This window comes from Metopolophium dirhodum, chromosome 3, assembly GCF_019925205.1.
Source record: "Metopolophium dirhodum isolate CAU chromosome 3, ASM1992520v1, whole genome shotgun sequence".
NCBI lineage: Eukaryota > Metazoa > Arthropoda > Insecta > Hemiptera > Aphididae > Metopolophium > Metopolophium dirhodum.
This window is the reverse complement of record NC_083562.1, coordinates 7247039-7319127: the sequence shown is the minus strand read 5'-3', so window position 1 is coordinate 7319127 and position 72089 is coordinate 7247039.

The following is a 72089-nucleotide window of genomic DNA, read 5'->3' as shown; positions in this document are numbered from 1 at the left end:
ACGGCGCGGGCAATCGTCCTAAATCCATGGAAAAGGGTCTTTAGCAGCCCCAAGTTCCAATTTAACACCCCTTGTTTTTTAGGACTAACTATAATTATTATAGTGAAATACAATAAATGATATATTTTTAAAATATGAAATATTATAGGACCCCACGTTTTAGTGGTCTGTTTGCACCTATATGCAGGGTACACAAAGTATTGATTTCTGCAGTTTCTCAAAATCACAAACTATTTTGATATTGTAAAATGAAAGATCCATCTGAATAGGTCATTAATCTTTGCATCGGTATGTGCTTGAGTCTCTGAGAAAAATCCCTAACAACTCATCATTTTTAATTATTGTTTTATACAATTGTGTGATATTATCCAAAAACATTTTGGATGAATCATCTTGATTTATAATACTTAATATTTGAAATTTTTTAATGGTCTTAGATATTTTAGTTTGTAAGCATTAAACAAGAAATTGATCTTTGTAGAAAGTATATATTGTTCATAATCTTGGAAATATTAAAAAAAATTGGACAAATATATTTTCTATAAATATTAATGATTGCAACTCAAAAAAAGGTGGGTAAGTGGATGTCGCTCTGCTGTACAGTAGGTTACAAGTGGATCACTGTAATGGATGGTGTTAAATTTGAATTCAATGATATAATATCATTATTCCTATGAGAAAAACGATTCTGAGCGAAAACCGTCAGTCAGCCTATGATATTACCAAGTATATTTGATGATATTATTGTGAATAAAGTAATTTATATATAACCTATTTACGTGGAGCCTAAGAGCCTTGTGTTCAATTTACAATCTTTAGCTATAAAAGTTGAACATTTTATAAATTTTTAACTACAAAATAATTATTAAATTATAAATTTGATAAATGTTGTCAAAATTCGATCTTTAAATGCTTATAAAAAAAAATTGTGCCTATGTATTTTTTATATTTTTCAACTAATATTGTATTAATATATCAGGAGCCTTGTATTAAATTATTACAGTTTTTGGCCCAACAGATAAAACTTTTAAATTTTCACGCTTTTTTACCCAACAAATAAAATTTTATTGATATTTATTGAAAAAAAAAACTAAAAAAATTGAAAACTGAAAATGTCTGTAAACAGCTCAAAAAGATTCAAAATATTTTCAAAATTGTTTGGTGTATAGAAAATGCTAATATAAACATTCAGTGAAATGTTCAAGTATCTAAATTCGTTCGTTTTTGAACAACAAAATAAGGAAATCGCTACATGAGAAATCGAGTGAATATCCAATGTTGTAAAAATTTGAATTTCAAACGCTTATAAAAATTTAATTTGACTTTCTTATAGACATTTTTTTTTTGAGAAAGGTAGACAAACTTATGAGGAATCTTGTATTACATTTTAAAACCTTAGATTTAATAATAAAAATTTTTACGAATTTTTAACTCAAAATAATTTGCTAATTTTCATGATTTTTCCATATTTTGTCAATTTATGAACTTTGAATGCTTAGAAAAAAAAACTGTGACTAAGGATTTTTAATATTTTTTATCTGCCTTTGAAACAATATACTAGGAGCCTTCTATTACATTTTCAAGCTTTTTTAGCCAACAAATAAAATTGTATTGATATCTTTAGAAAAAAAACTAAAAAAAAAATGGAAAATGAAAATGTCCCTAAACAGTTCAAAATAAATCAAAATATTTGGAAAATGTTATGGTGTATAGGAAATGCAATAATAAACATTCAGTCACAATTATATGTCCCTACGGTCATTTGTTTTACAGTTACACCAAAAACCGAAATCGATTTTCTCGAAAACGTTTTCCCGTTTTTCCTTACTTTTACTTTTGTGTTTCACGTCGCTTTTGAAAACTACTGGGAAATTTTTATTTTTGACCCCCCAGAGTACCAACTAGATTCACTTTCCTATCATAAAAGGTACTGTTGAAGAAAATCGAAGCATTTTTATTGCTCTAAAAGGTGTCCTCAGACACAAAAATAAAAAATAAAAAATAAAAAAAAAACACACATCATTGTAAAATCAATACATTCATCGCTCCGCTCAGAATCTAATAGGAACCAAACTGAAAATATTTCAGAACACCAAATTTAAGTGTGTAGAATATATTTTATGTTCAATGTCAAATTAAGAATACTTGGAACAAATATATTCTCTATGAATATTAATGATCTCACTATTGAAAATTTTAATAATTGTTGTGTGATATATTTTTATAAATGGCACTATAGTATCGATATTTTCAATATTTATTCAATTGTATTCCAAAATTTTAATGGAAAGATGTTATATCCCCGTGACATAGGCGTGTCTAGGATTCGTTTGCAGGTATGGCCAAGAAATAATGTCTTAAAAATAAAATATACAAAAATGTATATAAAAATAAAAAGGTAGTTAAGTGGATGTCACTCTGCTGTACATTAGATAAGTGGGTCACTGTATAATGGATAATTGTATTAAATTTGAATGCAATGATATATTATCATTGTATACGAAAAAGGATTCTTAGCGGTGACGGTTTGTCAGTGATGTGGATATTTTAAATTAGATTTATATCGTTATTAATACGGTAGCCGGTAAGTTGAATTAATATTATAAAATTACAACAAAATAACTAAAATCGTTATTCTTGGATATTTGATAATATTATGTAATTTCGTCTAAAGTTGATCATAAAATAACTATAAAAAAAAACTGCGTTATTATATATTATTTGATATTTTTTGGTAACAGATTAACCTACTTACGCGGAACATATTGTTATACATTTTCAATCCTTAGCTATAAAAGTTGAACATTTTATAAATGAAATGAGTCTAGAGTTTTTGAATCTGTATGAACAAGAGCCATCAATTTGGAATCCAAAAAATCCAGAACACAAAAACCGAAATTTGGTTAATGACGCATGGGTGAGGATAAACAACACACTCCGTTTTTCATCCACTATTCAAGAGCTTAATGTTATCAAAATTATATTGTTTATCATAGATCTTTAGTCGAAAGTGGTCACTCCACGGCGATCGCGAATAATTGAGCGTATGACGAATATGAAACACATCGTGCGATTGGTCTGCTTGGCTATTCGTATAACTTGCCGATTATTCGAGTATTCGTGGATATTCGTCAAATACACGAGTCGTGGGATTCCGCCTTTAAGCACACAAGACACAAATATTCTTAGGATCATAAAATGGTCGTCTGTACCTGTTTCTTTGAGTATCAACGCATGCGGTCGTCCGCAGGGTGTCGGATATTCGTAACAATGTGTTTGGTAAACTATAGGCGAGGGTCCGCACGCCGTCTACATATTGTGTATAATGTATATTATTGTGCCGAAGGTCAAGTTCCTGGAATGCAATTATAAAGGATAAACCCATGAAAATAAAATAATAAAACCGAATACCGATAAGAGGGTGAATAGGCTTTCAACCATTTATTACATATATATAATACCTTTTATAATACATTAAAGAAATTTCACTCCCAGCAATATAATATTACCCAAAAGACAGGATACATTAGGACCAGTTCTATAACGTTTTCGGCCACTATAATAATAATTTATTATCGACCCTTGTCATACCGAGTCGCTGCCGCCCGCCAGAGCGTCGCCACTTTAGTACCTATCGTTGACCCATCTATACGTTGAATTGTATTTAGTATTTTAGTCACAGACATTTCAAAGAAACCAACATAATACACAAAAAAACATGTTATAAATGGAAATAAACATTTTCAGAAATGTTCCCAGGCAGCAGTAAACATAAGATTATCGTATATCAAATGTAATAGCGATTTAAAGACATTCCATTGTACCTTGGTATATACATTTTTATAATTTCATTAAATATATAAGAAAAAATATATACCCGAAAATAACAATACCTATGTTACTTGTTCGTTATCGCCCTGCCATCGTCTGTAGTACTCAATGGCCCCTTTGTCCTCTTCCTGGGCATTTTTCACTGTATGTCTGCATTTACTATAATATCATGCTTATGGCATAAGATATTAACAGTATAAAATATTTCTAGAATAAGACTTTTTTTTAATTTAGAATTATAGTAAAAAAATTATGATCAACAGTTATGAAATTACGGAACTACAAATTCATTATCTACTTAGTCTCTGGGTCTGGCCGTCTAGACATTTTCGTGGCGTAAAAATATAGAATCTCCCGATTTTAATGGTATAATTTATTGGATTTTGTTATGGACTATTTTTAGTCGCATTAAAAGGATTTCTTACCCAGAAACTTCGACGACGGTGATCACGACGCTGACCACAACTGTAGGTCTGTTATTGTCTGTAGATATAACTATACATATTTTAATAAATATAAATTTATTTATTTAGCATTTATTTTTATACGTTTGATGTATTTTAATAAAGCACTACAGAAAGCTCTCTACACTTCCTAATGGGAAATCTGCCTCTGATTATATAATAGGTAATATAATAGGTTATAGGTTAGGCAACACTCAATTTCTCCCCTAGTAAATTGTTCGTATAGATTTTTTAATCGAGTTTTCATTGTATGTGCTTTACATGGTCACGTGTATCACATGTACATTTGCATTTCATGGCTTTTTAGTCCCGATTTCGTTTTTAATATTTTTCAATCATTCCCCAATCGATAGCATGTAATTTTGTATGCCAAACCAAATGATGAACCTATTATTCCATCCTTCACACACGTTTTTGGTTTTAATATAGGTAGGTACTATCCATTAATGTACTTTGGTGCACATTCCACGTTAGAGGAGAGAAGCTGACAAAACTGAATATTTAAATCATCACCAAAATTAATATTTTATATAAGTAGTTATTTAAAAACTTCGATTATAAAAAAAAATTGTCAATAAATATAATAGAAAATAATTATAAGTTTAATAAATCGGTTGATTTTTCCAATCATTAATCTATTGTAATCAGATAATACATTTTTCGATTAAACGTTTGGAGTTTTTAGTTTTTTAACGGTATAGTTCTAAATTTAATATCTGTTATTTATATGGTTTTTAATATATTAAAAATAATAACTATTCTTTTTGAGTTTTGATAAAATTTCATATATTTATAGGTATATATATATAATTTTAATATATTACAGAAGATACAAGAAACAATTTCTAAAGTGTTGTACTTAGCAAAAAAACACCACAATAGTTTATTTTTATAAGCCTTTCTAAGTTTTAATAACTCAATAGTTCTTATGCTAAACAATATTAAAACATATTCACTAACAGGTAATATACCTATAATATACAAATTATCGAATGCATATCCATTCATTCTTACCCATAAACTGTAGGTATATAGGTACCTATACTAATAAGTAATAACTAATAAGTGGTGTCCCAGCTTTTTGACGTACGTTGCATCCTAAGTATTTTTTGATAAAATTAAATTTCGTCTATAAAATGTATGTACTTAATAAAATAGTTTTGGTTTTTAAGAAAAAACAATTGGCGTTTTTTTCAAACTTAAAAATGTCAATATTATTATTAAATATTGGTTTTTTTGTTAAGTTAATTTGAATTTTAGATTCTGAGCGAAGCGATGAATGTATTGATTTTACAATGATGTGTGTTTTTTATTTATTTTTTATTTTTTTTTTATTTTTGTGGTCAAAAGTAAAAATTTCCCAGTAGTTTTCACAACCAACGTGAAAACCAAAAGAAATATTAAGGAAAAACGGGAATTTTTACGCAAAATCTGTTTTCGAGAAAATCGATTTTGGTTTTTGGTGTAACTCTAAAACAAATGACCGTAGGGACATGAAATTTTGACTGAATGTTTATATAAGCATTTTCTATACACCATAAAATTTACAAAATATTTTGACTTATTTTGAGCTGTTTACGGACATTGTCAGTTTTCAATTTTTTTAGTTTTTTTTTCTATAAATATCAATAAAATTTTATCTGTTGATTAAAAAAGCTTGAAAATTTAATAGAAGGCTCCTAGGTTATTGTTTCAAAGGCAGATGAAAAAAATTAAAAATCCTTACTCACAGTTTTTAATTATAAGCATTTAAAGTTCAAATTTTGACAAAATACGGAAAAATCACGAAAAATAGCAAATTATTTTGAGTTGAGAATTCATAAAAATTTTTCTTTTTAAATCTAAGATTTGAAAATGTAATATAAGATTACTCATAAGTTTGTCTACCTTTATCAAAAAAAAAAAAATGTCTAGAAGAAACTTAAATTAAATTTTTATGAACGTCTGAAATTTATATTTTTACAACATTTGATATTTACTCGATTTCTCATGTAACAATTTTCTTATTTTATTGTAATTAAAAAACGAATGACTGTAGATACTTGAAAATTTCACAGAATGTTTATATTAGCATTTTCTATACACCATAAAATGTTGAAAATATTTTGACTCTTTTTGAGCTGTTTACGGACATTGTCAGTTTTCAATTTTTTTAGTTTTTTTTTTTTTATAAATATCAATAAATTTTTATTTGTTGGGTAAAAAAGCGTGAAAATATAATATAAGGCTCCTGATATATTGTTCTAATAGCAGTTGAAAAATATTAAAAATACATATGCACAATTTTTTTTTATAAGCATTTTAAGTTCAAATTTTGACAACATTTATCAAATTTATAATTTGTTAATTATTTTGTGGTTAAAAATTTATAAATTTTATAAATTTTTAACTTTTATGGCCAAGGATTGAAAATTTAAAACAAGGCTCCACGTAAATAGGTTATATATAAATTACTTTATTCACAATAATATCATCAAATATACTTGGAAAAATCATAGGCTGACTGACCGTTTTCGCTCAGAATCGTTTTTCTTATACAATGATATTATATCATTGAATTCAAATTTAATACCATCCATTACAGTGACCCACTTGTAACCTACTGTACAGCAGAGCGACATCCACTTATCCACCTTTTTTTTAATACTTTTACTCAATAACAATAGGTCCGTTACCCCAGCACTGTCAAGTTTGAAACTGAATATCAAAATTATCTAGTATTATGTACTTAATTTTGTACAATTTTGTACAACCCAAATAAAATTTTGTACACCTTCCCCAACTTGAGAAAACGTGATTTCCTCATGACCTTGCTGCGTTAACATTACCCCAGTACTGCCAATAAGCAATATTATCAAACCGAAACTCTTCGACCCACAACTTGTCAAATACATTTAGTATAAATACTAAGTACTAGTATAAGTATAAGTGCATGGGTATACGCACTGCCGCACCGGGTTGGTGGGGTGGGTAATGAGGGCTATTATCCTCACCTGGGATTTTCTTAACTGGTATGTTTGTATACAGTATAATATGCACTACTCTCACGTAAATTATTTAATAATTTGCATAATATGGCATATCTTATTAATATAGTTTAAACAATTATAAGACATTTCTAGAATGAAAAAGTGATTACCAATTATTGTATATCAAAATAAAAATACTTAGTACTAAATAAGTTAAGTTAAGTTAATAGTATAATAATTGTTACCTAGCTTAATTTTAAACTTAATTGACGTATTAAAAAGGTCTATTAACTTAATTTTTAATTTAATTTAAAAAAAAATACGTAACTTAACTGAGTTAAAAAAAAATAATTAAATTTATTTATGTATTTTTTGTTTTAAATTCTTTGGTTGACGAAATGTACTTACCTACTATTAATTTATTATTACATTTACTTACTATTCAATTGCAATTTTTAAGTTAAGTATGTTACAGAACACGTGTATCTAAAACTATAAAGCAGAGACCCGTGTCGATTTATTATACTGCTATAGAGGAGAATGGAGGGAAAACGGATTTCTTTTGTGGCACTCAATCAAAATTTGTGAGACGGCCAATGAAAAAATTCGATGGGTGGTCTCCCAGGCCTCTGCTTTGTAATATTATATATCAGAAAAAAAAGGTATATTTACGAAGAACTTTGTATTTATATTTAAAGATAAAAACTTGAATAATTTAGTTTATGTATGAAGATATCAATCTTTACCCCCTTTGAGAACTTCCTGCGTCCTTGCTCGGACCTTATTCGCGTTCCCCGCTAAATTTACAGGCCGCGCGCGGTCGTACTTTGTTCACGGCGGGCCCGCCGCGGCGGACATGACGTGCAAACTGAGTGCCACCGTCGCGCGTGTTTATCGATAATTTTTTAGAAAAGTCGAGTTTTACCACTTAACGTCACGTAAGTATTACTATATACAGGCATATCTAGTAGTACCTATATCGTTTGTATTGTGTGTAGTTATATACTACGGAGAACGTCATTTGAGGTGAATGACCTGCTAGACACCGAAACAAATTCGTTGGCTATATGATTTGCATGGACGCCCGAAATTTTAAAAATTTTTTTTTACGTAATTTATTACTTATTTTTGCTTTTTTGGTGACAGTAATGAACGCTGTCCGCAATCCGACGCAGTCGGATTGCATACCTTAAGACATGACCCCGCGGCCGTCCCACATTGCCCGCTATCCGACGAAGTAGGATTGCCTACCCGGATAACTGAGGTACAAGATAACCTCAGTCTGACCTGCTAGACATCAAAAAAATCGCGGCAGCTATATGATTTTTTTACGGAATTTTGAATTTCCAGCGGCATAACCCGGGCTATTACGTCGAACCGCGGTGGTCCTAACCTTATCATAGTTCCTTATCCCCTGACCTCTATTATGGCCAATATTAAGTGCACGAATCATACACGAATCATACGATTTCATGTAGTTAAGACTCGATATTTTTCTCAATAATTTTAACCCAATTTTCTATTTACATTATAATTATTATAAATTTGTATTTTATTTTATATTAATTAATTTAATCGGGTAATTATTATTTTATTTCCACTAGGCCACTATCACTATGTTACTATTGCATTATAATAAGTAATATGTTAAGAATATTTGGTTTGAATTTTGATGGCCCCCGAAAATTTTCAAAATTCCCAATGTGGCACTCGAAAAATATTAATTGGTGACCCCTGCACTAGGGTATGGTAGTGGGTACGACGAGTTGAATACCTGTTTACCTACAAACACTTTCTGTATTACTACAACTTTCCTGGTTTAAATTGTATGATTGTTAATACCTGCTAGTACAAAAGAAATATGTGATGATCAAATATACAAATTTAAAACTTCTTGCAATCAAAAATGTTAATTACATGAGATCAATTATTCTAGAATTCATTTAGAAATATCAAATATTGGATACAACATTACCTTCATATTCTATTTTAAATAATCAATAAATAAAAATTAGTTATATTAATTTATGTAGGCATAATATTATTTAAAAATGGTTTTTTATATAAGCTACCTATTGCAATTATATTTTAATATTTTTATATCACTTCTTGCATATTATTGTTATTGTTAAATGAAAAAAAAATTATATGAAAAACTCAAAAACGTAGGTTTTCAAGGTTTTCATCAAAAATTTTGATTGGATAATAATTGGTCATGGGCAGTGCTGGGGTAACGTTACCGCAGCACGGACATGGCAAAATCGCGTTTTCTCGTATTAGGGGAGGTGTACCTTTGAATATAAAATTAACTTTTGTTCATATTTTTTTTTATTATTTTTGTGAAAACTGTACGTTAACTTAAAATTTTTTAATCTTAATTACAATAAAAAAATAAGTTAAGTAAAAATATAATTTTAAATAAAAGATTGTCTAAATAATATAATATAGTACAATACAGCTGGCCAAAAAATCCGACATAAAAATAAAAAATTATTGTATAAACAAAATATAATTTTGATTTTTTTTTCGACTCCTGTATTAAGATAAAATCCTGTGTTTATAATTTAAATCTAGATGTTTAATTTGATTTAATTGTATTTAATTGTTAATTTAGCGATATTTTTAATTTAAACTTATACTGTTCCTACTTTGGGGTGTTCAATATTTATTATTATAATTAATAGCTAATACAATTGGCCAAAAAATACTACTATTTTACTTTTATTTAAAACTATAGTTTTACTTAACTTGTTTTAAATATTATTTATTATTTTTTTATTGAAATTAAGATTAAAGATTTTTTAGTTAACGTACAGTTTTTACAAAAATAAAAATAATAAATATGAACAAAAGCTAAAAAATATGTGTTAAAAATAATAATTTTATGTTCGAATGTAAAGAATAAAAAATAAAAAAACAAAACGGGGGGGGGGAAATATCCGCATCCAAAAATGTATCGGGGGGAATACTACTACGCCGAAAATAACCGGGGGAAATGTCCGCCATTCAATTAAAATATATTTCCAAGTACAATTTAAAAAGAATTCGGTAATCTTAATATTTTGGTAGTATATTTTGGATAATATGAATCTATATTAAACTGCACTTAAGTCCTATACAATAAGTAATTATCTTAAAATCAACTATCGTAAATAGATATTTTTGTATGAACTATGTAACTACGTACTACAGTTGTTATGAATAATAATGTATAAATAAATATTTTAATATCAACAGCTGTAACTAATCACTAGTAACTAACAGGACGGACGGACCTAATGGTGGCATAACGTATTCTAAACTTATGTCTAGAAACCCTAAGCAAATAAGAAACACTTACATACACTCACAATGAACATACACACACAAAGGGCCCGTTCAATATCCTGTTTTTAGGTAGGTACCGGGTCGGCGCCGAATAGATTTATTATCTTAACACGTATACCTGGAAAACAAAATACGAAACCTACCCTTTGTGGTTCGCCGCCCGTCTGCCGCCACTGATGTTTGTCCTACCCGCCTATATAATATACATTTGTATTTGTTCTGTCATAGACGTTTCAGAGAAAAATTACACAATACACTAAAAATCCATTTAAAGTTACAGAGTTAAGTATTATGGGGGGTTAAAGATTTGATAATATGTTATCGTAATTTATGCAAAATAGATTTCAAAACCGTTTCGAACCATCTATTGTGACTAAGTATTTTATTTGTCCGTCTATAATCATTTGTAGCGTAAACGGAAAACAAATCTTGAAGATAAAAATTTGGTTTAAATTGCGTCATATATATATTTAAATATACTATATATGAATTCACGTGTATTTCTAAATTAATATAATGTAATCTGGTTTTTAAATAAAAATTAAAAAGCATTTATGACAAAAAACCAAATCAAAATTCGCTAGAAAATTGTGTATAATTTTAATGACCTTAATATTTAGCTTATGTTTAGTACAATTATTAATATTTTTCACACCGGTTTAGTCTAGCGAATATCTACAGGTAGTCGCGATAACTGAGGTAGTCTTGGGTGATAGTCACCCTAATAGCCGTAGTCTTGTATAACAGGAAAGTACTGATTTTAAAATTAAAAATTAAAATGTATAAACAAATGGGATTCTGATTTAAATTTAAAAACAGGTTTACCTTGTTAATTGTTAGTTAAAAACAGTTCGGATTAAAGTATATTTTTGCTAAAAGACGGTTGTGAAAAAATATTTTCGAATAATTTGAGCACCGCTGTTTTATTCTAAAAAAAAATTTAAATGTTGTTTAAAATATTTTTCGTAAAAGGTGGATGAAATTAAAATAATTTTAATGGTAATATTCATAACTGTACATTTTAAAAAGTTAAGCAAATATAAAAAAAATATTAAATTGTAGTTTTTCTTTCAATAATAAATTATTGTTAAAAAAAAGGAAAAAATACAAAATTAATATATAGTCTATTTAAGAAGATGTCACATCCGTCTTACAAATGTACAATATAGCAAAAACTGTTTTGCACGGGACAACTCTTCTCGCACTATATTTGTTGTAGAACTACCAAATTTTCACAACACATAAAGAAGAAATATTCTGTGCAACAGAGTGCTTTTTTTTAATAGTACTATCTAATAATTTTTTATAAACAAATGAAAAAAACAAAAAAACCAAATGTTTAGAAGCAAATAACTTTTATTGTATTTATGTTATCTAAAATATGGGCACGCTGTTGCATAGATAATTTTCCACCCTATATGTTTAGATATTTTGGAACCACTACTACAAACACTGAAACATAAAAGTTGTCCCGCGCAAAGCAGTTTTTGCTATGTTGTAGATTTGTAAGACCTCTGCGCGTCGGAGACAGCACATGCGGGTGTGACACCCTCTTAATTAATACTATCTAGTATCTATAAAGAATGGTATGTTATTGAAAAACATTTTAAGTTAGGAAAGCATCGTCTATGATGTTGAAAAAAAGACGCAAGAGTCATCAAAACTAATTATAACTAAATACCTAATATAATCCACATTCTACAGTGACACGAAAATATAATTCACTATAGCTATCCGTGTTAAGTTAAAATGGTATTAATGTATAATAATATCAATATGAAATACAATTACCTAATATGATAATTAATATTTGGTCTATCAAATATTGACGATCAATTATTTTCACTATTTACAATGACGTAGTTTTATTCTCGACAATTATGTACAGTATTATTTGACTAGCTGCTATTACCTATACATATATACATAGACTTTATACATATTATATACATTTATACCTATATATCAAGTGAAACCGGCCACCGGCCATTAGCGAAAGATATTCTCCACTCGTAAGTCGGTCAGGGTCAGTTGACCCACCGGGGTGCAGAACTTTTCCAACCCAGGAAATGGTACTCAAGCAGCTCCCCAAGCCCCGCCCGCATTAAACGCGCGCCCACTTTCAGCTTTGTATTGATTTGTCGTCATCATCTTGTCGTGTTCGCAGGTTGTCGCCGTACTTAAAGCTGTTCTGCCTGATGGACACTCGTTTTCGAAGTGATCTCGGGGGCGGTCGAGGCGCCCGCTTACTACCGGTACGCGACGGACGCTATCGACTCACTCCGCGGCGTGTTCGTGTTCTTCATATTCTGCTGGGAGCGTTCGGTGTTCAACTTGCTCCTGCAGGCTCGGGCGGCCGAGCCGCACCGGTACCCGAGCTTCTCGTCGTCGTGCCAGCCCAAAAACTTTGGTACCGCCCGTCAACACCAGCAGGCGGACGCGCAGCAGCGCCACGGCGTCGGCGCAGACGGCCAACTACGGATCAAAACTGTCGCAGTTCGGCAGCTCGGCGTCTGTCGTGGCGACGGAGGAATTCGTCGGGGCGACGGTGATGACACGACGCGTCGACTATCTAAGATATAGAGAGCATTCGTCGTCACGACACGATTGGCGGGCGTGCGAGATGTTTCTCTCCGAATGTGTACAGCGCATATAGATAATTTATCGTATTATTTTGTAAATGGGATCGAAGACCGTATCACATACTATAGTTACCACAAAGCGGTTATACATGCAATGGAGGTTGTAGTATTTATAAACATCGCCAATAATAATAATAATAATAATAATAAACAATGTTAACTTTAAAACACAATATTATGATAATTATCGCGATGATTGATGAATAATATTTATAGTCATTACTCATTACAATAATAGGTATTAAAAAAGGAATAATATTGAAAATCATTTGATTCAAACTTGGCAGACAGTGGATTGATAAAATGTTTTTTTTACCATAAATCACATTAATATAACCACTATGGTAACTAGTAGATTTTTCGAACGAACTATATCGTGCATTATACCAGTGCGGTGGCTCGTTGGGTCAGTGGCGTAGCCAGGAATTTTGTGTGGGGTAGGGGGGGGGGGGCTAAGTCTCATAAAAAAAATACAAAAAATACAAATACAATATGGCTTTTATTTACACTTTTTATTTTTTTATTTATCTTGATAAAATTTTAAGTCTTAGAAAATAAATACGTGAGTTTCAGAATAAATTCTTCATTGTACAAAGACGAGTGTTCTAAATCAGTTTTTAATAACATACCTAATAATATATTTAATAAGTACTAGCTGATCCCGTGCACTTCGTTACCCGTTAAATGTACAAACTGTATATGTCTCAAACTTTGTTCAATGCCTTATTTAATATTCGGTGTATGATGTTTTAGATTCATCTTAAATTTTCTGTTGCCCGGAATAAAAATTCTTATTCGCAGTAGTATATTATCAGGGAGGCAATCTACCTGCGGTAGATCGCGGACCCCGTGCTGTAAGTGTATGATTTAACTCTAAAGTATCAAAGTTATACCAAGTTTGTCATTTTTACTTAATTCCGCCTATACGGATTAACCACCGATACATATATAATATCAAAACAAAGCGTACAAAAATGTTCACCGTAAATCTCTAAATCCCCGTTTGACCTACCCCCTTATTTGAAAATCTAAACCATCCGAGGCGTCACCCAAACGCATACAAAAAAATTCATTCAAATCGGTACAGCCGTTCTCGAGTTTTAGCGAATTCATTTTTATGTACATATAGATATTTAATATTAAATTAACATACATTTCTTGGAATCTGTATAATTCAAAAAATTGTTCGTGACCCACCAAAAATTGACTGACGACCTGCAGTTTGAGAAATGCTGTTATAAGGTCAACACAGTAAATTGGGGGGCTATAGTCCCCTTAGCCCCCCTTGGCTACACCACTGCGTTGATGTATAAACATTTATGCACAAACATTTTTATTATACAGGGTATCAATACTTTTTTTTATACAATCACCATAAATAATATAAGTACTTTAATTTTTTTTTATACATTTAGATTGATATAATAAAATAATATTCGGTGTATGGTGTATAAGTATAACTGTTAATTATGCAACAAATATTTTTTAAACTGTCAACTACATTGGAATTTATAGTTTATTATACATAAATAAACATTTTAGATTCTGAGCGGATCGATGAATGTATTGATTTTACAATGATGTGTGTTTTTGTTTTTTTTTTTGTTTGTGTGTCTGTGTACCTGATAACTAGTCCAAATAATGCTTCGATTTTCAACTTCAGTATCTTGTTCGATGGGAAAGTGAATATTGTTGTTGCATTGAGGAGGTCAAAATTTAAAATTCCCAATAGTTTTCCAAAGCACAGGGAAAAAACGGGAATTTTTACGCAAAATCGGTTTTCAGCAAATCGATTTTGGATTTTGGTATATATCTAAAATAAATTACTGTAGATACATGACATATTCACTGAATGTTTATATTATCATTATCTATAGGTACACGATACAATTTTAAAATATTTAAATTGGTTTTGAACTGTAAACAGACATATTCAGTTTCCAATATTTTAGTTTTTTTGAATTTCAATAAAATTGAATTTGTTTGGTAAAAAATCTGGAAAATTTAATGCAAGGCACATAGTTATTGTTACAATGAAATTTGAAAAAAATTAAAATTCCATTGTCACAATTTTTTTTATAAGCATTTAAATTTCGACAAAATACGTAAAAATGTTCAAATTAATTTGAGTGTTAGAAATTCATAAAAATTTTTTTTTTTAAAACTAAGATTTGAAAATTTAATGTAAGATTCTTCATAAGTTTTTCTAATTTTATAAAAAAAATCTCTACTGGAAGCGTAATTCAAAAGTTCTCTACTTTGAGCGTTTAAAGTTAAAATTTTTACAACATTGGATATTTACTTGATTTTTCATATAGTGATTTTTTTATTTTGTTGTAATTCAAAAATAAATAACTGTAGATACTTGAAATTTATATCATATGTTTATTTCGTCAATTCCTATACTTGATACAATTTTGAAAATATTTTGATTTGTATTGAGCTGTTTACGGACAATTTCAAATTTTAGTTTTTTTTTATATAAATATCAATACCGGCCCAAAAAGCGTGAAAATTTAATATAATGCTCCTGATATATTGTTACAATAGCAGTTGACACATATTAAAAATACGCACAATTTTTTCTTACCAGCATTTGAAGTTCGATTTTTTTGACGAATTTTGTCAAATTTAAAATTTAAAAATTATTTTGTTGTTAAAAATTGATAAAATTTTCAAATTTTATAGCTAAGGATTGAAAATTTAAAACAAGCTTCCACGTAAGTAGGTTATTCTGTAACCAACAGATCTCAAAAATATAAAATCACAGTTTTTTTTTTTTTTTATAGTTATTTTATGTTTAAATTTGGACGAAATTACTTACCAAGTAACCAAGAATAATTATAATAATAATAATAACGATTTTAGTTATTTTGTTGTCATTTTATAATATTAAACTCAGTTGTAATGGATGTGTTAAATTTTAATTTAATTATAAATCATTGTTTTCAAACGATCTGTCAGCCTAAACATATTTTAATATACCTATTATTATACGTATATTGGTACCTATATGGAATTTCTGTAAGTAATTTATTTTTCTTTCAGTAGTACGGCAGGTTGAACTAATTCTTGTCATAAACTAATTTTATATGTTATAAATTATAATATTATTTTATACAATATTACTAGATGTTATTATTACCTAGTGAATTTATAGTGAATACGTTTGTGGTATGCAAATAGCATAGAATGAATCTAAATATTTTGAAAATTGCCTTGCGTGCCTCGAGTGTCAATAAATTAATTATGAGTTTGAATTCCATATTAGAGTAAACTAATGACATTATTTTAAATCCTCAAATATTAATTTCAAATATTTGGATGAAAATTATTTTTTGTGATTAGAAGCAAATTATTGTGACGAGCAATAAAGGTATTCCAATTATTACATTACCTCTACAATAGAAGTATTCATGTTAACATGAATAATGTTTAAATGTACATATTATTATATAATATCTTTGGAAATAAATTAGCCGTATAATATATTTTCAATTTTGAACAATATTATATTATTTTGTTGTCATGGAGATATTCGTTTGGATGTTTATTCATACGTCCGATTACACATTTTGAATCAGTTTATACTTCGCCACCATTAACTGTCGATTTATTTTAATTCACTTTACATAAATATATTAACTATCAATTTATGGTACCATTGATATATCCTTATTGTAATATTATTTTTCTAACCTTTGCGTAGGTATAAAACGCAAAAAAAAATCAAAAAAATAATTATACATTTCACATAATTTTAAAAGAATGGCCCTCTGCTGCACCAATATTCAAAACGCTGATGCATTAAATGCAATTGTGATGGACAATTTTGATGCTATTTTGGAAAACATGGTTTACGGAAATTTTTTATATTATGAGGACGTGATCGAAGAATACGATCGTATACTTGTTATATTTGTGGGGCCAATGACTTTCATCTTGGCCAGAAGTGCATTGTCTTGCGAAGCGGTGTCCATCGCAGAATTATCAAATAGTGAAGATAACTCTGCGATGGTCCCCGAGGACGCGACGATGGAAGATGCGATTGAAGAAAGCGATGACGTCAACTCCGAAGAGCCTTCCTGGTTGGACGACCCAGCGGAAGAAGACGCCGTGTCGGACAAGTTTGAGCCGGCGAAACGCGTTCCTCGTAGACGAAGCCGGTTTTTTATTGGATGGAAGCGCGTGAAACGGGTTTTCTGCTCACTGTGCTGTTGCGGGCGGCGAACCAGCCAATAGCCCCGTGCTTGGGCAGGACAGGACGACGGACAGGATGACGGCGACGCAAAGGAGGTGAGGGGATACGAGAAAGAGCACGGACGGTGCCCGGCGGTATGTCACCCGTGCACGTTCTCCGACCACCCACGGCGCGACGGGTTCGCGGGCGTAGTGCGCTCGGTCGTCGTTGACGCGCGAGACCCTCTGGCGGCTCGGCGAGCGCCCGGCTGCAGTTTCGGTCGCGTGGAACGATGGACGACGATGACGACGACACGGCGGCTAGTAGAAGTACCGTCGCTGGCAACGGCGGTACCGACGATTACGACGGCGAAGGCGACTCGTTACGGCGGCAGCGGTGCCGAAACCCGTCTGTCGCCAACGAGTCGTCGTCACCGTCAATCGTCACTAGCCGCCGCTCGTCGCCGCGTCGTCCATCGCTCCCGCGGCCGACTCGGTCTGGCCTCGCCGGCTGGGCAAGGTCGCGTCACACGCGTCCGAGCAAACGCGCCCGCGATACCCGTCAACCCGCGGGACCGGTTAGCGAGAACGTTGTAGAGGTGACCAGTAGCCAAAACTTTGCAAATCAGCACCGAATAGCCATCTCGTATCCCCTCCCCTCCTCGTTTATTGTGTCTCCTGTCCGTCGTTTTTTTTTTTTTTTACTTTTTATATTTTATTGTTACATTTTTCAATTTTTGTTACTTCGGTATTTTGTTTATTTAATTCTTTGACCCCCCCTTTTTTTCGTGTAAATATAAATATTACTTTTTTTCTAAATTTTTCCCCTTTTTATAATATTACTTTTTTTCTAAATTTTTCCTCTTTATAATATTACTTTTTTTCTAAATTTTTCCTCTTTATAATATTACTTTTTTTCTAAATTTTTCCCCTTTTAATAATATTACTTTTTTCTAAATTTTTCATCTTTTTATGATATTAGTTATTTGTTCATATAATAATATATTATAACACGTGAACACAAAAAATTATTGTTTCTTATTATTTTTATATTGTTTAGTGTATACATCAATTGGTACAACTTACAGATTTAACGACTACAAATCGTTAAAACATATACCAAATACTAATAACAAAAGACTCGTTGGTCGTTTATACAGAGTATATAATGATAATGAACATTGACTACAGACATGCAGTATAAACGTTACACGACTATTATAGGTATATTTATATTATGTTCCAAGAAATATTTAAACCACATAATATAGTCTGTGTTTAAACCTTCAAACACTAAACGCGACGGAAACTGTTACATAATTAATAAATCATAAAATAACACCGGCGGATACGGCAAGGATACGTATAATAATATAAACTTTACATTGTGCAAGGATGGTAGATAGTAATATTATGTATTGTGTAAAACGTACGAACGTCGATATACCTAATCGAATAAATTGTCGAATAGTTTATACAAAATAATATTTAATACAAATCCAAAGTTATATTTTAGTATTTCACATGCCTATTATAGCTGCAGCCTGTCGAAAAATATAACCAAACACTATAGATATCATAACGGGACAGTCAACGTTAAAATGCATAGGATCCCCCAAAATCGTAGTGGTCGCCTATATTATGAGAAGTCCTTCGGAGTTGTCGAACCTATGATAAGGACCTATGATATGTTTGAAGGTAGGCGCAACCATATACTTTTTCGGGGGGACAAAATGCGCCGCGGTTTTTAATCGAACTGTCCCGTATTCAGGCCTTTTCGCCTTTACAAGTATACGGTTGTCGCGACCATTGTAATAACGACGAGAAATATCAAAACATCAACGTATCAAGTTCGGTGCCAATTTAAGTGTTCTATTTGCATTTTTATTACGGTTATAATATATTATTATCGAAATGGCGTAATAATTTGTCGTCGTATTTTGTGCGCATTGGTTTTTTTGTTTTTTATGTTTATAAAAGTATTTCGTTAACTTTTTTATTCAAATGAAATATAGGTGAACCGTAAAATATTGTTCAAAAATGGTTTATATGACTCAGATAATTTCCAGAAGTTAGGCAGTGATACTGGAGTGCCGAATCCCAATCTGGCAAATAATATTATTATACCACAATATTATAACTGTAATAGGTACCTATAGCTCTTGACGACGGAGAGGAGGGGCAGAGGGGGGCAATTGACCCCTCAGATGTACTATATTAAAATTAAAGGGTATACAATCGTAAATTACGTACATTAAACACGTTTTCGTATTCAAAATTGGTCTCTTTTTCATGAATATATGAATGTGCTTAATATTATTATTATTATCGATTTATTATTTATTATCATAACATAATCTTAACATATAATATTATAAAACAAAGTCCCTTTTTCTCTCTGTATGCTTAGATCTTTAAAACTACGCAACGGATTTCGATGCGGTTTTTTTTAATTGAGAGAGTGATTCATGAGGTTAGGTTTATATGTAACTAACATGCATAATATAGAAGCGAAACACCCCTGGGAGGTACTCAAAGAGGAATTTTGAGATTTACGATAGAAATTTTTGTTTATTAATGGTTGCTATGGAGTATGGACACAAACATATAGAAAATATTCAAATTAAAAAATAATAATAATAAATCTTAATCTTAACAAAGTCCCGCTGTCTGTCTGTATGCTTAGATCATTAAAACTACGCAACGGAATTTGATGTGGTTTTATTTAATTGATAGAGTGATTCAATAGGAAAGTTTATAATATGTATATAACATGCATAATAAGGTATAGAAACACTGCCCCTATTTTGTATGTAAGAACATATCTCGAAAAGAACTCTACTTATTTTAATACGGTTTTAACTAATAAATCGGTCGAGTTACGGGGAAGGTTTTAAAAAAGTCATTAAAAGTTATTTCAATAGATTATTACTTGAAAAATGGAAGGTGTACTATGCAGCTTGATTTTTCAACTCATTTAGGCTGTAGATAGGTAAAGGGTAGCTCACACATGATTTTTTTTTAGCATACGAAAAAATAAATTTTTTTGTCAATCTAAATGGTTGCAATTCGTTACATGTTATATAAATATTATAATTAGAAGAATTAATATGGTATATACATTTGGTACAAATATATTTATTAAAAATACAAATCTTTGGCCTGGACAACGTCGGGCGGGACAGCTAGTACATATACTATAATAAACATATCCAGTCATTTTTATTTATATATTGTTACTTTAAAATATAACTTAAAACATAAAGTAGATATACATTTTTTTATATTTAATTAATTTATATATTGTTACTTTTGAATATAACTTCAGGTATAAAGTAAATAATATGTTTTATGTTTTGTTTCAATATATAAATGTATAAACATAATGTATTTATATTCATAAGCGTGCGTAGAATTTCTGGCAGGGTAGTCATATACATATAACTCAATATAAGTACATAAAACACTAACACACGCGCATTATATTACGTATATATTATAATATTCATATTCACACCTAAGTTATAAAAACCGATTTGGATGGGATAACCTCATTTAACTACATTTACCATGGTAAAAAGGTATTTTATGATTGACTATCAGTTATCATAATAATAATATTGAATATTGAGGGGGCCGGGGGGGGGGGGGAGTTCGCAGTGTAGTCAAGTGCCTACCATGATTACCCCGTTCCCACGATTATGTTTATATTTATATAATTATATTATACTATAATTATATATTATATTATACTATAATTATATATTATATATTATATTATAAATTATAATATACTATAGGTACCTATATCATTATCAACATTAAAAGAATAAAATATTATAAGAAAGGTTTTCTGTTATAAATCACAAATAAATATATAATAATTGTTAGGTGTTTAATGTTTTGCGAATTATATATTAATAATTATATAAACCAAAACCGATGGACCGATTTGGTTCATTATTTTTTTTATAAATGTTAGTAGGTACAATATGTATTCCAAATGAGGTTTTTACGGGAAAAAATTGGAGAAGTTTCCCGGAAAACTGGAAAATTAGAGAAAAACTGAAAGGCCTCTTATCAATGATATTTTTAATAAATTGTTTTTTGTTTATAATTGGTTGTCAGATTACATATTTTTTATATATATATATTTTTATTAGAAATAACGTTTTAACATCTTCATTCAATATTATTATTATAAAATAGTAATATTATAAATTTAGTATAAATTATAATATATATATATTTTTTCTATCCCCATCCTTAGGTACCTATAGCTAAAAGGGAGCACAATTTACTTACTTTTACTTAATTTTTGTTTATTTATAAATTTGCCACTATTAGGCCGGTAAACATTTTAGATTACTATTATAATTAGTAGATTTATGGTTTTAGATTCTGAGTGGAGCGAAAGAATGTATTGGTTTTACAATGATGTGTGTTTTTTTTGTGTGTTTAGTTGGTACTTTTGGGAGGTCAAAATTGAAAATTCCAAGTAGCATTAGAAAGCGTCGAGAAAAACTACCGAGAAATTACGAAAAACCGCTAAAATTGGGATTTTAATTTCTAACGATTATTGTTTGTCACCAATGGCAACGAATAAATAATAATAATATTATAGGACTATGCTAACCGATCAGAATCGTTTTTCGTATACAATGGATTATCAACGTATTCAAATATAACACACTAACACATCCATTACAACTATCTACTATACAGCAGAGCGGTACCCACTTGCCCACCTTTTTTGTTTTGTTTCGTTCAATTTCTTCTGCAGCGTGCACCATATTTTACCACTAGCCTTCACTGCGTGCATATTAAATATTATAACTATATGTCTTATCCATGTGAATCTATGGTACGGTAGCAGAGTCACGAGTTTTCCTTTTTCCTTCTCTCTGCAGGACTCTCGGAGCGCTGCACCGTAATCGGTCTACATTGTACGAGCTAAGTTATCATAATATTATTATGTAGATATTGTGTAGCTGTGCAGCCAAAAGGCGAAGTCCACCAGTAAGGCCATCACACACTATCATAGAACATAGTTTTAGGGAAACTAATCTATCCTCGCTTTGAACTCGTCTGTATCTCACAGTTGGCGGCCTCCGTTCAAAGGACCACCGATGACCATCGTGAGATGGGTGGGAGGGCGGCATGCACTCCACTGTCCGCTGTAAACGTGTTCAGGGGTCGAGTGACAGGATTGTCGCCTTTGGAACACCGCACATCGCACAAGGAATTTACGATTACGGCTTGCAACCATTATTCCACAACAATATATTATATTATAACATTTATTATATCGACCTCGGCGCCTACTTATATTCTATACGCGCACAATCCACCCTAACCGGATTTGTTATGTGAAATAATCTTGTGATATTGATATTTTTCTCTGGAATGCGGTTTTATCTTTTAAGCCGATGTACATGTGCATTCGACCACCCGTCGATTGGGTCCGTCCGTCCGTCCTTCCGCGGCTCGACCCACCATCTGCACCAGACCCTCATCAACTGTCACCTGCACAATCACATGCTGTACCCGGCCGGCGGGACAGTAACATAATTTATATGGTTTCCTTGTAGTTTCGATGTATTGTTAATTTTTCCTAGAAGTTTCAACATATTTTTCGACGCGATACGGTCGCCGCCCGGGGGTTCATCCGACCCAACCGATTTCGAATGTCTGCATGTGTGGTTCATATATCATGTGCCGAAAAGACCCATTCAGACACTATATATCTTGTGTATATTATATATATGCATTTTTTTTCTTATTAGTTATTATATTATATTTATAAATCGATTTTACTTATTTCTCCGGCATAAGGGATTTTTATATTTTTCTTAACGTTTTTAAAACACGTTTTGTAAACATTTATTATTATGGCCACCCCTTTAAGACCGTAAATATTTTAACCTTGACAGCAGTAGGTACGAAGAATTATTCTAACGAGTACCGTGTACTGTTCGACACGTACCTACAATACGGGTGCCCACATGAAAATTCTGCCAAAACAAGCACACTCGTGTTCAAAACCTACAGTACCCTACAGACTACAGTACCCTCCTTCACAGTTCCACAGGCTAATGACATGAGTTGTCGAAGCTTCAACCCGAAAAAAAATAATATATTATCAGACATTTTAGATTAATTTTATACATTAAAGTATTATTTCGATAACGTATTTATGCGTTTGGAAATTAATCCGTAGGTTTTACATATTATTTCTTAACTGTATTTAATTGAAACTCATTTCGTCAGTATATTACCTATGTATTATTATTTATTAGCTCACTGACTAGTGACTGTGAGACGTAGGTATATACTATATGGATAAAAATTGAATTTCGTATTATGAACATTGATCCCCCGAACAGACAATCTTATCAATACAAATATTAATTAGTTTGAAACGGATGCTGCTATCGAAAAAAAATGTATATCATTAACTTTATTACAAACAATCATATACGGAATGCATTTAACATTTAACGACTATAATACCTGAGAATTAAGATTACCCATAGGCCATAATGTTCTGATAATACATTTATCAAATTTTATTTTGTATGAAATATTATAATATTTATATATTAAAAATACGATTATTCGCCAGGTCGAAGTCTTATTATCGTACATTATTTTAACGACATATTTCCAGCGTGTTAGATTATAGTGTGTTATCTTCGATTATCTGGCAATACCATAAAAAGTCCACAAAACAATAATTATTATATTAGAATGATATTATGTTCTAATATTCAATTGTCACTTTAATTATTAGTATTTATTATTCAAAAATCTTTTATTTTACAACCTAAATCCCGGTATCCTAAGCACGCATTTCTAAAATTGATTTAAAATAATTAATGTATTTATATCAAAATGTGGGCTATTTAGTCAATTATCGTTTAAAATATAAAAACTATACCATGCTTTTTCGTGGAATATGTGACTCGTCAAATAGTTGTCGATTATTTTCATATCCTTCTAATACTAATTAATTTTTAATGGTGTCTCCGTCGATTAAGCCAAGGCCCATAATTATTAGTGAAGGTCAATTTCACGGCGCCGCAAGAAATGTTTGTCAAATTTCTATCTAGCAGTTTAATAACGAACACAAATTTGTCAATATGAGAATCAAAGATTACGTTCAAGTCATTCCATTATGTTACTATATTTAAGTATAAATATTTACTATACAATAAAACTACTATATAGGTTGCTAAAATAATTGTCAGTGGTAAATTCAGAACTAACAGAAGTTTAATAATGCAATTTTTCGACTAGTATATACGGTCGCGTTGCTATTGGCTATCGAAACCAGTTTTATTTATGTGCGATTTCGGCAGCCGTATGACATTAAATGGGAGTCGCCCTAAATGGCCACGCATCAATCAACATAAAACGGACACCCCTATTTAATATTAAATAATTATTATTCATATCAACATTCAGACTACATATTAATTATCTATACAAAGTTATAAAACTATATTAGGTACGAATTTTATTTATTTATTTATTTATTTCAAATATACGGACAGTACATTACAATAAGATAATATATAGACATATAGTGAAATTAAATGCTTAAATGCGAATAAACTCAGTGTCGCCATTTTAAATACTTACATATAAAATATATATTAGTATCAAAATAATGATGAATTTGAAATAGGTTTTTATGTTGTATATAGTTAACCCACTTAACTAACTATACCCATACTTATATAATTTCTGAATAAAAGTCGGTGAAGTCGTTTTACGTTCATATAATTAATCATACAGACACAAATTTTTTTTTATAAATTTTTAACTCAAAATCATATGCAATTTTCCGTGATTGACGAATTTTGTAAAAATTCTAATTTCAGTTGCTAAAAACTATTGTTAATTTATACTCAATTCTTTTTTAAATTACACTATTAACACTTAAAGAGGAATCTTGTATTCAATTTTTAAGTTTTTTGAATGAGCGAACATTTTTTTATCTACATTTTCTTACTAAGGTATTTAATAGGTTTTTAAAAAAGGTTTTTATAGGTATATAATTCTGTCTAGAGTCTAGACTATAAAGTATTGATAAAAATATTAACAACTGTTGTATTATGTTTTAACAGAAGTTGTTCAGATATGTTTTTTAGGTAAGTAATCTCTTTTTAAACTATATGTAATGTCAAAATATAAATATTAGACGTTTTCCCAAGTATGACGTGTGTTGTGTATATTAAAAAAACACACACAGATAGGTCATTTTAAATTTTGGTTTTATTATTCAAACACAATATTTTATGTTTATCATATTGAATTATATAACTGATAAGTCAGGTAGTCCAGAATTACTGTCCAACGTTTTAGGTACTTTTTAGAGTGTAGACAGTTTTAGTGAAATAATAAGTGCGCCATTAACAGTATTAGCATATAGCACGTGTTGTCACAAATTACCAACATTTATATATGATTATGAGTCATGACTGACTCGTGGGTCAATGTAACTAAAGTTACAAATGTAAAAGTCATACGTTATTTCATTAAGAGTCAACCACAGATAATTTTGTTTGGCCTAAAATTCCTTAAATTGAATATCACAAACATAATACAATAATATCAAAATCACTATTTAATTGTCTACATCAAAAAGCTATTCGATGCGAAAAAACATACACATCAATTAGGTACCGATATAAAAATGCGTTCAAGTTATGTCTACCTAATATTAAAATTTTAATTTTAAATAGGTAGCATTTTTATGTATGAAGACGTTGTCGGTAAATACCAATATTATTTTCTCTACCAAAATGTGTTAGTTATTAGTAAAGCTTTTGTTAAAATTTATTAGAATTTGATAGCCGATAGGTTTTGTTTTGTGTGGTTATAAATGATTTTATTAAATTGTATTGTAGTGCTTACGACTACAACATGAATAGGACCTACGTACTATGGAGTGTATAGAGATAGACTATAATATTATAGATATGTTCACTAAACGTTGTAATCGTAAAACTCACTATTGACCTTTTGTCTTTATAGATTATAACACGCGTTTCCGTTAATGTATTATAAATTGTCTTCTTAAAAATATATTTCAGTAATTAATGCTAATAACAAAATAATATGATAAATTATGACATTTCCATTATTTTCAACTTTTTTAAAATTCTCACAACAAAAAAATGTTCATGAAAATCTACATCACAATGTACATCTTATGTACCTACTTTTAAGTATTTTAATACCATTCTATTGTTCAATATGTGTTATGATAACATATTTCGTTCTGATCATGTACAACAGCTATACGCATCGTATATACATATTATTATTATATTATATATTATTATAATCAGAAATGACTTACAAGTTACAATGTACCCACACAGTTTTTTTGTGCTATGGTTAAGAATGAATAGTAGGTACCTTCCATCCGGTATTGGAGCCCATTCTTGAATAGTTATCTTTTTTTACACTGCTAAGATAGTTTCCATATATGTATGTATGTATGTATGTATGTATGTATGTATGTATGTATGTATATATGTATGTATGAGTCTATTGTCTAACAAGTTTATAACTACTACTTCTCGAGTAGGTATTATAGACCTGCAAGGTCCGTAAATTTTCGACCTGGTCCGGTCCGTCAGCTTTACCTCAGGCCCGGCCCGGTCAAAAAAATATTGTGAAAAAAAGCCCTGGCCCGGTCCGAAAATAATGCTAAGCTCGTAAAAAGTCCGGTCCGGGCCATCCATTTTATCCTCAAGCCCGGCCCGGTCTAAAAAATATTGTGAAAAAAAATATAATATTATTATGGTACATAAATAGCTTTATTATACCCATCCTTTATTATATTTATTGTGATTGTATCTATTATCTAGTATCCATCCATAGAGTATAGTCTATTATATGTATCTACCTGTACCAACATCGGTTTTATCGTTATTATTTATTATTTTAAATTGTGTCGAAGAAATATCCTTAAAAAGCCCGGTCCAACCCTTGATTTATTATTCGAAGTCCAGTCCGGTCCGGCCCAGAATAAAATTCCAAGACTTAAAAAAGCCCGGTCCAACCACTCATTTATTATTCGAAGACCAGCCCGGCCTGGCTCGAAAAATTGTACAAAAAAAAGCCCAGGCCCGGTCCGGAATAAAATTCCAAGACTTAAAAAGTCCGGTCCAACCCTTTATTTTATTTATTATAATGTCATTATGGGCCTTGCAGGTCTTTAGTAGGTATGAATAAATTCTACACGTAGATAGGTACCTATAGTTGAAATATAAGCAATTATTATTATAATATTCTCAAACTATTTTTTATTTCATTTGATAAATTCAATAACTATTATTAGTAATCCAGTATTATCCAGTAATTTCCTAATTAAATAAAAAAAAATTTCAATACGAGAATCAGACATAATTAATATTTAAATCAACATTTGGACTATTTAGTTATTAATCATATCAATCTTTGAGTATAAACTATATATCGCATTTTTATAGGAACATAGGAAATGTATGTAAATTATCAATTCCTTTTTAATGCTGTCTGCGGTCTATAACGGGCAACGCACTAAGCCATAATTTATTAGTATAGGTTAATTTGATTCAAATTCATATCTAGCAGTTTGATAATTAAATACAAATTTTCCAATATGAGAATCAGAGATGACGTTCAAGTCATTCCATTATTTTACTATATTTAAATATAAATATATACTATAGTAAATACTATGAAGTCAATTCACTCCAGTGGCGAATATATATTTTAATTTTACAGTATGGTTATGTATAGCTTTGGGGATTTTATTTCCAGGGATTTTTTTTCTAGATTCATATTTAAATAGTATAGGTAGGTACAAGAATAAAATTGGTTTCTTTATTATATTAAAATGATTAGGTTCGGATAAAATTATAACTGTTATATAAACTATTATGTTATAACAGAGGCTGTCCACTCTTCTTAAACTATGTAGTATCAAAATATAAATATATACTAATATAAATATTAGACGTTTTCCCAGGTATCACGTGTGTTGTGTGTTTAGTAAAAAAACACACAGGTAGGTCATTTTTTAATTTTGATTTTATTATTTAAACACAATATGTGTAAAAACTGATAAGTCAGGTAGTCCAGAATTACTGTCCAACGTATTAGGTACTTTGTAGAATGTAGACAGTTTTAGTGAAATAATATCTGCGTTCTTAATAGTATTACCATATTATATTATTATGTAGGTACCTATTAAGGATAGGTATCTATTGTTGCTAATGGCACGTGTTGTCACAAATTACCGAAATTTATTTATGATTACGAGTCACGGCTGACTCGTGGGTCAATGTAACTAAAGTTACTAATATAAAAGTCATACGTTATTTGATTAAGAGTCAACCACAGATATAAGTGTTATTTGAACAAATTATTTTATATCAACTAAAATTCCTCGATTTTAAAAACATGAACGTACAGATAAATTAGGTACTGATAAAAAATCAGTATTTTATGTCTGTCATAAATAAAGCTATATGCGTTCGAGTAATGCGTACCTAATATTATAATTTTAGTTTCAAATGAATAGCATTTTTATGTATTCAGATGTCGTCGGTAAATACCAATATTATTTTCTCAACAAAAATGTGTTAGTGATTAATAAAGCTTTTGTTAAAAATGATTGGACTTTGATGAGTTTTGTTTTACGATCTATGAACCATGTTATTATGAATATAATAAATATAATAAACATCTATGACGTGTATAAAACCATAATATTATAGATATTTTCAGTAAACATTGGAATCGTACTACTCATCATTGACCTTTTGTCTTTATAGATTATAACACGCGTTTCCGTTAGATGTTTTCTTAAAACTATATTTCAGTAATTAATTCTAATGACATATAATGTGTTTAGGATTATATAGATAAAATATTATTCATTTCTTGGTTATCGATTCATTAAATGTCTGCATATTTTTCAGTCCCGTCATTACGAGGGGGGGAGGTGTCGATCAAAGCCCTTGCCCGGAACCACGTGTTTTTATGAGGACCTTGCGGCTATACACCTGCAATTTATTTTATATTATTTTTAGTTTTGTAATAATAAATAATAATCTATTAAGAATAAGAATGCATGGTAATATTTTTATATAGCTAGAGAACAAACATTTGCAACGCTACGTATTACCACGATGACTACCGTGATTCTGAATTTAATATAAATTTCCATTAAAAAGTTCGCACTTTTTCATTTATAACTTAATTTCTAAACGTACGATTTTGATGATTTTTATAAAAGCACGTTCTACACAATATTTCTGATATTTTGGTGTTTACTAGGAGTCAATTGATGCATTAGAAAATTTGTTATGTCGTATAACAAAATTTCCTGTATCTTACACAATAGGACTGCTTCGATAATATACTATATACACACACCGTCTTGCAGATATTATTTTATTTTTTTACTTAGCTCGTACACGACTGTGGCGCTGGATATAATATAGTGATGTTACCTAAATATAGGGGGATGGACCCGCCTCAAATAACTACAAAAAAAATATAAGTCGTTTAAAATAAAAAAAAAAACCAGTCCCTTTACAATTTTCTCCGGGTGGCATAAAATATACCTCTCACTGACCGAACATAATAAATAATAATTTATAAATGGAATGTCTTACGCATTATCTGCGTTTAAACGTCTTTAAAATCTTGATTTTAGATATAATATTAACTAACAAAAAAATATATAATGAATTATATTCTTTTACGCTTCACAAAATGTGTAGGTAATATTTTAACAATAACCAATACAGCGACGATTGCCGGGAAAATATAATTTAAGGAGTGTGTGGATCGTGAAAGTAGTTCGGGGAGATATTAACATCGAATTCCCAGAGAGGCAATAATGGGTGTGTCCGTGCATATATATGCTATACACGTTTAGCCAACCACCGAACGTTTTAATATCGCTATATATTAATATATCCAAGGAGGGGGATAGAAGACTGTAATATGCTCTATGTTTCCACTACAACATACTTTCGATCAGTCTGCAGAACGCGTTTTGAGGTCTTCGATGTCGGTTGCCCTCTTCGACTTGTCTTGCAGCGACCGGTGTACACTCTGTCAACCACCACTACCACAGGCAACAACGGCGCGCGACACCGTCATCACCCCTACCATGCTTCAAAGGCACATGGGTGGGACGGGAAGACAGGCCAGCGAGGACGAGTGCTGGCCGCCGGCGGACGCTCTCTCGTTCACTTGCCGTCAGAACGACAACCGGACCACTCATTCGGTCAGCGACCATCGTACAACGTCGAATACACCAGCTCTCGTCCGATCACTGAAGTTGAGCTATCGTCCGATCACTGAAGTCAGCCTGTCGAACACCACGTGGACGGTTCTACAAAACACCGCGTATCACACAGTACTACCGTGCGTCTCCTGCAATCACATACAGCGACCGGTTTACCGCGGACAGCACCCACGCTACACCGCCGCCGTAGCCGTGGCAAACGATTGACGATGGGAACGATTTTCACACTCAATGAATTGAATGTCTACAACTCGAATGTCCATCTAATAGGTACGCATGTATTATATTATGAATTATAATTTTAAGCAGGGCTTGAAACCGTAAATATTTTTTCCGATTTCGATTTCGGTTTAGATAACCGGTACTTATTAGTTTTTTTTCGATTTGGTTTCCGGTTTAGGTAATGATTACGGATTTTAACGGTTTTAACCGGTATTCGCAATCGATATCAAATATTATCGGTTTCAAGCCCTGATTTTAGGTATTATTCGAACGCGTCGAATTGTTTCAATATTGTATAGTTTAGTTTTTGTATTTTTAGTCGTTTTATAAGTCTAAATTGACAAGGAACTTACCTCATTTTCACAAATTTAAAATTAATAAAGATACATAAATGTTTAAATATATAATTTTCCGAAAGTAAAATTATAAATATTTTAAATTAAATATAAAAATACTGGCAAAGTTCCTGAAATGATTCATAACATTTCTTAAAAAAATTGAGAGTAAATAATTTTACGTTTTTATAATTTAACTAACAAATTATCAATAATTAGTAAACTACTACAATATTGACCCACGACTAATTCAGTAATACCCATCGTTTAAGTCTCCCACTCTATATTTTAGGTAATCGGAAAAAAAATCCTCAAAAATAAAATCTAAAATCCCCAAAGCAAATACTTATATATAATTGCACATCATAAAATATTCATAATTCGCTTTAAAATTAAAATATAATATAAAGCCTATGATATTGCCGAGATAATAATCTTAACTTTAAATTTTATAAGAAGTCAATTCTCTCCAGTGGCGTATATAGAAATAATTTTTGGGGTGGGCTATATAATATAATTGACTATTTGACGAACCTACTTTAATTTTACAGTAAAATCTAAGCATGAATTTGTTACTTATATAGGTATAGTCGTCAAAATTACCTCCCACTAAATATAAATACTTGCGGTCGGTGTTATTACTTTTTTTCGTCTAGATAATGTTATTAGTTATTACTTTTAATTATAAAAAATTAATTTAAGATGTTAGGATTCATAAATCGGAGTACGATTAATTTTAAAAATATTAACTCATTTATTATATAATAATATTATTTAATTTCAGTATAATATTTGTCAAATTGAGATTCAACTTCCTGTACTTTTAATTTTTTATACCAAAGGGTATACCTATCCATTTATAAATAAATATTTATATAGCAATATCATATAATATAATATGTACCTATTTATCAATACTATAATAATAAAATAGGTAATTATCATTCAAATTTTATATATTTTTATTATTATTAATTATTATTTTTAAGGTATAACTTTGGGGATTTTTTTTCTGAGGATTTTTTTTTCTACATTCATATTTAAATAGAATAGGTAGGTAGGTACATGAATAAAAATTAGTTTCTATATTATATTAAAATGAATAGGTTCATATAAAATTATCGTATTATAAAATATTTGTACTAACCTAACCTATTATAGTAAATCTAAAAATTGGTACCCGCCGTTGTTCCCGGATCGAATAAAATTTTTCCCGATTGATATTTTGCACGAAAACCTGAAACTCTTTTTCCCGACGGTTATTGTTCCCGAAATAAAAAATGTTGTTATTTTGAGGAGCTTTTCCATACATTATATTTTATACCTATAACTAAAATATAGCTATTGCTATACATTACAACGACATGTGCCTATATATCTAAAATTTATTTACGGTGGTTTTATTTACGTGATATCTAAATTACCAGTCAAAAAAGTTTAGGGTTTACGGACTTTTGGAAAAAAAAAATCATTCGAGAATTTCGATTCGGGAAAAAGGCGTTCGGAAAAAGCTAGGTTTCAATTTTTCGGATTTTTTTGGTTAATATAGGTATAATATATAGGTTTTCCATTCTGGAAAAAGTTCATTCGGGAATTTCGATTCGGGAAAAATACCAGTAACCTTAAAAATGAATTAAATGAATAATAATTTATGGTCCAATTAAAAAAGAAAATGTCTACTTTTAAATTATATTATATAAATTATTTAAATTATTATTAATATAACAAATAACAATATATTGATTGTTGGCGCCTATATTTATAGCTATATTTGGTTGCTTTATAGTGATGGGCGCAACTGAGTGAAAACTATCGAGGTACTTATACTCGATAGTTTTAACTATCTTATTATTCGATTGTTTTATAAAACTATCGAATAATTTTGATTTAAGAATACACGACCAATAATAATCGACCATCGAGAAAAACTATCGAACTATCGAACTATCGAAAAACTATCGAACTATCGAACAACTATCGAACTATTGAAAACTATTCAAACTATTGAAAACTATTCAAACTATCGACATTTTTTTTACCATCGCTCGAACGACGAACATGTGAAATTTTGAACCAGATAACACCAGTGTTCGGACTTATCTAGATAATTATTTGTTCATCTTTTATATCTTATCTAGATAAATAGTTACAAGGTATCTAAACGTTCCTCTTAGATCATTTTTTTACTCATCTAAATGAATTCATCTAGATACATTTTTTATTGATAAAAATCACGAAATTGTACAAACGCATTTAAATATTTATACAGATTCTCACACCAAGTTTATGGTTTATAAATAATGTAATTATTTTTATTTATATTATCATTATTATTATTATGTTCCTATAGTGTCCAACTAAAATATACCTAAATTTAAAACCTATTTAAAAAAAATTGTATCTTTTTTTTATCTAGATAAATATGAGTTAAGTTATCTTTTATCTCTATCTAGATACATTAGAGTTGCATTATCTTTATCTTTATCTAGATAAAAAACTACTTATCTAATCCGAACACTGGATAACACACAGTTAGCGCTTATCAATTATCAAATATTATCAATAATTAATTCATTCGATGGGTAAATCGAAAAATCACTCGGTAGTTTTTCAAACTATCGATAAACAATCGATAGTCAAAACTATAGTCGGTTCCACTAACGAATGAAAACTATCGAGGAATTCATTCGATGGTTTTTAAAAACAATCGATTAATAATAATATCTATTCAATTGAAAAATCACTCGGTAGTTTTTCAAACTATCGATAGTAAAAACTAGTTGCACCCATCACTAGCTTTAATGTCACGCGGTCAAGCACCATCGTTTTGTACATTTTCAGTGTTTGATTGTTTTTTTTTTGTTTTTGAGACTACTTTATATTTGTAGAAAATATTTTGATGTGAATATTATTAGTACATAATAATTATTATTAACTTAATCATAAGCGTTAGATTAGCGTGATTCATTTATGTATACTTTCAATAACCATATCGTTTTCTAGGTAGGTACTTATACAAAATTGAAAATTTAGTAAAATAATATATAAATGTATCTCAACAAAATTATTCTCGTTCCGTGAGAGAAAATCGACATCTACAGTGACCATTTTCGAGTTATAACTGTTCTAAAATACCTATAACTAATAGATCAGACAGCACAATATAAGATATCAAGTAATTGTTTTGTAGAACTCACTTAAAAACCGAATAATAGTAAAAAAAAACCCATACAAACCCAAATAATGTTCTTGCCATCAAGTTTCATTATAGATCGATTCGTTCAAATTTTTAAACTAACGGAGCTAAACTTTTTCTGCTGAGCGTAAATTTGCCATGTTACGCACTTGTAAGACTAAGACAACAAACATATCTGTGTAGCATCCTATTAAGAGGATCTCACACCTGTATGTGTTGTCTCCGTCTTAAACACGTACGGTATAGACAACGCGTTTACACAGTCTGAGTAGAACTCTCGTAATTTTGGTTCTAGAGTAAAAATACCTATAATAAAATTGAATTGTGACAATATATCTGAAGGAAAGTCGTTGCGTTTTTTCCAATATACCCGATAGAACGTTCGTTATATCGTTTAGAAATAGCAAAAATTTCAACATTTTTATAATACTTTTAATTTTTTAAAAAAAACTCAACGTCTTGCTCTCCAAAATATTGTCATATTTTAATTTTCTAATATGTGTTTTTCTGAGTTCTACTCAGACTGCGTAAACACTCGTTTTGTCTATGTCGTACGCGTATGTAAGACGGGGACAGCACATGATTTTCTGTCTTTGTCTAACACACGCGGAACATAGTATTTTAGACGTGTTTTTTGCCAAACATACCAATTGATCTAATGAAGCGATAAGAATTCTGAAAACAGATTTTAATTCATCGGCAAGTCTACTTGAAATCGACTTTCCCAATTTTTTTATGTTATCCCAGAATCCATAAAACTTCATATTAAAAGAGTATTTAAACATTTTTGTATTTCATTTTTTGGAGAAGCTAAAATCAAAATTGTGGGAAAGTCGATTTTATTTCAAAATCTGTTTTTAGGATTCTTATCGCTTCGTTTCAGATCAATATTGGCATAATATGTTTGGCAAAGAATCCGTCTAAAATCCTATGTCATGCGTGTGTTAGATAAAAACAGAAAATCACGGTATGTAATCCCCTTAAGTTACTACCCACCATTGCCAGAGATATAAATTAATTGTTTGACTACAGTGGGCACCGCTGCACCGCCAGCAATATTACTCTTCGTAGCGGTTCTTGCAGTCCGCGTTCGAAATTTGTGTCTGTGTTCGTTTACGCGTCTGTGGTCACTTACGTTTTACTCGGTCCGTAAGTCCGTTGGATAGATTGCTTGCGTACCTTATACGTCCTTACATGTTAGGTCAGTCATTTATTGAGCATAGGTCTAATATTCTCCTCATCGGTTCGTCATTGCTTGATTCGGTAAGAAAAGTAACTTTGGATTAACCTTGACTTAATTTTTTTTATATGAACTAAACTTAGCGTAATTAGTGAACTTCTCTAACTTTGTTCTTTTCTCGGTTCGTATTTTTTTGCTATAGCGTGCTATCGTTATCTCGAATACACAACACAATTTCTCTCCAGTGGCATATACAGACATAATTTTTGGGGTGGGCTATATAATATGATTGACTAATGACTATTAAATGATACTTTAGTTTTACAGTAAATCTAAACAAATTTGTTACTCATATAGGTATCGTCAAAATTACCTCCCTCTAAATATAAATATTTGCGGTGTTATTACTTTTTTTCGTCTAGATAATGTTATAAGATATTACTTTTAATTATAAAAAAATCATTTTAGATGTTAGGATTCATAAACCGGAATACGAATATTTTTAAAAATATTAATTCATTTATAATATTATATTATTTAATTTCAGTATAATATTTGTCAAATTGAGATTCAACTTCCTGTACTTTTAATTTTTATTACCAAAAGGTGTACCTATCCGTTTATAAACAAATAAATAAATATTTATATAGCAATATCATATAATATAATATGTACCTATTTATCAAAATTATAATAATATAATAATTAACATTCAAATTTTATATTTTTTTATTATTATTAATTATTATTTTTGAGGTATAACTTTGGGGATTTTTTTTCCGAGGATTTTTTTTTCTACATTCATATTTAAATAGAATAGGTAGGTAGGTACATGAATAAAAATTAGTTTCTATATTATATTAAAATGAATAGGTTCATATAAAATGATCGAATTATAAAATATTTATACTAACCTATAACCTATTATAGTAAATCTAAAAATTGGTACCCGCCGTTCTAATAGTATAATATTGGGTGGCAAGCGCGGGAAGTGAGCTATTTCAGTCGCGGGAGACGTGTGGGGCACGATGAGCCGCACATACTATTTTTTGTCACGCCTCTGCATTCATCGATGCAACAACTAGACTATAATAGTATACGACAACAATATATTTCATGAAAGAAACGATTTGGTTTTATAATTTATTTTAAGCGTCATGCATGGAGGTTATAATAATATGATTATGAGATGTAACCAAAAGTTTATAATTTGTAAGGAACCGACGACCGTGGTATAGATTTCAGTGACTGTTTGTACAGGGTATACTTGCGTATATATACACGCGTCGCGCATGGAATGTGCGCGCAGCACTTTTTGGGATTTCCACTTTACCGCCCGGCACTATTAGGAATTCCCACGTTACCACCCGCTGGACCGAAAAATGACGCTTTCCAATGCTTCAACCGCTATCGAAAACCAGACTTTCGGTGTAGACGTGACAAAAAATTTATTTACGGTGGTTTTATTTACGTGCCGTCTAAATTACCAGTCGAAAAGGTTTAGTTTTACGGACTTTCGGAAAAAATACCATTCGAGAATTTCGATTCGGGAAAAAAGCTAGCTAGGTTTCGATTTTTAGGATTTTTTTTGGTTAAAATCATGGTCGAAATATACAGGTTATTGCATATCAACTCGGATTGTTATCATATAACAAACATATTGGCTGCGTAACGGGATATCATAAATTTCAATTTTTCTTATCATAAATACGCCGACAAAAGCTAACAAATTCAAAATCCCGCGCTTACATACATGATTATTATTGGCTCCCTTTACGGTGCCATTTTAGTTTTTATCATCAAATATTTGATTGAGAAGGGGTATATGTGCAATAACCTTGTATATTTCAACCATGGTTAAAATACCATTCTGGAAAAAGTTCATTTGGGAATTTCGATTCGGGAAAAATACCGGTAATATAAATTCTATATATCCATTTCTAAGTATAAATATAAAATTAATTAAATAAATAATAATTTAAGGTCCAATTAAAAAAGAAAATTTCTACTTTTAAATTACATTACATAAATTATTTAAATTATTATTAAATTATTTTTATATTTATACTTAAAAATGGATATTTAGAATTTATATTACATATATTTATTTATATACCTACTTTTAAATTACTTTTAAAATCATAATTAATATAACAAATAACAATATATTGAGTACCGGCCTATTCGGTATATTTGGCCGCTTTAATGTCACACGATCAAGCCCCATAGTTTTGTACATTTTCAGTGTTTGATTGTTTTTATTTTGTTTTTGGGACTACTTTATATTTTTAGAGATTATTTTGATGTGAATATTATTAATACATAACAATTAGTATTAACTATTAATCATAGGCGTTAGATTAGCGTGATTCATTTATGTATATCTTCAATACCCATATAACGCTCTAGGTAGGTATACCTATACAAAATTGAAAACTGAATATAATAATATACATAATATAAATGTAGGTATCCCAACAAATTATTCTCGTTCCGTGCGATAAAATCAACATCTACAATGACCATTTTCGTGTTATAACTGTTCTAAAATGCCTATAACTAATAAAACAGACAGAACAATATAAAATATCAAGTCATTTTTTTTGTATAAAATAAATTATGTATCTTAATCATATTTTTATAAGAGGACGCTGCGTGGCCATTTGTTGTTTCTGTCTTACAATTAGTGCGTAATAATGTAACATATACAATTTACGCTCAGCATATCACCTTTAGCTCCGTTAGTTTAAAAATTAGAGTGAACCGACCTAATACGAAACTTGATGATAAGAACATTATCTGCGTTTGTAAGTAGGTTTTTTACGATAGTTAAATTATTTAGCAAGTTATGCGTATATAATACAGCGTAAATTAAAAATGTTCTTAACTCACTTAAAAACTGAATTATGTGTAGCAAAAAAACCCACATACAAACACAGATAATGTTCTTGCCATCAAGTTTCATTATAGATCGATTCGTTCAAATTTTTTAACTAACGGAGCTAAACGTGTTCTGCTGAGCGTAAATTTGCCATGTTAAGCACTTGTAAGACTGAGGCAACAAATATATCTGTGTAGCGTCCTATATCCTATTAAGAGAACGTCACACCCGCATGTGTTGTCTCCGTCTTACACACGTACGACCATAGACAAAACACGTGTTTACGCAGTCCGAGTAGAAGTCGCGCAATTTTGATTCTAGAGTAAAAATACCTATTATATAAAATTGAATTGTGACAATATATCTGAAAAAATGTCGTTGCGTTTTTTTCCATTAGGTACACCCGATGGAACGTTCATTATATCGTTTAGAAATAGCAAAAATCTATATTTTTAAGACCTTTAACTTTTCAAAATTTAAATTTTTCTATACTATTCATACCCCTTAATAACCGAGGGGAAAAAATGCCCCGATCAATTACTAGTAGAATAAACAACAATTTCAGAGCAGTTTTCAGAAACAAATTCCGTCCACCCAAAGTCCCACACTGCAGTTGACTTGCTTTTTGGTCTCCATCACTACACTTTTACATCGGTATCCGATCCTCTTAAGTTACTAGTACCCATACTTACTATACCCAGCATTGCCAGAGGTATAAATTAAATCTCTGATTTTGGGTTTCGATGTAGTTTTATCTTCCAGATGTTTCGGTTGTTAAATATTAATATTATCGATAAAGCGATACAGCTGTAGGAAATTTCGACATGATATATTATACCTAGTACTGCGGTGCATGCGCAGAAAGGTTACGGTTCAGTTGAGATGCTTCTTATAGGATTTAAGCTGTTATCATTGTGTAGGGCTGATTTTCTATATTATGTATATTAAGCATGTATAATATTATGCTGTTATAAAACGCTGTCTGCAGTGCGTGGTACGTAGTGGAAGTGGTAAAATACGGCGCGAGTTGTCGACGACGTGCAGGTGTGAGCGGTAAATGCGTTAGTGGGCGTGGGCTACCGGTTACGAGGAACCAGATCTTGTGCATTTGCGTGGTTGGGAGAGGGGGGGGGGGGTTGTTACCACCACACGAGTCGCGGTCACTGAAAATGTTCGACTGCAGTGAGCAGCACTGCACCGCCAGCAACGTTACCTACTCATAGGTTTAGCGGTTGGTGCAGTCCGCGTTCGAAATTCGTGTCTGCGTGTTCGTTTACGCGTCCGTGGTCACTTACGTTTTACTCGGTCGTTCGATGGATTGCTTGCGTACCTTACGCCGCGGTGGGTCCGTAATTTGTTCTAATGTTCTCCTCACCGGTGCGCCAGCGTTTGATATTCGGAAATAAAAGTAACGTTGGATTAAACTCGACTTAATTTTGTTTTTTTATACGAACTGAACTCGGGGTGTTCAGAATATTAGTGAACTTCTCGGACTTTGGTCTTTCCTCGGTTCGTCATTTATTGCTATCGTTATCCCGTATGCACAACACAATTTCGTTTCAAACGAGATATTATCACAGTCATCTTGCAGCACATCGCTGCGTGATTACCTACGGTCCATTCATAACTTCTTCCTTCGATTATCTGTTAGCAGGCGCCAGGCAACATCGCGGGTATCAGCCTTCACAATCCGGTCACCTCATGCGGTCAGCGAAAGGTAATTCATTCAGCTGATACGAGTTGGTAAGTACCTAAATGCTAATACCTTATTATTAAAATTATTTATAAAATATTTAATTTACTGAGCTATTCGCTCGTTCATGTAGCTGCAGGTGAATATTATTACCAATATATTAAGACTTGCTTCGTGGCTCACATACTAGGTTAGGGTATATATAGGGTGTATAGCAGGAATACCTGTCAGATGAAATAACTTTTGTTCTAATCAATATTTTTAATTTTTTTTTTTATACAGGCATATAATTTATATCTTATTTCTTGCGCTAAACGAATAATTTTTAAAAATTTGTTTTATTTTTGACCACTGAATAAAAATTTAAAAAAATTGATTAACAATTTTTTTTTTGGAAAAATTAAAAATAGATAATTTGTAAATCTAATGATGGGCGCGGAGGTGCGTCGTCCTGGCACCCGTAAATCGTCAAAACCCTCCCTAACATATCTCATTTTTTTGTACCCGATTTGTACCCATTTGAACCCTCCATAAAAAAATTTGTACCCCTCTCCCTTTTACGCAAAACTAAATCCCCTGTCAGTGTGCTGTAAAACGGTCATACTGGCACAATAAAGACTATTGTGCGCTTGCCCCCCCCCCCCCCCCTGAGAAATATTTCTGCGGACGGCCTTGCTTGGTGTTTTTAAAAATCTTTGTTTTTCGGTTTACCTGAATGTTCTTCCTTACACATGGATGGTAGTAGCTAGGTAATTACATTATATTACCATTGTATACGAGTATATAAGTATGTATATTGTTATTTGACAAAATCACTTTGGTGTATTTTACTGAATGAAATGTTTAATTCTTAAGTTTAAAACAATATCACGTTTCGCTACATAAAGTTGCGTTTTTCATCATGGCAAAATGAGTGAAAACATAGTGTTTTTTTAAATCGCTGTAAAAACATAACTGATGGAAAGACTTAGTTCATAATTTTTTTTCAGTGTATATAACCTATAATATAGACTATGATTTATCAATGGACTCACATTCAAAAGATCTGGTACTTGGTACCTACTATACACGAATACAGCAGAGAATTCCTCGGTTTTGTACTTTTGTATAATTGTATGTTACTTTTACTCACCTTAGAGCTTTTTGAATTCTGAACTTATTTGCTCACTTACCTATTTTTGTATCAATAGGTCACTAACCCGCTTTAAAACAGTTTAATACAAGTCCATTATTATTTCATTTTAGATTCTGAGCGGATTTTAGACTCTATTGGTTTACAATGATGTGTTTTTTATTATTTTTTTTTTTTTAAATTTTTTTCTATGTAAACGATTAGTAGTCAAAATAATGCTTTTTATTATCATCTTCAGTATCTTGTTCGATGGGGAAGTGAATCTAGTTGGTACTTTTGGGAGGTCAAAATTTAAAAATCACAATAGTTTTCAAAAGCGCCCGGAAAAACATAATAAAATTTAAGGGAAAACGGGAATTTTACGCATAACGGTTTTTGACAAAACTGATTTTGGCTTTTGGTGTTATTCTAAAACAAATTATCGTAAATACATGAAATTTTCACTGAATATTTAAATTAGCCTTTTCTATTCATGAAAAAATTCTCAAAATATTTTGACTGGTTTTGAGCTGTTTACGGATATACTCAGTTTCTAACTTTTTTAGGTTTTTGTTATATGAATGTCAATAAAACATTATTTGTTTGGTAAATAAGCGTGAAAATGTAATGCTAGGCTCCTGATATATTGTTACAATAACACTTGAAAAATATTAAAAATACATTGTCAAAATTTTTTTTTATAAGCATTAGAGTTCAAATTTTGACAAAATTTATCACATTTAAAATTTAATAATTATTTTGTAGTTAAAAATGTATAAAATGTTCTACTTTTATAGCTAAGGATTAAAAATATAAAACAAGATTCCACATAGGTAAATAGGTTATATATAAATTACTTTATTCACGTTAATATCATTAAATATACTTAGTAATATCTTAGGCTGACTGACCATTTTAGCTCAGAATCGTTTTTCTTATATAATTTATTTTTATAGTTCAAGATATCAAATAAACAACTGGGTTCTTATTATTTTGGAAATTTATAAAATGTAGAATGTAAAATGTAGATATTTTAGTATATACATTTAATCCATAAGTTAAAATCTATGATAAAGTAAATTTCTTTATCATTTTATAATCATTATATTAAAATTTGAATTATCAGTACATTATCACATTTGATCCATTGTATTTTTTCCGTACCTAGTACCCCGTACATGATATTAAGTTTTGATTGTAACAAATATTAAAAATTAAAATTGTATAATATTGTTAGGTAGTTTTAGTATATTGTAAATTAAATATTGTTCTTTTACACTTGTTCTAACCTAATTTAGATTTGTAAATAAATAATTCATACATGTTATTATTAACAATATATTATTTATTCTAAACCAGAAACTTAGAAATATTGACCACAGATTTAAGTTTTAAATACATCATTAAGAAGTGCATCTAAAACTATTACTTGAATAGTTTAAAATTTAAAATGTTTTATTTTTTAAGTTAAAATCATTTAAATTATTTAGGGTAAATAAATTATTGGTCCAGTATATTGCAAAAGATTTTATAAATGTTGGTCCTTACAATACAATAATTTTTCGTAAAAAAAAATACTAATTCTGGTAATCTCCCTGAGATGGCCGTATTTTTTTAATTTTACTTACCATAAATTCGGTTTTTTCAACACATCGTAAAAATTTTTTTGTGTCACCTTATCAGTTATCAGTTCTTCTTATCGACCTCCAAAACTGCTATATAAAATATATTTTTAAAATATATCAGTTAATATATATCAGTAAATATAATCAGTTATGTTTTTACAGCGATTTAAAAAAACACTATGTTATTCACTCGTTTTGCCATGATGAAAATAATATATATTATATACATTTTTAATTAATATTCGTTAAGAATAGAGAATACTAAGTAGAGGTTTTTAAGAATAGTTATATAGATCCAAATAACTTATAGGTATCACTAAAAAATTGTAATTTATTTTTTAAGCCATTAATGCTGTAGCAAAACGTGATATTGTTTTAAACTTAAGAATTAAACATTTCATTCAGTAAAATACAACAAAGTGATTTTGTCAAATAACAATATACATACTTATATAGGTACTCGTATGCAATGGTAATATAATGTAATTACCTAGCTACTACCATCCATGTGTAAGGAGGAACATTCAGGTAAACCGAAAAACAAAGATTTTTAAAAACACCAAGCACTGCGCATCCAATAGTCTTTATTGTGCCAGTATGACCGTTTTACAGCACACTGACAGGGGATTTAGTTTTGCGTAAAAGGGAGAGGGGTACAAATGGTACAAAAAAATGAGATAGGTCCGAAATCGATCGGTTGACTTCTGGTGGTTTCGGGTGCCAGGACGACGTCGTTACAGCACCCGGACGGGAGATTTGATTTTGCGTAAAAGGGAGAGGGGTACAAATTTTTTCATGGAGGGTTCAAATGGGTACAAATCGGGTACAAAAAAATGAGATATGTTAGGGAGGGTTTTGACAATTTACGGGTGCCAGGACGACGCACCTTGGGCGCGGCCTGTTTCGCGCAAAATCAACCTTTCCTGCGTTTCGCCCATATACCCGTTTCGATCAAAGCCATATTAGTCGTTTAAGTTGACAATGATTTTTAAATAATATATATATATATAATTACGAATTATATTTATAAAAAGCATTACACAATTTACGCTATATTATTTTAGATTCTGAGTGGAACGATGAATGTATTGATTTTACAATGATATGTGTTTTTTTTTTATTTTTTTTCATTTTTGTGTCTGTCATCACCTTTTAGGACAGTAAAAGTGCTTGAATTTTCTTCAACAGTAACTTTTCTGATAGGAATTATAGTTGGTACTTTTATGGATCAAAAATAAAAATTGCTCAGTAGTTTTCATAAGCGACGTGAAAAACAAAAGAAAAATTAAGGAAAAACGGGAATTTTTACGCAAAATTTGTTTTCGAGAAAATTGATTTTGGTTTTTGGTGTAACTCTAAATTTGACTGAATGTTTATAATTGCATTTCCTATATACCATAACATTTTCCAAATATTTTGACTTATTTTGAGCTGTTTACGGACTTTGTCAATTTCCATTTTTTTAGTTTTTTTTTCTATAAATATCAATACAATTTTATCTGTTGAGTAAAAAAGCTTGAAAATTTAATAGAAGGCTCCTAGGTTATTGTTTCAAAGGCAGATGAAAAAAATTAAAAATCCTTAGTCACAGTTTTTATTTATAAGCATTTAAAGTTCAAATTTTGACAAAATACGGAAAAATCACGAAAAATAGCAAATTATTTTGAGTTGAGAATTCATAAAAATTTTTCTTTTTAAATCTAAGATTTGAAAATGTAATATAAGATTACTCATAAGTTTGTCTACCTCTATCAAAAAAAAAACTCTAGAAGAAACTTAAATTAAATTTTTATGAGCGTCTGAAATTTATATTTTTACAACATTTGATATTTACTCGATTTCTCATGTAACAATTTTCTTATTTTATTGTAATTAAAAAACGAATGACTGTAGATACTCAAAAATTTCCCTGAATATTTGTATTGGCGTTATCTATACACGATAAAATTTTGAAAATAATTAGACTCTTTTTGAGCTGTTTATGGACATTGTCAGTTTTCAATTTTTTTAGTTTTTTTTTCTTTAAATATCAATAAAATTTTATTTGTTGGGTAAAAAAGCGTGACAATTTAATATAAGGCTCCTGATATATCGTTCTAATAGTAGTTGAAAAAAATTAAAAATACATAGGCACATTTTTTTTTATAAGCATTTAAAGTTCAAATTTTGACAACATTTATCAAATTTATAATTTATTAATTATTTTGTAGTTAAAAATGTATAAAATGTTTAACTTTTATGGCTAAGGATTGAAAATTTAAAACAAGGTTCCACGTAAATAGGTTATATATAAATTACCTTATTCACAATAATATCATCAAATATACTTGGTAATATCATAGGCTGACTGACCGTTTTCGCTCAGAATCATTTTTCATATACAAGTTTTTCTTGATATTATATCATTGAATTCAAATTTAACACCATACATTACAGTGACCCACTTGTAACCTACTGTACAACATAGCGACATCCACTTACCCACCTTTTTTAATAACATTTTTGTAAAAATTAATCGCAAAAGTTTTTAAAAATACATATTCAATGATACATTTGTACAGTTAAAAATTATAATACAAATTACTGTCTACTAAAAACTATTTTTTTATAAAGCATTTAAAGCATATAATATGCTATTATTTTTTTACTTGAATTAAGTAAATTCATCACAAAATACATTCACAAAGATGATTATTTTTTAAAATTCCTACACCTGCGTTTTACAAACAAATACCTAGTAACTTCGCCAAATCTAAATAAAAGTATATGTTTTTCGTCGAGTTTTTCGTTGTATTCTTGTCTTTCCTTCGTTTTTTTTGTCTTTTGTTTTTTTGAAAATTTCAACGCTATTCATTTTGATATACGCTATTCGTTTCTGTCTGGATGTCATTGCGTACAATATTTTACCAATTTATGATCGATGGAGAGTTAGAATAAAAGTTTTCATTGAAATACGAGTAAAACGATTCACACGGATTTGTTGTGAGCTGTATGCTTACTGAATTGAATGTCCATAATTGTTGGACTAAAAACACTGTCCTCAGAAATATTGTGATTTATGTCTACTAAATAATCGCAATACTTGACTAGTTTTTCGTCAGTTGGACATTCAGTCATTGAATCTTGTATATAAATGTTATCAGAAGATAGTATATATGATCGCGACAACCACGAGTCTTATATTATATTGTAATAAAATATATTGTGTTGGATAATGATAAATGAAAATCAAATACCAATTATTATAAAATAGTTTTTAGTAGACAATATCAATTTGTCATTTGTATTATAACTGTAATAATGTATTACATTGTTACATATCTGTTATTTCAATAACAACAATTTTCAGTATTTTCACACGAATTTTAATAAAACACGAACAATAGGAAAACACTCGTAAATCGTAATAATTTGTTCGTGTCATTCGATATTGTATCTAAACGCCAAATTATTTATTACGACTTCACTCATTAACGTAATATTCGCATACCGATCGCTGTTTGTATTTGATTTTGGTATAGGACCAGCATCTATCCATCCTAATCTCGTTTCTTGAATAATCGACTCGTTGCTAGAAAATATAATTTTTCCTGGACACATGAAGTCGAAAAATAATTCTACGCCTAATAACATAATATCTCTTATTATGGGAGTTTCCCGAGTGCAACCAGAAATTACACTTTTTTAATGTCCCAAGTGAGTCCCAAGAATAAAGGTCATACATTTTTTACGCGTCCCGAATGCGTGCCAGTTAATTTGAGTTACCCAGGGTGCACAGGAAGGAGGTGGACTCAGGGGCGGATTGGGGAGAGATTTCGGCCCGGGAAAATACAAAGTATACCGGCCCACTTACTAATTTACCAAATAGTGAATTTTACCCAACGTAATATTATTATGTATTACTATTTTAACATAACTACAATTTGTTTAACACATTTGGCGAGACATGCTATTTATAAAACTTTATTTGTAGTATATATATGCATCGATATCAAATTTATTTTTATTTTTGAACAGTTTATGTTTACACATTCATAATAGTCTAAGTGCTTATATATAACACAATAAAAGTGAATAATTTAAATTACTAATGTTACGATTTGTGTACCTATTTAATAAGAAGAGTTATTATTTATTCAATAATATTTGATAATGCGCTTTGAGACTTTTTTTTTTTACATTTATTTAGAAAATATACAATCTGTAAGGTTTTTTACAATAGGCATATATGCGGTGTTTATGTGATTTTAACGTGAGTTAACATGATTTTAAGGAACTACCCAACAGTAGTACTTATGGCTTGAGGGGCTTTGAGACTTAAATAACATTTTTTAATTTACTTCCACTTAATGTATCTGATAGGTAAATGAATAAAATTAACACGCAAAATCTGTTTATCTTATTATTTTTCAAAAAAAAATGTTTTTCTTTGGTAATTATGTAGGAATTTAAATTCTAAACAACCAGAAAAATTAGATGATACTTCCGAAAAAGTGCCCACTAAATTAAAGTTTATTTTATAAAGAAAGGTTAGTATCTATTGTATATTATGGTCGGAGCCGTGTCAAGCAATTCAGCGCCCCGGGGCAAAAATGGTTTACGGGGCCACAGGTAGCATATTATTAAGCACAAATAAAGGCGTTTCAATTGCTTCCTTTGCCCCCCCCTCCCTTAACACAGCTCTGTATATGGTACTATCACAATCATCTATACCTACCCTATACTTCTATATAGTCTATACTCTATAATATAGTCTATATTAAAGAGTCTATATCATATAGGGCCGCACTATAGACTCTAGCTTCAGAGACTGATTCTTCACGCTAAATGAGATTAATCCAGCTCATTTTCTAATAAAATATATTTAAAAAATAAGATTGGTATAAGTCTACTCTACCGAACACCTTTTTTATTTCAATTTTTTACCCCAAAAATACGTGACTATACTGTACTATTATATACTGAACTTAGAAGCGTTTGAAACAATTTTCGGAAATATAGGCCCTGTTCAAAAGTTACAGGAAATCATAGTTTTTGATATTACAGTGCTTAATGCTCAAATCTTTAAAGAGTCTTGGAGAGTAATAGATTATTCATATGAATATAGGCATAAATTAATTAATCTAATTATAGTTATGCATTAATAGTATGTTTATTCTTTAGTTATTTATATCTTTATAAGATTTATTAATATTTTATGAAAAATATTAAATTTAAAATAGTAAAAGTAATTTCAATTTTTCCAATTTATTCTTGATTTTAATCTCTGATCCTTTGCTACTAGATTTGAAAAAAAATGTTATGTAAGTATGCAACACAAGTAATAACATTTTATTTTTCAAAAATATTTGTAGAAATCAGGTGTTTACCAATTACTAACCTCTAGAAAATAGAAGTCTACTTCTTGATGTTATAATCTTAATATGTGTCCTGTATTTTAAGTATTAGATATTAAGAACCTTGAGATCCTTGAGATCAAGAAATTGATCTTTGCAGGAAGTTTATCTTTTTTATTGTTGAAATAATCAATACTTAGGAATTTTAAACTTCTTGTGAATATTAATGACCTATACAGCTATACTTATAATTTGTAATAATTGTATTATATAATTTTACATTTAAAACACTATAGTACCTATCAATATTTCCAACATTAATACAATAAAATTTTATTCCATAATTTTAATTAAATGATGTTACATTAAATCTTAAGAGGAAACAGAAACTATAAAGTAATATTTAACATTATTAAACTGTCAATACAAATGTAAATGATAGGTTGTTTAAGTGTGTTATTGTTCGGTTAAGTTTATTATGTTGATCTATAAACAAACAAGAATTACTTTTGTTTAAATTCATCCATGTTTTAAAACTCTTGTCAAGTTATTTGATGGATTAAAAATCATATTTCTGACAACAGCTTTAAAATAAGTATTGAATATATTTCAACTCAAGTTGGCATATGAGAATAATTTATACATACCCCTTGTCATAATATCTGCAAGTTTTAAAGATCTCTGCCGACTCAAGCCAAAATCACCTCAATGGAAACATATGTTAATTGAAATAATTCATAACACAAGGATGCAGGAAAGTTTAATTTTTGTCTATTATACAACCTTATACTATTAATTTCAAACTAATTATGTTTTTATATTTTGCAGGCTCTTAGTGATACGTCCTCTTGCATGTGTAAAGCTACGATATATCTACAGATATTTGTCAACATCTATTGTTGTGTGATTACTACCTGAAACTTTATAGATAAGTCATCTTGATTTATTATAATACCATATAAACAAGTATTTAAAAATGTCGATAAATACTTTGCATCTAGTGATTTACTGTATTTCCATAATTTAACTAATATTGTTTTAATATTTTACAGTCTATCGTGTAGAGGCGCATCGTAAAAAAATATAAAAATATACACATACCTAACAGACGTTCATTACATCGAGGAACATCGTTGTATATTATGTAAATATTCAAATACATAACAGACATTCATTGACGGCAACTTTTACACCCCACTGTTATTTTACCAATAACCTAATAGGTGAGTTGTCTAGTCTTATTATAAATTTGATAATTATTTTACTAAGAAATTGCTAAAACTTTTTACTATCAGTGAGTGTACAACTTTTTTATAAAGATGGTATTATTTTCTATAATTTAATTCATTGTATGCTCTTTTTTTTTAACTATAATAATTATATGCTATAGTTTTTCAAAATCAAAAAAATGAATAATGTTTTTCTTAAAATGTATATACCACAAGGTGCAGCAGGACTGTAGCGACGAACAGCACCGCCGTCGCCACCTCAATATGTGTTCGATGAACTTACGTTTTAATTAACACTAGGAGCTCTTTCCTGAGATCGCAGTTTGTAAATATTTTAAAATTACTACGATTTCAGGAATGAAGCTTAAGTGTTGATTACTGTAACTTCTCAAACCATCAAAATAATTTGCAAGTTTTAAAGATCTCTGCCGACTCAAGCCAAAATCACCTCAATGGAAACATATGTTTATTGAAATAATTCATTACACAAGGATGCAGGAAAGTTTAATTTTTGTCTATTATACAACCTTATACTATTAATTTCAAACTAATTATGTTTTTTTATTTTGCAGTCTCTTAGTGATGCGTCATTTTGCATGTGTAAAGCAACAATATATCTACAGATATTTGTCAACATCTATTGTTGTGTGATGGTTACCTGAAACTTTAAAGATAAGTCATCTTGATTTATTATAATAACATATAAACAAGTATTTAAAAATGTCGATAAATACTTTGCATCTAGTGCTTTACTGTATTTCCATAATTTAACTAATATTGTTTTAATATTTTACAGTCTATCGTGTAGAGGTGCATCGTAAAAAAATATAAAAATATACACATACCTCCTAACAGACGTTCATTACATCGAGGGACATCGTTGTATATTATGTAAACATTCAAATACATAACAGACATTCACTGATGGCAACTTTTAAACCCCACTGTTATTTTACCAATAGCCTAATAGGTGAGTTGTCTTGTCTTATTATAAATTTGATAATTATTTTATTAAGAAATTGCTATGACTTTTTACTTTCAGTGAGTGTACAACTTTTTTATAAAGATGGTATTATTTTCTATAATTTAATTCATTGTATGCTCTTTTTTTTAACTATAATAATTATATGCTAATACTTGGAGCTCTTTCCTGAGAATGTAGTTTGTAAATATTTTAAAATTACTCCGATTTCAGGAATGAGTTTTAAGTGTTAATTTCTGTAATTTCTCAAAATAACAACTTTATTTGATCTTTTAAACTTGAAGATCCATTTGCATGCATAATTTACTCATTAACCTTTGCTGATTTGTATGACTTGGTCTATGAGAATAATTTATACATGCCCCTTGTCATACAATCTGCAAATTTTAAAGACCTCTACTGACTCAAAAAAAAATCACCTTGATAGAAACATAGTAAAATTGGTAATCAATGTAAAACTTTTTACTTTCATTCAGTGTACAACTTTTTTATAAAGATGGTATTATTTTCTATAATTTAATTCATTGTATGCTCTTTTTTTTTAACTATAATAATTATATGCTATAGTTTTTTAAAATCAAAAAAATGAATAATGTTTTTCTTAAAATGTATATACCACAAGGTGCAGCAGGACTGTAGCGACGAACGGCACCGCCGTCGCCACCTCAATATGTGTTCGATGGACTTACGTTTTAATTAACACTAGGAGCTCTTTCCTGAGATCGCAGTTTGTAAATATTTTAAAATTACTACGATTTCAGGAATGAAGCTTAAGTGTTGATTACTGTAACTTCTCAAACCATCAAAATAATTTGCAAGTTTTAAAGATCTCTGCCGACTCAAGCCAAAATCACCTCAATGGAAACATATGTTAATTGAAATAATTCATTACACAAGGATGCAGGAAAGTTTAATTTTTGTCTATTATACAACCTTATACTATTAATTTCAAACTAATTATGTTTTTATATTTTGCAGGCTCTTAGTGATACGTCCTCTTGCATGTGTAAAGCTACGATATATCTACAGATATTTGTCAAGATCAATTGTTGTGTGATTGCTACCTGAAACTTTATAGATAAGTCATTTTTTTGATATAATTTTAAAATTCCCCCTTTTTAGTCTTTTCTATAAGTAGATGAAATGATTTTACGAATGAAGAACTAGAACAGTTAACAAAATCATATATTGAATTGATGAAAGTAATTATGTCTTGGTAATTGTTAAGGAAAAATAATTTTATAACATTCAATATACCATCTAATAGTATAACGTAATATATTGATTTTATAATATTATGTGTTTTGCTTTTGTTTGTAGGTATATTGGATAAGCAGTCTTTGAGATATTTCAGAACAAGTAATTGATCTTTGTAGTAGGTAAACATATAGTGAACATATTTGAAATAATGAAAAATATGCACTTGTGTTTACTAACTAAAAATATTAAAAATCGCATATCAACTCCTTGATATATTTTACCTAATATTTAGTTTTTTTTAATTTCTATAGATATTTTAGTTAGTAAGCATTAAACACGAAATTTATCTTTGTTTTAAGTATATATTGAACAATCATGGAGTATGGACACATCAGATAAGTCCATTCAATTTGTTATGTTTATTTATATATATTATGCTTTTGTTCTTCTAGAATTCTTGAAAATTGGGAGCATATGCAATGCAGTAAAATGATGCTCATACAACCTTATACTATTAAATTCAAACTAATTATGTTTTTATATTTTGCAGTCTCTTAGTGATGCGTCCTTTTGCATGTGTAAAGCAACAATATATCTACAGATATTTGTCAACATCTATTGTTGTGTGATTACTACCTGAAACTTTATAGATAAGTCATCTTGATTTATTATAATACCATATAAACAAGTATTTAAAAATGTCGATAAATACTTTGCATCTAGTGATTTACTGTATTTCCATAATTTAACTAATATTGTTTTAATATTTTACAGTCTATCGTGTAGAGGCGCATCGTAAAAAAATATAAAAATATACACATACCTAACAGACGTTCATTACATCGAGGAACATCGTTGTATATTATGTAAATATTCAAATACATAACAGACATTCATTGACGGCAACTTTTACACCCCACTGTTATTTTACCAATAACCTAATAGGTGAGTTGTCTAGTCTTATTATAAATTTGATAATTATTTTACTAAGAAATTGCTAAAACTTTTTACTATCAGTGAGTGTACAACTTTTTTATAAAGATGGTATTATTTTCTATAATTTAATTCATTGTATGCTCTTTTTTTTTAACTATAATAATTATATGCTATAGTTTTTTAAAATCAAAAAAATGAATAATGTTTTTCTTAAAATGTATATACTACAAGGTGCAGCAGGACTGTAGCGACGAACAGCACCGCCGTCGCCACCTCAATATGTGTTCGATGAACTTACGTTTTAATTAACACTAGGAGCTCTTTCCTGAGATCGCAGTTTGTAAATATTTTAAAATTAGTACGATTTCAGGAATGAGTTTTAAGTGTTGATTACTGTAACTTCTCAAACCATCAAAATAATTTGCAAGTTTTAAAGATCTCTGCCGACTCAAGCCAAAATCACCTCAATGGAAACATATGTTTATTGAAATAATTCATTACACAAGGATGCAGGAAAGTTTAATTTTTGTCTATTATACAACCTTATACTATTAATTTCAAACTAATTATGTTTTTTTATTTTGCAGTCTCTTAGTGATGCGTCATTTTGCATGTGTAAAGCAACAATATATCTACAGATATTTGTCAACATCTATTGTTGTGTGATGGTTACCTGAAACTTTAAAGATAAGTCATCTTGATTTATTATAATAACATATAAACAAGTATTTAAAAATGTCGATAAATACTTTGCATCTAGTGCTTTACTGTATTTCCATAATTTAACTAATATTGTTTTAATATTTTACAGTCTATCGTGTAGAGGTGCATCGTAAAAAAATATAAAAATATACACATACCTCCTAACAGACGTTCATTACATCGAGGGACATCGTTGTATATTATGTAAACATTCAAATACATAACAGACATTCACTGATGGCAACTTTTAAACCCCACTGTTATTTTACCAATAGCCTAATAGGTGAGTTGTCTTGTCTTATTATAAATTTGATAATTATTTTATTAAGAAATTGCTATGACTTTTTACTTTCAGTGAGTGTACAACTTTTTTATAAAGATGGTATTATTTTCTATAATTTAATTCATTGTATGCTCTTTTTTTTAACTATAATAATTATATGCTAATACTTGGAGCTCTTTCCTGAGAATGTAGTTTGTAAATATTTTAAAATTACTCCGATTTCAGGAATGAGTTTTAAGTGTTAATTTCTGTAATTTCTCAAAATAACAACTTTATTTGATCTTTTAAACTTGAAGATCCATTTGCATGCATAATTTACTCATTAACCTTTGCTGATTTGTATGACTTGGTCTATGAGAATAATTTATACATGCCCCTTGTCATACAATCTGCAAATTTTAAAGACCTCTACTGACTCAAAAAAAAATCACCTTGATAGAAACATAGTAAAATTGGTAATCAATGTAAAACTTTTTACTTTCATTCAGTGTACAACTTTTTTATAAAGATGGTATTATTTTCTATAATTTAATTCATTGTATGCTCTTTTTTTTTAACTATAACGAATATATGCTATGGTTTTTTAAAATCAAAAAAATGCATAATGTTTTTCTTAAAATGTACATACCACAAGGTGCAGCAGGACTGTAGCGACGAACAGCACCGCCGTCGCCACCTCAATATGTGTTCGATGAACTTACGTTTTAATTAACACTAGGAGCTCTTTCCTGAGATCGCAGTTTGTAAATATTTTAAAATTACTACGATTTCAGGAATGAAGCTTAAGTGTTGATTACTGTAACTTCTCAAACCATCAAAATAATTTGCAAGTTTTAAAGATCTCTGCCGACTCAAGCCAAAATCACCTCAATGGAAACATATGTTAATTGAAATAATTCATTACACAAGGATGCAGGAAAGTTTAATTTTTGTCTATTATACAACCTTATACTATTAATTTCAAACTAATTATGTTTTTATATTCTGCAGGCTCTTAGTGATACGTCCTCTTGCATGTGTAAAGCTACGATATATCTACAGATATTTGTCAAGATCAATTGTTGTGTGATTGCTACCTGAAACTTTATAGATAAGTCATTTTTTTGATATAATTTTAAAATTCCCCCTTTTTAGTCTTTTCTATAAGTAGATGAAATGATTTTACGAATGAAGAACTAGAACAGTTAACAAAATCATATATTGAATTGATGAAAGTAATTATGTCTTGGTAATTGTTAAGGAAAAATAATTTTATAACATTCAATATACCATCTAATAGTATAACGTAATATATTGATTTTATAATATTATGTGTTTTGCTTTTGTTTGTAGGTATATTGGATAAGCAGTCTTTGAGATATTTCAGAACAAGTAATTGATCTTTGTAGTAGGTAAACATATAGTGAACATATTTGAAATAATGAAAAATATGCACTTGTGTTTACTAACTAAAAATATTAAAAATCGCATATCAACTCCTTGATATATTTTACCTAATATTTAGTTTTTTTTAATTTCTATAGATATTTTAGTTAGTAAGCATTAAACACGAAATTTATCTTTGTTTTAAGTATATATTGAACAATCATGGAGTATAGACACATCAGATAAGTCCATTCAATTTGTTATGTTTATTTATATATATTATGCTTTTGTTCTTCTAGAATTCTTGAAAATTGGGAGCTTATGCAATGCAGTAAAATGATGCTCATACAACCTTATACTATTAAATTCAAACTAATTATGTTTTTTTATTTTGCAGTCTCTTAGTGATGCGTCATTTTGCATGTGTAAAGCAACAATATATCTACAGATATTTGTCAACATCTATTGTTGTGTGATGGTTACCTGAAACTTTAAAGATAAGTCATCTTGATTTATTATAATACCATATAAACAAGTATTTAAAAATGTCGATAAATACTTTGCATCTAGTGATTTACTGTATTTCCATAATTTAACTAATATTGTTTTAATATTTTACAGTCTATCGTGTAGAGGCGCATCGTAAAAAAATATAAAAATATACACATACCTAACAGACGTTCATTACATCGAGGAACATCGTTGTATATTATGTAAATATTCAAATACATAACAGACATTCATTGACGGCAACTTTTACACCCCACTGTTATTTTACCAATAACCTAATAGGTGAGTTGTCTAGTCTTATTATAAATTTGATAATTATTTTACTAAGAAATTGCTAAAACTTTTTACTATCAGTGAGTGTACAACTTTTTTATAAAGATGGTATTATTTTCTATAATTTAATTCATTGTATGCTCTTTTTTTTTAACTATAATAATTATATGCTATAGTTTTTTAAAATCAAAAAAATGAATAATGTTTTTCTTAAAATGTATATACCACAAGGTGCAGCAGGACTGTAGCGACGAACAGCACCGCCGTCGCCACCTCAATATGTGTTCGATGGACTTACGTTTTAATTAACACTAGGAGCTCTTTCCTGAGATCGCAGTTTGTAAATATTTTAAAATTACTACGATTTCAGGAATGAGTTTTAAGTGTTGATTACTGTAACTTCTCAAACCATCAAAATAATTTGCAAGTTTTAAAGATCTCTGCCGACTCAAGCCAAAATCACCTCAATGGAAACATATGTTTATTGAAATAATTCATTACACAAGGATGCAGGAAAGTTTAATTTTTGTCTATTATACAACCTTATACTATTAATTTCAAACTAATTATGTTTTTTTATTTTGCAGTCTCTTAGTGATGCGTCATTTTGCATGTGTAAAGCAACAATATATCTACAGATATTTGTCAACATCTATTGTTGTGTGATGGTTACCTGAAACTTTAAAGATAAGTCATCTTGATTTATTATAATAACATATAAACAAGTATTTAAAAATGTCGATAAATACTTTGCATCTAGTGCTTTACTGTATTTCCATAATTTAACTAATATTGTTTTAATATTTTACAGTCTATCGTGTAGAGGTGCATCGTAAAAAAATATAAAAATATACACATACCTCCTAACAGACGTTCATTACATCGAGGGACATCGTTGTATATTATGTAAACATTCAAATACATAACAGACATTCACTGATGGCAACTTTTAAACCCCACTGTTATTTTACCAATAGCCTAATAGGTGAGTTGTCTTGTCTTATTATAAATTTGATAATTATTTTATTAAGAAATTGCTATGACTTTTTACTTTCAGTGAGTGTACAACTTTTTTATAAAGATGGTATTATTTTCTATAATTTAATTCATTGTATGCTCTTTTTTTTAACTATAATAATTATACGCTAATACTTGGAGCTCTTTCCTGAGAATGTAGTTTGTAAATATTTTAAAATTACTCCGATTTCAGGAATGAGTTTTAAGTGTTAATTTCTGTAATTTCTCAAAATAACAACTTTATTTGATCTTTTAAACTTGAAGATCCATTTGCATGTATAATTTACTCATTAACCTTTGCTGATTTGTATGACTTGGTCTATGAGAATAATTTATACATGCCCCTTGTCATACAATCTGCAAATTTTAAAGACCTCTACTGACTCAAAACAACATCACCTTGACAGAAACATAGTAAACTTGGTAATCAATGTAAAACTTTTTACTTTCATTCAGTGTACAACTTTTTTATAAAGACGGTATTATTTTCTATAATTTAATTCATTTTATGCTCTTTTTTTTTTAACTATAATAATTATATGCTAATACTTGGAGCTCTTTCCTGAGGTTGTAGTTTGTAAATATTTTAAAATTACTCCGATTTCAGGAATGAGTTTTAGGTATTAATTACTGTAAATTCTCAAAATAACAACTTTATTTGATCTTTTAAACATGAAGATCCATTTGCATGCATAATTTACTCATTAACCTTTGCTGATTTGTATGACTTGGTCTATGAGAATAATTTATACATGCCCCTTGTCATACAATCTGCAAATTTTAAAGACCTCTACTGACTCAAAAAAAAATCACCTTGATAGAAACATAGTAAAATTGGTAATCAATGTAAAACTTTTTACTTTCATTCAGTGTACAACTTTTTTATAAAGATGGTATTATTTTCTATAATTTAATTCATTGTATGCTCTTTTTTTTTAACTATAACGAATATATGCTATGGTTTTTTAAAATCAAAAAAATGCATAATGTTTTTCTTAAAATGTACATACCACAAGGTGCAGCAGGACTGTAGCGACGAACAGCACCGCCGTCGCCACCTCAATATGTGTTCGATGAACTTACGTTTTAATTAACACTAGGAGCTCTTTCCTGAGATCGCAGTTTGTAAATATTTTAAAATTACTACGATTTCAGGAATGAAGCTTAAGTGTTGATTACTGTAACTTCTCAAACCATCAAAATAATTTGCAAGTTTTAAAGATCTCTGCCGACTCAAGCCAAAATCACCTCAATGGAAACATATGTTAATTGAAATAATTCATTACACAAGGATGCAGGAAAGTTTAATTTTTGTCTATTATACAACCTTATACTATTAATTTCAAACTAATTATGTTTTTATATTTTGAAGGCTCTTAGTGATACGTCCTCTTGCATGTGTAAAGCTACGATATATCTACAGATATTTGTCAAGATCAATTGTTGTGTGATTGCTACCTGAAACTTTATAGATAAGTCATTTTTTTGATATAATTTTAAAATTCCCCCTTTTTAGTCTTTTCTATAAGTAGATGAAATGATTTTACGAATGAAGAACTAGAACAGTTAACAAAATCATATATTGAATTGATGAAAGTAATTATGTCTTGGTAATTGTTAAGGAAAAATAATTTTATAACATTCAATATACCATCTAATAGTATAACGTAATATATTGATTTTATAATATTATGTGTTTTGCTTTTGTTTGTAGGTATATTGGATAAGCAGTCTTTGAGATATTTCAGAACAAGTAATTGATCTTTGTAGTAGGTAAACATATAGTGAACATATTTGAAATAATGAAAAATATGCACTTGTGTTTACTAACTAAAAATATTAAAAATCGCATATCAACTCCTTGATATATTTTACCTAATATTTAGTTTTTTTTAATTTCTATAGATATTTTAGTTAGTAAGCATTAAACACGAAATTTATCTTCGTTTTAAGTATATATTGAACAATCATGGAGTATGGACACATCAGATAAGTCCATTCAATTTGTTATGTTTATTTATATATATTATGCTTTTGTTCTTCTAGAATTCTTGAAAATTGGGAGCATATACAATGCAGTAAAATGATGCTCATACAACCTAATACTATTAAATTCAAACTAATTATGTTTTTATATTTTGCAGTCTCTTAGTGATGCGTCCTTTTGCATGTGTAAAGCAACAATATATCTACAGATATTTGTCAACATCTATTGTTGTGTGATTACTACCTGAAACTTTATAGATAAGTCATCTTGATTTATTATAATACCATATAAACAAGTATTTAAAAATGTCGATAAATACTTTGCATCTAGTGATTTACTGTATTTCCATAATTTAACTAATATTGTTTTAATATTTTACAGTCTATCGTGTAGAGGCGCATCGTAAAAAAATATAAAAATATACACATACCTAACAGACGTTCATTACATCGAGGAACATCGTTGTATATTATGTAAATATTCAAATACATAACAGACATTCATTGACGGCAACTTTTACACCCCACTGTTATTTTACCAATAACCTAATAGGTGAGTTGTCTAGTCTTATTATAAATTTGATAATTATTTTACTAAGAAATTGCTAAAACTTTTTACTATCAGTGAGTGTACAACTTTTTTATAAAGATGGTATTATTTTCTATAATTTAATTCATTGTATGCTCTTTTTTTTTAACTATAATAATTATATGCTATAGTTTTTTAAAATCAAAAAAATGAATAATGTTTTTCTTAAAATGTATATACCACAAGGTGCAGCAGGACTGTAGCGACGAACGGCACCGCCGTCGCCACCTCAATATGTGTTCGATGGACTTACGTTTTAATTAACACTAGGAGCTCTTTCCTGAGATCGCAGTTTGTAAATATTTTAAAATTACTACGATTTCAGGAATGAAGCTTAAGTGTTGATTACTGTAACTTCTCAAACCATCAAAATAATTTGCAAGTTTTAAAGATCTCTGCCGACTCAAGCCAAAATCACCTCAATGGAAACATATGTTAATTGAAATAATTCATTACACAAGGATGCAGGAAAGGTTAATTTTTGTCTATTATACAACCTTATACTATTAATTTCAAACTAATTATGTTTTTTTATTTTGCAGTCTCTTAGTGATGCGTCATTTTGCATGTGTAAAGCAACAATATATCTACAGATATTTGTCAACATCAATTGTTGTGTGATTGCTACCTGAAACTTTATAGATAAGTCATTTTTTTGATATAATTTTAAAATTCCCCCTTTTTAGTCTTTTCTATAAGTAGATGAAATGATTTTACGAATGAAGAACTAGAACAGTTAACAAAATCATATATTGAATTGATGAAAGTAATTATGTCTTGGTAATTGTTAAGGAAAAATAATTTTATAACATTCAATATACCATCTAATAGTATAACGTAATATATTGATTTTATAATATTATGTGTTTTGCTTTTGTTTGTAGGTATATTGGATAAGCAGTCTTTGAGATATTTCAGAACAAGTAATTGATCTTTGTAGTAGGTAAACATATAGTGAACATATTTGAAATAATGAAAAATATGCACTTGTGTTTACTAACTAAAAATATTAAAAATCGCATATCAACTCCTTGATATATTTTACCTAATATTTAGTTTTTTTTAATTTCTATAGATATTTTAGTTAGTAAGCATTAAACACGAAATTTATCTTTGTTTTAAGTATATATTGAACAATCATGGAGTATGGACACATCAGATAAGTCCATTCAATTTGTTATGTTTATTTATATATATTATGCTTTTGTTCTTCTAGAATTCTTGAAAATTGGGAGCTTATGCAATGCAGTAAAATGATGCTCATACAACCTTATACTATTAAATTCAAACTAATTATGTTTTTTTATTTTGCAGTCTCTTAGTGATGCGTCATTTTGCATGTGTAAAGCAACAATATATCTACAGATATTTGTCAACATCTATTGTTGTGTGATGGTTACCTGAAACTTTAAAGATAAGTCATCTTGATTTATTATAATACCATATAAACAAGTATTTAAAAATGTCGATAAATACTTTGCATCTAGTGATTTACTGTATTTCCATAATTTAACTAATATTGTTTTAATATTTTACAGTCTATCGTGTAGAGGCGCATCGTAAAAAAATATAAAAATATACACATACCTAACAGACGTTCATTACATCGAGGAACATCGTTGTATATTATGTAAATATTCAAATACATAACAGACATTCATTGACGGCAACTTTTACACCCCACTGTTATTTTACCAATAACCTAATAGGTGAGTTGTCTAGTCTTATTATAAATTTGATAATTATTTTACTAAGAAATTGCTAAAACTTTTTACTATCAGTGAGTGTACAACTTTTTTATAAAGATGGTATTATTTTCTATAATTTAATTCATTGTATGCTCTTTTTTTTTAACTATAATAATTATATGCTATAGTTTTTTAAAATCAAAAAAATGAATAATGTTTTTCTTAAAATGTACATACCACAAGGTGCAGCAGGACTGTAGCGACGAACAGCACCGCCGTCGCCACCTCAATATGTGTTCGATGGACTTACGTTTTAATTAACACTAGGAGCTCTTTCCTGAGATCGCAGTTTGTAAATATTTTAAAATTACTACGATTTCAGGAATGAGTTTTAAGTGTTGATTACTGTAACTTCTCAAACCATCAAAATAATTTGCAAGTTTTAAAGATCTCTGCCGACTCAAGCCAAAATCACCTCAATGGAAACATATGTTTATTGAAATAATTCATTACACAAGGATGCAGGAAAGTTTAATTTTTGTCTATTATACAACCTTATACTATTAATTTCAAACTAATTATGTTTTTTTATTTTGCAGTCTCTTAGTGATGCGTCATTTTGCATGTGTAAAGCAACAATATATCTACAGATATTTGTCAACATCTATTGTTGTGTGATGGTTACCTGAAACTTTAAAGATAAGTCATCTTGATTTATTATAATAACATATAAACAAGTATTTAAAAATGTCGATAAATACTTTGCATCTAGTGCTTTACTGTATTTCCATAATTTAACTAATATTGTTTTAATATTTTACAGTCTATCGTGTAGAGGTGCATCGTAAAAAAATATAAAAATATACACATACCTCCTAACAGACGTTCATTACATCGAGGGACATCGTTGTATATTATGTAAACATTCAAATACATAACAGACATTCACTGATGGCAACTTTTAAACCCCACTGTTATTTTACCAATAGCCTAATAGGTGAGTTGTCTTGTCTTATTATAAATTTGATAATTATTTTATTAAGAAATTGCTATGACTTTTTACTTTCAGTGAGTGTACAACTTTTTTATAAAGATGGTATTATTTTCTATAATTTAATTCATTGTATGCTCTTTTTTTTAACTATAATAATTATATGCTAATACTTGGAGCTCTTTCCTGAGAATGTAGTTTGTAAATATTTTAAAATTACTCCGATTTCAGGAATGAGTTTTAAGTGTTAATTTCTGTAATTTCTCAAAATAACAACTTTATTTGATCTTTTAAACTTGAAGATCCATTTGCATGCATAATTTACTCATTAACCTTTGCTGATTTGTATGACTTGGTCTATGAGAATAATTTATACATGCCCCTTGTCATACAATCTGCAAATTTTAAAGACCTCTACTGACTCAAAAAAAAATCACCTTGATAGAAACATAGTAAAATTGGTAATCAATGTAAAACTTTTTACTTTCATTCAGTGTACAACTTTTTTATAAAGATGGTATTATTTTCTATAATTTAATTCATTGTATGCTCTTTTTTTTTAACTATAACGAATATATGCTATGGTTTTTTAAAATCAAAAAAATGCATAATGTTTTTCTTAAAATGTACATACCACAAGGTGCAGCAGGACTGTAGCGACGAACAGCACCGCCGTCGCCACCTCAATATGTGTTCGATGAACTTACGTTTTAATTAACACTAGGAGCTCTTTCCTGAGATCGCAGTTTGTAAATATTTTAAAATTACTACGATTTCAGGAATGAAGCTTAAGTGTTGATTACTGTAACTTCTCAAACCATCAAAATAATTTGCAAGTTTTAAAGATCTCTGCCGACTCAAGCCAAAATCACCTCAATGGAAACATATGTTAATTGAAATAATTCATTACACAAGGATGCAGGAAAGTTTAATTTTTGTCTATTATACAACCTTATACTATTAATTTCAAACTAATTATGTTTTTATATTCTGCAGGCTCTTAGTGATACGTCCTCTTGCATGTGTAAAGCTACGATATATCTACAGATATTTGTCAAGATCAATTGTTGTGTGATTGCTACCTGAAACTTTATAGATAAGTCATTTTTTTGATATAATTTTAAAATTCCCCCTTTTTAGTCTTTTCTATAAGTAGATGAAATGATTTTACGAATGAAGAACTAGAACAGTTAACAAAATCATATATTGAATTGATGAAAGTAATTATGTCTTGGTAATTGTTAAGGAAAAATAATTTTATAACATTCAATATACCATCTAATAGTATAACGTAATATATTGATTTTATAATATTATGTGTTTTGCTTTTGTTTGTAGGTATATTGGATAAGCAGTCTTTGAGATATTTCAGAACAAGTAATTGATCTTTGTAGTAGGTAAACATATAGTGAACATATTTGAAATAATGAAAAATATGCACTTGTGTTTACTAACTAAAAATATTAAAAATCGCATATCAACTCCTTGATATATTTTACCTAATATTTAGTTTTTTTTAATTTCTATAGATATTTTAGTTAGTAAGCATTAAACACGAAATTTATCTTTGTTTTAAGTATATATTGAACAATCATGGAGTATGGACACATCAGATAAGTCCATTCAATTTGTTATGTTTATTTATATATATTATGCTTTTGTTCTTCTAGAATTCTTGAAAATTGGGAGCTTATGCAATGCAGTAAAATGATGCTCATACAACCTTATACTATTAAATTCAAACTAATTATGTTTTTTTATTTTGCAGTCTCTTAGTGATGCGTCATTTTGCATGTGTAAAGCAACAATATATCTACAGATATTTGTCAACATCTATTGTTGTGTGATGGTTACCTGAAACTTTAAAGATAAGTCATCTTGATTTATTATAATACCATATAAACAAGTATTTAAAAATGTCGATAAATACTTTGCATCTAGTGATTTACTGTATTTCCATAATTTAACTAATATTGTTTTAATATTTTACAGTCTATCGTGTAGAGGCGCATCGTAAAAAAATATAAAAATATACACATACCTAACAGACGTTCATTACATCGAGGAACATCGTTGTATATTATGTAAATATTCAAATACATAACAGACATTCATTGACGGCAACTTTTACACCCCACTGTTATTTTACCAATAACCTAATAGGTGAGTTGTCTAGTCTTATTATAAATTTGATAATTATTTTACTAAGAAATTGCTAAAACTTTTTACTATCAGTGAGTGTACAACTTTTTTATAAAGATGGTATTATTTTCTATAATTTAATTCATTGTATGCTCTTTTTTTTTAACTATAATAATTATATGCTACAGAAACATAGTAAACTTGGTAATCAATGTAAAACTTTTTACTTTCATTCAGTGTACAACTTTTTTATAAAGACGGTATTATTTTCTATAATTTAATTCATTGTATGCTCTTTTTTTTAACTATAATAATTATACGCTAATACTTGGAGCTCTTTCCTGAGAATGTAGTTTGTAAATATTTTAAAATTACTCCGATTTCAGGAATGAGTTTTAAGTGTTAATTTCTGTAATTTCTCAAAATAACAACTTTATTTGATCTTTTAAACTTGAAGATCCATTTGCATGTATAATTTACTCATTAACCTTTGCTGATTTGTATGACTTGGTCTATGAGAATAATTTATACATGCCCCTTGTCATACAATCTGCAAATTTTAAAGACCTCTACTGACTCAAAACAACATCACCTTGACAGAAACATAGTAAACTTGGTAATCAATGTAAAACTTTTTACTTTCATTCAGTGTACAACTTTTTTATAAAGACGGTATTATTTTCTATAATTTAATTCATTTTATGCTCTTTTTTTTTTAACTATAATAATTATATGCTAATACTTGGAGCTCTTTCCTGAGGTTGTAGTTTGTAAATATTTTAAAATTACTCCGATTTCAGGAATGAGTTTTAGGTATTAATTACTGTAAATTCTCAAAATAACAACTTTATTTGATCTTTTAAACATGAAGATCCATTTGCATGCATAATTTACTCATTAACCTTTGCTGATTTGTATGACTTGGTCTATGAGAATAATTTATACATGCCCCTTGTCATACAATCTGCAAATTTTAAAGACCTCTACTGACTCAAAACAACATCACCTTGACAGAAACATAGTAAACTTGGTAATCAATGTAAAACTTTTTACTTTCATTCAGTGTAATAGGTGAGTTGTCTCTCTTATTATAAATTTGATAATTATTTTATTAAGAAATTGCTATGACTTTTTACTTTCAGTGAGTGTACAACTTTTTTTATAAAGATGGTATTATTTTCTATAATTTAATTCATTGTATGCTCTTTTTTTTAACTATAATAATTATACGCTAATACTTGGAGCTCTTTCCTGAGAATGTAGTTTGTAAATATTTTAAAATTACTCCGATTTCAGGAATGAGTTTTAAGTATTAATTACTGTAAATTCTCAAAATAACAACTTTATTTGATCTTTTAAACATGAAGATCCATTTGCATGCATAATTTACTCATTAACCTTTGCTGATTTGTATGACTTGGTCTATGAGAATAATTTATACATGCCCCTTGTCATACAATCTGCAAATTTTAAAGACCTCTACTGACTCAAAACAAAATCACCTTGATAGAAACATAGTAAACTTGGTAATCAATGTAAATCAGCTTTAAAAATTTAAATCTGCCTAACCCAATTCTATCAGTTTCGTTTGGTTTTTTGGTCTAAAAACCACTTTTTCTTTATTAACTGGGGCCCCCTTGAGATTTATTTTATAATACGGAATTCAAATACATATTTTTATTGTATTAAAATAAATAAAATATATGTTTAGATTGGTCTAATCTTTATTAGTTTTGACTTTTTAATGTTGATATTGTGTTCTCTCTTACATAACTGAACAATCAACATAGTAATCAAAACCTGAGAAGTACACATTTATGAAACAAGAAGGTTCCTGTTCAAAATTTATTATTTGTTTATTATTATTTACCTAATTTTTTCGTTGTATTTTACATTCCCTCATTCAATTTCTGTTTGTTTTATTTACATATGATTTACAAACATAATGTCATAATCAACAAGTATTTTTTGACTTTGAGCACTTTCATAAAAATGTGAAATCCTCAAACTATAAAGGTTAATAGGATGCAGTTTGCAGGTTGTATATCTAGGTCTATGATAATATTTTATTCATTACCAAAATATACAATATTCAAAAATTAATGATATCTACCCACCCATAAATTTATATTATTGTTTTACATAATTTTTTTAATTTTATTTGTAAATATTTAATTATTTTAAAGAAGAATTATCTGTCTTTAAATACATCCATGTTTCATGAAGATTATTGTTTGGGTATCGATTTATAAAAATGCTACAATTTTGGCATCTTTATAGAAATATGCATTGAACATTTCAACTCAAGTGGGCGCGTGCAGTTAATTTAAGCATTGAAGTTTGGATCGTAGTATCTGGGTAGCCAACTTTTTGAATAATTAACTATCATGTAGCTTTGTATTTTCATATTTTTAATAATTATTTGTTAATATTTTCCAGGACAACGTGTAGAAGTGCATCTTCTGATTAAATGCTGCGTAATGCGTATGTTTATTGAAATGATTGTCTACATCAGGATTCAGGAAAGATTTATTTTTGTTCATCTTACAAACTTATACTATTATATTAAAACTAATTATGTGTTTGTATTTTGCAGTATATCTTTTACCGATGCTTCCTTTTGAATGTGTAAATCTACAAAAATTTGTCTTAACTACGTCTTATGTTAAATTCATCCTTATTTTTAAAGTTTCCGTATGTTATGTTACTAAATAAAAATCATAGATACTTTAACTTTAAAAGTATGTATTGAATACATTTTAATTCAAGACAGCGACTTAAGTGAAGATCGTCTGAACATTTCTCACTCATCACATAACCAAAAGAAATACTTATATTTCGATTCATAACTTATACATATCAGTGGGATGTCATCCTAATCCTTATAGGTGAGTTATCTTGTATCGGATTCTACCTTACCATCTTGCTATTCTACCTGAAACATTATAGGTAACTTATCTTTACTTTTTATAATAAAATATAAACAAGGACTTGAAATGGATTTGTTATATATTGTGCATTCAGAGCTTTACAAAGCTGGATATATATCTTTATACCAATTATGTGTTAATATTTTACAGACCATCAAATAGAGGTTGCATAGTTAAATATTATGAAATATATATACATAAGTACATAACAGATGTTCACTGACATCAACATAGTAGCTGAGTGATATTCATTTATTATAATATTTGAAAACTTTTTTATTAAAAAAATGTGAAATTCCTAAAACTTAAAAGGTTAGTATCAATTTGTACAATTTTAATCACGGAGTACAGACACATCAACTAACTCATTTAAATTTGTCATGTTTATTTATACATATATTGTGCTTTTGTTTTTCTTGAATTCATGAACAATAGATAGGAGCATATTTAATGCTGATTAAATGCTGTGTATGTTCATTGAAGTAATCGATTACATTAGGATTCAGGAAAGATTAATTTTGTTTATTATATAATCGTATACTATTATATTTAAAGTAATTAAGTTTTTATATTTTGCAGTCCATCTTCTAGTATTGCTTCCTTTTGAATATATAAATCTACAAAAGTTGTACAAAAATTTGTCAACATCAACATTTGCGTTGTTGTGGGTTTTCTACCTGAAACTTTGATGTCATCCAAAACCTTCTAGGTGAGATTTCTTTATTTATTGTAATATTTGATAGTTATTTGATTAAGAAATCGCTGAACGACTAAAGTATTGAATACCTAACCTGTTAACTTATAGTTAATTTATAGTTTTTTTTTTTTTAATTTATCAGATAGTTAGTTTATTTTGTAATCATTTAGATAACTACTCATATATTATTATTTTTTTGTACACAATGCAGCTTTTATATGTTCACATTTATACTGATAATGTGTTAATTTTTCACAGGGCATCTTGTAAAGGTACATCAATGTATTTTATGTAAATATACAAATACATAACAGACTTTCGCAAACTGCAAATTTTACATCCTTATGAGATTATTTTCAAAACAGAATAAGTGGGCGATCTTGATTTATTATAATATTTGATACCTAACTATTTTATAAAGAAATTTCACATGTTTTTCAGTTTAAGTGATTGGCTGTCTCGTTTAGGTAATATAAATTAGTGGCATTGTGGGCATAATATGTAATGCTGTGTAATTCATTGAAATATTTGTTTGCAACAGAATTCAGGAAAGACTTATTTTTGTTAATCATACGATCTTATACTATAAGGTATTTAACTAATTATGTGTTTATATTTTACAGTTCATCTTCTAGCGATATGTCCTATTGAACATGATATAATTATCTACTATATAATTTGTATTTTTATTAGCGAACATCTATGATCTTGTCTGAACATTTCTTACTCATCCTATAACCAAATAAGAATTACGTCTTATGTTTAAATTCATCCTTATTTTTAAAGTTTTCGTATGTTATGTGACTAAATAAAAATCATAGATACTTTAACTTTAAAAGTATATATTGAATACATTTTAACTCAAGACAGCGACTTAAGACAAGATTGTCTGAACATTTCTCATTCATCCTATAGCCAAAAGAAATACTTACAGTACCTAGAAACCGCGGTGCCATCAGTTCATTGCACCGGGGCCCCACGTTTCAATTTCTAATATGGGGCCTATACTTAAATAAACTAATATAAGAATTAAGAACCTTACTAATAACATTATATTTAATCAAATAAAAATTTTGGAGGAATCAAGCATAATCAAGTCCTCATTTGATTTTGTATTAAAATATAAATCTGACATCAAATATTCAATTCAGACTTTACCAGACAAGTTTTATCAATTACAACACTAATTGGTCCAGAACAATGTGATATCAGAGACTTAAGAGGACGTTATACACTTATATTCGTAACTTTTAGCTGTAAAAAAAAGTCTACGAAAAAACAAACGAAACGGCATTAAAACGTAGTTTAAGAGTAAAAATACCTATTATAAAATATATAAATAACAATATTTTGGAGACAATCTCATCGGCGTTTTTATAAATACTATTTATTAAAAAAGTTACGCTTATTTAAAAAATGTAAAAAAAAAGGTTTTAGTGCCTTTTATAACGAGCTGTATATTTTGGATAATGCAAAATCCCGATGAAAGTCTCCGAAATATTGTTCTTTATAAATATCATAATAGGTATTTTTACTTTAAAACCATTTTTAATAGTGTTTCGTTATTCAAAATTACATTGCTTGTAGTTTTCCAGACTGCATGTATTTCTTACGATTCCGGTAACTGTGGCCTTGGTTGAGAGGTAATTTTCAAAAGTGATACTTATTAAAAATTATTTAAGAAATTTAATAATGTTTCAAAATAGACTTAGTATTATTGCTATTCTCAATATAGAAAGAAGTAAAACTGATGAACTGGATAGAGAAAAAATAATTGACAATTTCGCTAATGCTAAAGCCAGAAAACAATGTTTGTGTTAAGATTAAGGGGATTCGATACCGTGATTTTCTGTTTTTGTCCAACACACGCGCGACATAGTATTTTAGACGTGTTTTTTGTCAAACATTCCTATTGATCTATTGAAGCGATAAGAATTCTGAAAACAGATTTGAATTCGTCGTCAAGTCTACTTGAAATCAACTTTCCCACATTTTTGATATTATCCCAAATTCCAGAAAACGTCATATTAAAAAAAAGTATTTAAACATTTTTGTATTTCTATTTTTGGAAAAGCTAAAATCAAAAAATCAAAATTGTGGGAAAGTCGATTTCAAGTAGACTTGACGACGAATTCAAATCGGTTTTCAGAATTCTCATCACTTTATTAGATCAATTGATATGTTTGGCAAAGAATCCGTCAAAAATCCTATGTCGCGTGTGTGTTAGACAAAAACAGAAAATCACGGTATGGAATCCCCTTAATAAAAAAAATGATATACTGATTACTAGAGCTCGGATGTTTATGACTTAGCATATTTTTTTCGCGCAGCCAGAATTACACCGGAGTGAGATATAAATTTGATTCTTGAAGGTCTATATTATAAATATGCAAACATTTTTTTGCATATTTTTGCATATTTGACATTTTTGAGCATATAAATGCATATATTGATAATTTCTAGATTTAGTGGCATTTAAAATATTTAAATATAATATAAACATAACACTTTTTATCACCTAATATGCATTTTAGTTTATATATTTATATTTATAGTATTTTATTTCTTTTATGTATTTTGCAATGAAGTTATTTTAAAATCATTCAAAACAAAAGTTATTCTGAATCACTATTATCCCATTTTTTGTAAGTAATTGTTTAAAATAGATATAATATTTAGTATACATTTAATAGTGTTCATAATTTATTTTGAATTAATATAAACACATTTTTTGCGTATATTTTTTCATTTTTACATTTATTTGTTGAAAAATAGGTATATTTTTAATATATTTAAAGGCATATATTAGCATATTTTGAAATTTTTAAATGCATATTTTAATGACATTTTGGTCATTAACATCCAAGCTTTACTAATGACTGATTTGTATTGCTTTTTTATAATTATTTAAATTAAATATTAATGGAAAATAATGGGCCATAGGCGCACATAAGGGGGGGGGGGGGGTGCTAGGGGGTGCTTAGCCCAGGCTTCAAATTAGCACTCCCGGTTCCCATATAATAACATATTATAATATAATTATTTATAATATATAATACATTATGTACAGTATGGTTGCTTAATAGTTAATACATATAAATAAAGAGTAGCGATTATAGGTATTAACATTTATACAATTTTAACTTTATTATTAGTTATTAATTTGTCTATACAAGTATTGAAGTATAATTAATTAAAGTTTTAATTTATTATATTTGTACTATAAATTATAATTAACAAGTAAAGATTTAAAATTATTGCAATGCGGTTTATTATATTATTAAGGCGGTGTGGACTGTGGGGGGCAAAGCCTCCTACGGATCTGTATACCATAAATTATTCTAGAACCCCCTATATTCATACCCAATGTGAGCCTTTGTAATAGGCCCACAGATTAAATTTGCACCAGTGGGATGTCATCTTAACCCTTATAAGTGAGTTATCTTGTATCTGATTCTACCTTACCATCTTGCTATTCTACCTGAAATATTATAGGTAAGTTATCTTTACTAAAAAAATGTGAAATTCCTATAACGTAAAAGGTTAGTATCAATTTGTACAATTCTAATCACGGAGTACACATCAGCTAACTCATTTCAATTTGTCATATTTATTTATACATATATTGTGCTTTTGTTTTTCTTGAACTCATGAAGAATAGATAGGAGCATATTTAATGCTGATCAAATGCTGCGTATGTTCATTGAAATAATCGATTACATCAGGATTCAGGAAAGATTAATTTTGTTTATCATACAATCGTATTCTATTATATTTGCACTAATTATTAGTTTAAATGTTGCAGTCCAACGTTTAGCGATGCGTCATTTGATTATGTAAAACTACAAAATTCGTATGGAAATTCATCAACATCAACATTTGCAGCGTCGTGTGCTTTCTACCTGAAAACTTATACCTAGGTAGTTAAGTTAAGTTAATTTAAGTTATCTTGATTAATTATAATAACATATAAACAAGTACCTATTTAAAATATGTTATATATTTTGCTTTCAGTGCTTTTCATATTTGAACTAACTATATGTTCATATTTTACAGGCCACCGGGTGGAGATGCATCATTAAATATTATATAAAAATACACATACATAACGGACATTATTGCTATTATGCTATTAATTAAATGGTTATTAAAAATATATATTTCTCATATAGAAATGTAGGGTTATATGTTTCAATTAATTCAGTCCATTCGTTACACGACAACAGTTTAACTACCGTACAAGAAACTATGTAT